Consider the following 72,089-nt stretch of genomic DNA (forward strand, 5'->3'; position numbering starts at 1 on the left):
TTTAAATGTTCTATAGTTAACAAAATATTGTCCCTATCCAGGGTATCAATATTCTCAGTCAGGGAATCCGACCATGCAACTCCAGCACTGCACATCCAGGCTGAGGCGATTGGTGGTCGCAGTATAACACCAGTATGTGTGTATATACTTTTTAGGATATTTTCCAGCCTTCTATCAGCTGGTTCTTTGAGGGTGGCCGTATCAGGAGACGGTAACGCTACTTGTTTAGATAAACGTGTGAGCGCCTTATCTACCCTAGGGGGTGTTTCCCAACGCGCCCTAACCTCTGGCGGGAAGGGATATAATGCTAATAATTTTTTAGAAATTAGCTGTTTTTTATCGGGGGAAACCCACGCTTTATCACACACCTCATTTATTTCCTCTGACTCAGGAAAAACTATTGGTAGTTTTTTCACACCCCACATAATACCCTTCTTTGTGGTACTTGTAGTGTCAGAAAGGTTCAATGCCTCTTTCATTGCCGTGATCATGTAACGTGTGGCCCTACTGGACATTACGTTTGTCTCGTCACCGTCGACACTAGACTCAGTATCTGTGTCAGGGTCTGTGTCGACCCACTGAGGTAACGGGCGTTTTAGCGCCCCTGACGGTGTCTGAGACGCCTGGACAGGCACTAATTGATTTGCCGGCTGTCTCATGTCGTCAACAGTTTTTTGCAAATTGCTGACATTATCACTTAATTGTTTAAACACAATCATCCAGTCAGGTGTCGACTCCCTAGGGGGTGACATCACCAACACAGGCAACTGCTCCGCCTCCACATCATTTTCCTCCTCATACATGTTGACACACGCGTACCGACACACAGCACACACACCGGGAATGCTCTGATAGAGGACAGGACCCCACTTAGCCCTTTGGAGAGACAGAGGGAGAGTCTGCCAGCACACACCCAGCGCTATATATATATATATATATATATATACAGGGATAACCTTATATAAGTGTTATTCCCTTATAGCTGCTGTTATTATCGTTATTTGCTGCCAAAAATGCCCCCCTTCTCTTTTTTACCCTGATTCTGAAGCAGGACTGCAGGGGAGAGTCAGGGAGCCGTCCTTCCAGCGGAGCTGTGAGGGAAAATGGCGCTTGTGTGCTGAGGAGATAGGCTCCGCCACTTCACGACGTCCTTATCTCCCGCTTTTTTGTGTAAAAATGGCAGGGGTTAAAATACATCCATATAGCCCAGGAGCTATATGTGATGTATTCTTTTTGCCACCTAAGGTATATACTGTTATATTGCGTCTCAGGGCGCTCCCCCCCAGCGCCCTGCACCCTCAGTGACCGGAGTGTGAAGTGTGCTGAGAGCAATGGCGCACAGCTGCGGTGCTGTGCGCTACCTTAGACTGAAGACAGGATGTCTTCTGCCGCCGATTTCACCGGACCTCTTCGTCTCTTCTGGCTCTGTAAGGGGGACGGCGGCGCGGCTCCGGTGACCCATCCAGGCTGAACCTGTGATCGTCCCTCTGGAGCTAATGTCCAGTAGCCTAAGAAACCCGATCCACTCTGCACTCAGGTGAGTCCGTTTCTTCTCCCCTTAGTCCCACGATGCAGTGAGCCTGTTGCCAGCAGGACTCACTGAAAATAAAAAAACCTAAACTAAACTTTTATTCTAAGCAGCTCAGGAGAGCCACCTAGATTGCACCCTTCTCGGCCGGGCACAAAAATCTAACTGAGGCTTGGAGGAGGGTCATAGGGGGAGGAGCCAGTGCACACCACCTGATCCTTAAGCTTTTATTTTGTGCCCTGTCTCCTGCGGAGCCGCTATTCCCCATGGTCCTTACGGAGTCCCAGCATCCACTAGGACGTCAGAGAAATTATGTGTTCTCACATAATAAAGGATTTGAACAATACATATTGTTTACAGCCGCTATCCCTCCACCTGTGAAGCAGGAGGCCCGTGGTCCGGAAATGGAGATGCAGAGGAATCACATGGTGGGCCACAGAGAGGAGGCCCGTGGTCCGGATATGGAGATGTAGAGGAATCACATGGTGTGCCACAGAGAGGAGGCCCGTGGTCCGGAAATGGAGATGCAGAGGAATCACATGGTGTGCCACAGAGAGGAGGCCCGTGGTCCGGATAAGGAGATGCAGAGGAAGCACATGGTGTGCCACAGAGAGGAGGCCCGGGGTCCGGTTATGGAGATGCAGAGGAATCACATGGTGTGCCACAGAGAGGAGGCCCGTGGTCCGGTTATGGAGATGCAGAGGAATCACATGGTGTGCCACAGAGAGGAGGCCCGGGGTCCGGTTATGGAGATGCAGAGGAATCACATGGTGTGCCACAGAGAGGAGGCCTGGTGTCCGGTTATGGAGATGCAGAGGAGTCACATGGTGTGCCACAGAGAGGAGGCCCGTGGTCCGGATATGGAGATGCAGAGGAATCACATGGTGTGCCACAGAGAGGAGGCCCGGTGTCCGGTTATGGAGATGCAGAGGAGTCACATGGTGTGCCACAGAGAGGAGGCCCAGGGATATGCAGATGTAGGGGAGTCACATGGTGTGACGGAGAGAGGAGGTCCAGGGATATGTAGGGGAAGCAGATGGTGTGACGAAGAGAGGAGGGCCAGGGATATGTAGGGGAAGCACATGGTGTGACGGAGAGTGGAGGGCCAGGGATATGTAGATATAGGGGAAGCACATGGTGTGATGGAGAGAGGAGGGCCAGGGATATGTAGATGTAGGGGAAGCACATGGTGTGACGGAGAGAGGAGGCCCAGGTATATGTAGATGTAGGGGAAGCACATGGTGTGACGGAGAGAGGAGGCCCAGGGATATGTAGGGGAAGCACATGGTATGACAGAGAGAGGAGGCCCAGGGATATGTAGATGTAGGGGAAGCACATGGTGTGACGGAGAGAGTAGGCCCAGGGATATGTAGATGTAGGGGAAGCACATGGTGTGACGGAGAGAGGAGGCCTAGGGATATGTAGATGATGGGGAAGCACATGGTGTGACAGAGAGAGGAGGCCCACGGATATGTAGATGTAGGGGAAGCACATGGTGTGACGGAGAGAGGAGGCCTGGGATCCGGATATGGAGATGTAGAGGAATCACATGTTGTGCCACAGAGAGGAGGCCCGGTGTCCGGTTATGGAGATGCAGAGGAGTCACATGGTGTGCCACAGAGAGGAGGCCCAGGGATATGCAGATGTAGGGGAGTCACATGGTGTGACGGAGAGAAGAGGTCCAGGGATATGTAGGGGAAGCAGATGGTGTGACGAAGAGAGGAGGGCCAAGGATATGTAGGGGAAGCACATGGTGCGACGGAGAGAGGAGGGCCAGGGATATGCAGATGTAGGGGAGTCACATGGTGTGACGGAGAGAGGAGGTCCAGGGATATGTAGGGGAAGCACATGGTGTGTCGAAGAGAGGAGGCCCAGGGATATGTAGGGGAAGCACATGGTGTGACGGAGAGAGGAGGGCCAGGGATATGTAGATGTAGGGGAAGCACATGGTGTGACGGAGAGAGGAGGCCCAGGGATATGTAGGGGAAGCACATGGTGTGACGGAGAGAGGAGGCCCAGGGATATGTAGGGGAAGCACATGGTGTGACGGAGAGAGGAGGCCCAGGGATATGTAGGGGAAGCACATGGTGTGACGGAGAGAGGAGGGCCAGGGATATGTAGATGTAGGGGAAGCACATGGTGTGACCTGAGAGAGGAGGGCCAGGGATATGTAGATGTAGGGGAAGCACATGGTGTGACGGAGAGAGGAGGGCCAGGGATATGTAGATGTAGGGGAAGCACACGGTGTGACGGAGAGAGGAGGGCCAGGGATATGTAGATATAGGGGAAGCACATGGTGTGATGGAGAGAGGAGGGCCAGGGATATGTAGATGTAGGGGAAGCACATGGTGTGACGGAGAGAGGAGGCCCAGGTATATGTAGATGTAGGGGAAGCACATGGTGTGACGGAGAGAGGAGGCCCAGGGATATGTAGGGGAAGCACATGGTATGACAGAGAGAGGAGGCCCAGGGATATGTAGATGTAGGGGAAGCACATGGTGTGACGGAGAGAGTAGGCCCAGGGATATGTAGATGTAGGGGAAGCACATGGTGTGACGGAGAGAGGAGGCCCAGGGATATGTAGATGTAAGGGAAGTACATGGTGTGACGGAGAGAGGAGGCCCAGGGATATGTAGATGTAGGGGAAGCACATGGTGTGATGGAGAGAGGAGGGCCAGGGATATGTAGATGTAGGGGAAGCACATGGTGTGACGGAGAGAGGAGGCCCAGGTATATGTAGATGTAGGGGAAGCACATGGTGTGACGGAGAGAGGAGGCCCAGGGATATGTAGGGGAAGCACATGGTATGACAGAGAGAGGAGGCCCAGGGATATGTAGATGTAGGGGAAGCACATGGTGTGACGGAGAGAGGAGGCCTGGGGTCCGGATATGGAGATGTAGAGGAATCACATGGTGTGCCACAGAGAGGAGTCCTGGGGTCTGTATATGAAGATGTAGGGGAGTCACATGGTGTGACGGAGAGAGGAGGCCCAGGGATATGTAGATGTAAGGGAAGTACATGGTGTGACGGAGAGAGGGGGGCCAGGGATATGTAGATGTAGGGGAAGCACATGGTGTGACGGAGAGAGGAGGCCCAGGGATATGTAGGGGAAGTACATGGTGTGACGGAGAGAGGAGGCCCAGGGATATGTAGATGTAGGGGAAGCACATGGTGTGACAGAGAGAGGAGGCCCAGGGATATGTAGATGTAGGGGAAGTACATGGTGTGACGGAGAGAGGAGACCCAGGGATATGTAGGGGAAGCACATGGTGTGACAGAGAGAGGAGGCCCAGGGATATGTAGATGTAGGGGAAGCACATGGTGTGACGGAGAGAGGAGGCCCAGGTATATGTAGATGTAGGGGAAGCACATGGTGTGACAGAGAGGAGGCCCAGGGATATGTAGGGGAAGCACATGGTGTTACAGAGAGAGGAGGCCCAGGTATATGTAGATGTAGGGGAAGCACATGGTGTGACGGAGAGAGGAGGCCCAGGTATATGTAGATGTAGGGGAAGCACATGGTGTGACGGAGAGAGGAGGCCCAGGTATATGTAGATGTAGGGGAAGCACATGGTGTGACGGAGAGAGGAGGCCCAGGTATATGTAGATGTAGGGGAAGCACATGGTGTGACAGAGAGAGGAGGCCCAGGGATATGTAGGGGAAGCACATGGTGTGACGGAGAGAGGAGGCCCAGGGATATGTAGATGTAAGGGAAGCACATGGTGTGACGGAGAGAGGAGGCCCAGGGATATGTAGATGTAGGGGAAGCACATGGTGTGACGGAGAGAGGAGGCCCAGGGATATGTAGATGTAGGGGAAGCACATGGTGTGACGGAGAGAGGAGGCCCAGGGATATGTAGATGTAGGGGAAGCACATGGTGTGACGGAGAGAGGAGGCCCAGGGATATGTAGATGTAGGGGAAGCACATGGTGTGACGGAGAGAGGAGGCCCAGGGATATGTAGATGTAGGGGAAGCACATGGTGTGACGGAGAGAGGAGGCCCAGGGATATGTAGATGTAGGGGAAGCACATGGTGTGACGGAGAGAGGGGGGCCAGGGATATGTAGATGTAGGGGAAGCACATGGTGTGACGGAGAGAGGAGGCCCAGGGATATGTAGGGGAAGTACATGGTGTGACGGAGAGAGGAGGCCCAGGGATATGTAGATGTAGGGGAAGCACATGGTGTGACGGAGAGAGGAGGCCCAGGGATATGTAGAGGAAGCACATGGTGTGACGGAGAGAGGAGGCCCAGGGATATGTAGAGGAAGTACATGGTGTGACGGAGAGAGGAGGCCCAGGGATATGTAGATGTAGGGGAAGCACATGGTGTGACGGAGAGATGAGGGCCACACAATGACATAAATTCCCTCCAATGAGTGAAAGGTAATGGCGATGATTGGCAGGTCTATAATGTAGTCAGAGTGTGAGGCTCAGACGCTGTATGTTGTCCCTCAGTGACGGTGCAGCGGTGCACATAATCACACTGGTGCTGCTGTGCGGGGATACGCCAGAGACCTTTGCATTGGAGAAAGCAGATTCCCCCTACATTGTACACTGCGGCCCCACATCATATACACACAGCAGAAACCCCGCACATTACACATTTTACGTGTTACCCCTCATACATAGTAGTACCGTATGGGGCATAAATAAGACTGTGTGAATCGCTCTCTTGGCCTCGAGAACAAGAGCCCTCGCTGGTCAGGGGGATTTCATTTCACTCTATATAGGAAAGGGTTAATGCAGCTTTCCCTGGGGAAGCCCTACGCTGCTTGTACCACCACAATACCTGGCTGTCACCATGTCTGGACGGATGATTATTTCATTTTATCTACATGTAAAAGGTTTTTAGATGCTTTATTTTTACTTTTTGTTTTTTTCTAAGTGGGCTGAGAGATCAAATCTGGTTACCCCTTTCCGCTTTGGGCTAGTATCTGTGTTTGTTTTTTTGTTATATTGCAGCAATAATGTCACAATGTGCAGCGAGAAAACCAAACATAAAAGATCATATGATCACTATCGAGTATACGAAGGAATAATAAACATCCATGCCCGGACAGTAAATCCCATCACACGCCACTATGCCCCTCCCCTCACGCTGCCTCCACTACAACCTTATTCTGTCACCTGCAGTCCATGCTTATACTGCATCATATATTAAGCCTGGAGAAGTGATAAAGTGGAAGGTGATAACACACCAGCCAATCAGCTCATCACTGTCAAGTTACAGGCTGGGTTTGACAATGACAGTTACCAGCTGATTGGCTGGTGCATTATCACCTGCCACTTTTTCACTTAATTCAGCTGCATTATGGGGGTTATTCAGGTTGGTTAGCAAACTAAAAAATTTAGCAGCTGGGCAAACCCATGGGGTCATTCCGATCCATTCGCACGCAGCGGTTCTTCGCTACGGTGCAAACGGGTCGGAACTGCGGTAAGAACGCAGGCGTGTCCAGGCGTTTGGAGGGCGGATGTCTGACGTCACAGCCGGGACCTTCATCGCTGGATCCGTCGCACAGGGTAAGTAGCTGCAGGGCTAGTCTTGTTTTGCTTGAAACTTTTTTAGCATAGCAGGGCTGCACAAGCGATCGCAGCCCTGCTATGCTAAAATACACTCCCCCATAGGCGGCGTCTAGTTGATCACACGAGAAGAAAAAAGTTGCTACGTGCGATCAACTCGGAATGACCCCCCCATGTGCACTGCAGGTGTGGCAGATGTAACATGTGCAGAGAGAGTTAGATTTGGGTGGGTGATATTTGAGTTTCTCTGCTTTATTTTTACACTGCAATTTAGATTACAGTTTGAACACACCCCACCCAAATCTAACTCTCTCTGCACATGTTACATCTGCCCCACCTGCACTGCACATGGTTTTGCCCAGTTGCTAACCAACCTGAATAAGGCTACGTCCATCGTACACACACACACACACACACACACACACCCACACCCACACCCACCCCCCCTAGGTGTGCCACCTTTGTTGTGGCAGAAAGCAGGACAGACGGGGGCCGTGGCAAAGGGGGACGCCCTCCATAACAATTGATCCAGGCCCCTTCAGCAAGCCTGGGCCAAGAGTACCCTCCCCTACAACCTCTCTGGACTCCCACAGTCCGGCTGCGCACTTACTCTTTACCCGCAAGTGCCACCCGAATCTCTGTCCGCATCCACCGGTGCTCCTCCTCTGTTTTAAACTCTAGATCTTCTTTAACAGAGACAGTTGTCACAAACTGGAAATAAACCGGTCATTATAACTTCATTTCAATTCCGAAGCTCATTAAAAAAGTGTCGATCACAAAACCATTTTAGTAGGTCAACCACAAATGAACAATTTTCTTTTTAAATGCATTTTATTGATATATCAAATGATAAAAAACCAACATTAAACAATTCACCAAATAACATCATAAAACTACTGTATATTTTCTACCAGTATATCTATAGCACACAAAAACCAAAGGGCTATTTAGGACATTTCTGGTTGAGACAGAAAATATTACAGATGTCAATCGCAAACCTGAGTCTACATGTGTCATAAAACGAGAACTGAATTCTTTCTATTCCCCAGTGGAAATCATTGTACATTTTTATGCTGCCTTCTGTTTGAAATACAGGACTTACTAATGCAACGTTTATATACAGCTGCTTCTGGACTGCACGGACCGGCGGACCCCTTCCCCTTAGCTAACCTACAAATCCGCATTATTATATTTTTTATTATTTTGCATTAAAAGCAATACTTTTACCATCACATTGGCCAACAAAGTGGACATACCTGACCAAATGTAGAAACGCATAGATTAAATTGATCACTTACCACCCACAAAAAACGTAAATTCAGTCTAGCAGACCAAATCACACAGATATCATAGGCATGCGTAGTCAGTGCGATTGGGTCTGAAACAACCATTCTTATAACACACGCGCCAATGGATAGAGACGGAATTTTTGGGAAATGAACAAGCAAATTCCTATAGATCATTTTAATTCGCAGTTGGTCTCTCACTGCCCATGAAATAAAGCAATATGTCTAATTCATTAATTCATTACCAGTCCCAATTCATTAAAATACAAAACCATTGCACAATGACTTATAAGTTATAACCCCTGTGGTCAATCCCTAAAGGGGCTGCACCTACAATTCCCATGCAACAAGTTGCAGAGCCCTTAAGTCACCTTACGCAGCCAAGAGCGTTGTCAGGCTGTAAGCGCACCGTTCAGGCCGGATTCAGATAATGACGAGCAAAGGAATTCCTGTATTTCAATCATAAGGAAAGGTGATTTCCAAATCATCTACTGGGGGAATTGAAATAAAAATAGATAAAGCAGCATTCTCATCAACAATACTTCATTCAGATTATCTATGAATAAGACTTCTAACATTGATATCTGCATTGGGTGATATCTGTGTATAACACCCCACCCCTAATACATTGATGCAGTGATGTACAGGAGGTTCTGGTACAGCAGATTCCCAGGAGGTAACATTACCTGCCTATAACTTCACAGTCTAAATAGAGACCCCCGTCTCATCCGTGTCACCTGCAACTCTATCAGCCGAGGGGGTTTTTCAGACCTGAACGCTGGGCTGCGATCAGATAGTCGCCGCCTACAGGGGGAGTGTAAATTCACAGCGCAAGTGTGCGATCACATGGGTACGCAGTGTGTGCGCAGCCCAGGACTTACTCCCACAGTGTGATAAGAACAGGCTGATGGGGGCCGGAGCTGACGTCACACACCCGCCCTGAAAACGCTTCAGAACGCCTGCGTTTTTCCAGACACTCCCCATAAATGGTCAGTTACCACCCACAAACGGCCTCTTCCTGTCAATCACCTTGCAAACGCCCGTGCGATCGGAATTTTCTCACCATCCCGTCGCTGACCGGTGATGCCCGCTGTTGTTGGCAGATGCATGTGCGCTTTGCGGTGCATACGCTTGCGCAGTTAATGCCCGCTGGGTAAAAACGCATTGCAGCGCTCAGATCTGAATCAGGCCCAGAGATTGTAGTTACTATATTTGGGTTGTATTCACTTGTTTGTAGGGATCTGCATGTGACGCGTGGGTCATGTTGTTCTGTAGTTATCACATCTGTCAGACAAACATCAGGCAGAAAGCTAATTATGATATGTATACGTTGTTCCAGAGTGATCACAAGAGCAGATGATTTGTGCTTGTACTAAAGCAGGATTTCCCGAACTCGTTCCTCAAGGCCCGCCCCCCAACAGTCCAGGTTTCAAGGATATCCATGCACAGATGATACAATCAAACTGTCTGAGATCCTAATTAAGTCACCTGTGATATCCTGAACACCTGGACTGTTAGGGTCATCGAGGACAGCGTTCGAGAACCACTGCACTGAAGGAATATAGGGGAGGAGGAAATCACTTGATTACATAGTATAAAGGTTACAGACCTATTAGGGGGAGGGGGGGGGTGTGGGTGTGTGTGTGTGTGTGTGTGTGTGTGTGTGTGTGTGTTATATATATATATATATATATATATATATATATATATATGTGATACTGGTATTCTGTTGGTTAGAGCACAGTGGGTTATGAAAGCATTTTACATTAGTATGTTGGTAACTTGTTGAGAAGACTATTTTAAAACTTTAACCGTGGGGACCATATAGTTTTAGGACTGACATTTAGAGTTTTTCTCCTGCAATGTCTTCTATCAAGCGTCCTGATCAATGACTGGCCTCCTGCACTAGTGTAAGGGTGCATACACACGCTGACATTTTTGCTATCTTCGATTTGGACTACGCGATATTGGCTATGTGCGAATTGGACTACGCGATATTGGCTATGTGCGATATGGACTACGCGATATTGGCTATGTGCGATATGGACTACGCGATATGGGCTATGTGCGATATGGGCTACGCGATATTGGCTATGTGCGATTTGGACTACGCGATATTGGCTATGTGCGATATTGGCTATGTGCGATATGGACTACGCGATATTGGCTATGTGCGATATTGGCTATGTGCGATTTGGACTACGCGATATTGGCTATGTGCGATATTGGCTATGTGCGATTTGGACTACGCGATATTGGCTATGTGCGATATGGACTACGCGATATTGGCTATGTGCGATATGGACTACGCGATATTGGCTATGTGCGATATTGGCTATGTTCGATTTTGAGTATACTTTAGTACTAGACAGTCAAAAGTGACTTGCCTGCACAGTCTATCTAGCCTTGCGATACCGACCCCGCGGGAGCGCACATCAGGATCGAATCAGTATCACAAGGTGGCTAACACCTTGCGATTTACACTAACTTTCCTAGCGATTTTGACTATATAGTGAAAATTGAAAGGATTTATCTCGCCGTGTGTACACAGACAGGAAAAGGCGCGGTGTGTAAGAGCAGATGGATGTAAAACAAGGCTGGGTCTTTTAAATGGTTTACGTGAATTTTAACAAGCTGGGGGTTTGAGTGTTATAGTCGCTCAGGCCTGGGAGTGTGAACACAAGGCAGTTCCGGCTGTCAGAGTACACAGCTCGCTCTCCCCAAGCCTCACCTCTCTCCTAGCACATGGGCTGGAGAACACCTGGATGGACAGACACAATCGCTCATAAGCGGCGCTAACGATGAGGTGATTTATCCAGAGTGAATTGGCTTCTGGGAGGCTGGGATGGGGGATGTCAATATGTATTGTGCTACCTACATAGGAGAACAAAGTGCACATAGCACAAAGTAGTTAAAAAATAAAAACATGATAAAACACAAATCTCATAAACAGGTCCTGGCGACGGGTTCTCCCGGACTGATCACCAAGAACACGCGGTTGTGTCAGTGATGCAGTTTGGGAAATACAATTTCCCAGTGATTTAAAAACAAAAGGAAGATATCTGTTTAGCAGATATGGACCCACGATACCAATCTGCCCCTCACTATAGGTGTAGTCAGATGAAGGGTGTGTCAGCAGAAGCACAAAATCCCCCGCTCAGGGCTCGCCTTACCCTGCACCCCTCTCCAGAGATAGCCCTGCAGGCCAGTGGCAGCCCAACAAGAATGTTCTTGTGGCCCTCACCAGCCATAACCTACCCCCCACAGGCCATAATGTATGGCAGAATATTGTTGACAGCATTTGGCCAATGAACATGTATTATATCTATACTTCATGTAAGAACTTGAGCCTGTGTTAACAAGTGGTGCTAGTGAAAGGCAACCAAAATAATGCTTACAGTGGTGGCAGCCATAGCTACCACATGTATTCTGCAACCTGGGCTTCTGGTTAGGGCCCAGTGGGCACCGAGGGACCAGGACTATAGGAAATCATTTTTAGGGCATTTTATTTTCCTGAGAAATGGAGGCGGGGAGACGGGCTCACACTAGTTTGTTATTAAAGGCTCAATGGGGTCTTAGTCCCCCTCTGGAGGCAGCCATTTTGTGGACAAAGCAATACTCTGAGAATGCCTCCTAAGAGTTATCTGAGAACCAATCAGTGACTTCCTAGAGGAAAGTCACAACCAATAGCCTTTGACTTGCTGCAGAAGAAACCCTGACATCTTTTCTCTATGAGCCAATCAAATTATTGCCTCAATGACGACATTGGGCACCATTCCACAACATGACCGCCGTATCCACGTTGCAGATAAAAGGTGAACTTCAAAACAAAGTTTTGGGGGGTTATTTTTTTGTTTGTTTTTTTCTCAAAACTTTTTATTTTTCACTGAAGATTACATTTTCCTTACCAGGCTATATTCAGATGTCTTTAATAAGAAATCTTACAAACAATATAAATTCTAGAGATTCAACGAAGGCAGAGATTGATGCGTACAGTGTCCAAGAGTTATAAATTAATTGCACTTTCTTAATTTGTCAGTTATACAGAATATATATATATATATATATATATATATATATATATATATATATATATTTTTTTTTTGTTTTGTTTTGTTTTTGTTTGGCTACTCTGCACTGGACACAGCATCTACGTGTGGCAGGGCAAGTAAGTGCGGAAGGTGGGGGGCTGGAGGGGTAAGTGCACTGGGTGAAACAAGTGTTAGTGTTAAGTAATTAGTAAGGCCCCAGTTTATTAAAGGGTCAATTTCTTTTCTAAGTTTTCTATAGCAGCTTTCGTGTAAATAACACTTTACTGGGACATCAGTCGGCCTTGAGTATGTTCTCCTAAAACATCCCTGTGTCCAGCAGCTAGAGCGTCCGCACCTAGTAAATATGCAGTAATGAGATGGGGATTAGTCTAGTCTCCATACTGAATTTCTGATTTCAGCTGACTAGTCATAAAGCCTATGAGCGCTGCTGCCACCTGCTGCTGTAAAGCGGCATTGCCCGTTACAAGCATGACAAGATGTGTGGCGTCAGTCCAGTGCAGGCTACGTATGATGGCATAGACGTCGTCACAGAGTTGCTGTTGTTGCACGGACGGCAGCTCCAGGAGAATCTGAGGAATAGGCTTAAACTGTCCGCTGGACATCCAGGCTCCCATCATTCCCCCCACTGCGCCTCCTAAAGAAAACACAATACAGATAGGAAATGGATCAATGATGCATCAGTTACCGTGACCAGTAACTGCTTTTGGGGAAATAACTTATAGGGAAAGGTCTTAGCAAGTTGCTGGAACTAAAGATCAATAAGACAGAACACTGGGGAAAGAATAAATGTATCCGTCCGACAGACGCTTATTCCCATGCAGAGCCGGTCCTGTGTAAAGCGCCCCATACACTAGAGCGATATTGCACGTTTTCCTGGAATTGCGATGAGTTCCTGAGATGGATAGCAGGAAGAAGGTGAAATTGCATGTACTTTTCTTGCGATTGCGCGCTCCCGTGCACACGTGCTGCACTTGGGATTTATCTCAATTGCATGGAAATAGGTTTAATAACATTCGCTTGCATGAGATAAATCACATGTAAAAATACACTCAAGTAGCAAATCGCAAACGCAGGCCTTCCAGGAAGCTCCCGGCCAGATTGCAGGAAAATTGCTTGCAAGTCATTGCTGAGATACATCTCCCTAGTCTATGGGGCCCTTTACACCAAGTCTTCCCCACTCTTCCTTATACAATGCCATGTTCTGACGCTGGCATGCCTTCACGGAACTAGAGACATTTGCAATGCACTTACCTTTGCCATGTACCTTACTGTATGTCACGGTTAGAAACAATTCCAGATGTAAAATAAGGCTGCCAATCATGTTACATACAGGAAGCCTTTCCGCCACACGTCGTCAGTTCTGGTGACCACCTTCCACCGACACCACACTGTGCATGCCACTACTGGCCCTTTCTTATACAGACCATTGTGGGTACAGTGGTCTTTAAAGTAGTGGTCCACTGTCACACAACTTTACACTGATTAGTTTGCCCTCTCTCGCCAGACATATGCAGCCCAATGATTACGGTAACCACTGACCAGATTCTCTATCTTGTGTAATGAGTGAGCACTCAGATCCACAGACACACACAGCGGACTTGGTAGGAAAATCTGCTGCAACTTGGCATGTGCGGCAGCTCTATTCTTCCCTTTATACTGCATTTAGTGGCCGCTGGCCAGGCTGTAGGGAAGAAGGGTTTCCAGGCAACTGGAACTCCCCCCCTCCGTGTTTGCCTATGCTGCACATCTGCAGGGGACTGGGTCATGAAGGGCCCACCCATGTGAATGTAATGGTAATGACCCTGCTGAGGGGTGGAGGCACACCACTGCCACCTAAGGGTTCCTGGCCAGCCACAAGAGTTTCCTTTCTACACAGTGCAAGAGGCTGAGGCTTCATATTGACTCGTGAGAGGTCTCTCCTCCAACCCTTTCCCATCCACTTCAAATGTACTGAGCAATGCTGCGGCACGCAGCCCTTACCCCTCACAAGAAGCACTTACCCCTCACAAGCAGCACTTACCCCTCACAAGCAGGGTAAGGTGACGCAGAACACAGCTCCCAACCGTCCTTGCGGTGGGGACAAAGGCCCTTATTCACCTTATTTGCAAAAATAGCAAAACTGCAACTGGCTGCAATCGCATGTGGTGGCCGCTCAGCACAGTGCAAGGCCGCCCAGCATGCAAATGTCCAGCAGTCATGCGATCGCATTGCTGTTTTGTGGATGCACCCTGCCTCGGCAGCCAAGCTGCAAAGGCAGGCGCAGAGCCGCCATTTTTCGTGTCACATCGGCTGCATGCGAGGTCATGCGGCTGCCCTGAGCCCACCCCATCTCCGACAACCCTCCCAACGCCATGTCGCCTCCCCGGACTGCACCGTGCATGCCTCTGCCTGACAATTAGGCAGAGGCGTCTGCACAAGTGAGATGCAATCTCGGCTGTGCGAGTGCGGCTGATGCGGGTGCGCACGGGGCATTAATAATTCAGTATGCGATCGAACCGCTGATGTGATCTATACTGAATAAGGCCCAAAGTCCTGACTGAGCAAGGTACTAACCCAAACTCTAGCTTGTCCTGCCAGAACCAGGGCAGTTGGCAGGAAGCCTGTTCTTGCAGCTTTTATTGCCTGCTGCTGCTCGTCTACATCCTGGAATGTTTAGGGCCATAAAAGGAATACCTTCACCTGTGTGCTGCTGTACAAAGGGCAGATCAGATGGGGGTTCCCCAGGCCGTCCTCTCATCAGCTGAATCATCTGACTGCTCCTTAATGTGGCCCTTGGAAAACATTAGTGGACGGCTATCAGCAAAACTAAACCAAGCGACCGACCTCCTCTACTGTATCCCTTCTCCGCTCCCACCAAACACATGAAGGAACGTGTAACAAAGGAAACGTTTCATCAGGCTCAGTAGCAGGTAGATAATCGTTAAGTGAAACGCACCAAGCACCGCAATCAGGCCCAGGACTCCTGCTGTGGTCAACCCAATACTCCAGTCACCAATCTCAATGCATTTAGAGTTGCGTACTAACCTGCTGCTATCCCGAAAGGTCCTCCCACTAATCCGCCAAGGAAGGCTCCGGCCCCGGCGACCACGGCCCCCCGCGCAGAGTGTTTCACGGCAGCTTTCATCTTCTGCTTGTCAGAAATGTGGCACAAGAGGTGCATGATGTCCTCCAGGTAGACCGGCATCTTCTCCTGGGAAAGGAGGAGAAAAACAGAGTCAGACGTGATGCAAATCTGCAGGACAGAAAGGAAATCTCCGCCATTCAATCATTGTCACACCCTTCATCCCTGTTATAGGTCATCGGGGAGAGACACCTTTTTGTCTGTTGGAAATTCAGGTTTTCCTCCACTTACTGGAGGCTGCAGACATGACTTTCTCATCTGTTCTTATTCTCCCCATACATTCATTATCGCTGGACTCCTGATCGAATGTAAATAAAGGGCTGGACAGCAGGAGGTTGCACAGGACCAGGCCCCGCCTCCTATATGCGCTTTCAGCTAATTGCAGATTATCCCAAAATGAGGGGTAAAATGTGAGGTCCACCCTGAGTTTAGAGGAACAAGAGCTAGGTTTTACCAGCCCGGGCTTTTGAGACCATAGAAGGGAAGACGCTCATTGTGAGGGACCCCCTCCATGGTTCCACCCAGCCCTAGGCCAGTTAGTACCAGGGGTGGGTTCACCTGGGGGGAGGGGGAAGGGGTGCACAAAAAAACAACACAAAATAAAACAAACAGTGCGGGTCACCCTGCCGAGGTCTACCCTGCCCTAGTGCCAACAGCACCTGTGCGGCAGTGGATGCTTGGCGAATAAAGTGTCAGATTTAAACACTTTGCCCTTGGCACAGCATGTATTCCGGCATGACCAGATGCCCATAGCATGCAAGCACTTGGAGAATCACAAGGGCCAACTAGGCACCTGGGGTTTAGGGATGGCAATCAAATGGTCTACATCGATGGTATTGCCACTGCTTCACATTGATGCCATGAAAACCATCGGCTGAAAGCTATTGATTGTTTTAACCATTGACGGGAGTCCTTGCTATGAAACACGGTGGGCCTATCAGGTGAAAGGGGCGGGGCTATCCGATGGGTCCATCAGGGAAGGGGAAAAGAGGGTGTGGTGTGAAGGAGCGGGGATAATTGCTGTGCCGAAGGAAGAGAGATGCAGATGCACACTCTTAGCACTAAGAACATAATTGCTGTGCCCCCTACTCCTAAAAAATAAATAAATGGCTTTGTGACCACCACCTATGCCAGAGACCCATATGACCTCCGCCATTAATAGTCACCCCTAGTGAACGGACTTATTTATTACAGACACATATGCGATCAGTAGGTGAACATTTAACATACAGTGGGGATTGAAAGTTTGGGCACCCCAGGCAAAAATTCAATTTAATGTGCAAAAAGAAGGCAAGGAAAGATGGAAAAATCTCCAAAAGGCATCAAATTACAGATTAGACATTCTTATAACATGTCAAAAAAAGTTAGATTTTATTTCCATCATTTACACTTTCAAAAGAACAGAAACCAAAAAATGGCGTCTGCAAAAGTTTGGGCACCCTGCAGAGTTAATACCTTGTACTGCCCCCTTTGGCAAGTATCACAGCTTGTAAACGCTTTTTGTAGCCAGCCAAGAGTCTTTCAATTCTTGTTTGAGGTATCTTCGCCCATTCTTCCTTACAAAAGTCTTCCAGTTTTTTGAGATTCCTGGGCTGTCTGTGACGCACTGCTCTTTTAAAGGTCTATCCATAGATTTTCAATTATGTTGAGGTCAGGAGATTGTGAAGGCCATGGCAAAATCTTCAGTTTACGCCTCTTGATGTAATCCACCGTGGATTTTGAGGTGAAACGTAATTTGAAAGAGGGAACCCCCCTATATTTACTGAAAGAGATCCGATCTATACCTGGGGTTAGTGTCAGGCAGACCGCAGGGGTTGCAGTGGGAAGAGGATGTGTAAAATGGACTGGCTTCCCTGTTGTATTACTCTTTATGGGGGCACCTAATCAGCCAGTATCAGCCCCTCCCCTTTGAGCATCTTAAGACGCTGCAATACCACCTGTTGTGTCTTTAGACGCCACCATCAGCTGCAGCCACCATATGGCAAATGCAGATTCTCCGTCAGACTATAGCATCCAGTATGAGCAATTCAGGGTCTGTGTACGTAACCAGTCCAGCGTCATGCTCGCATAACACGCCGGTAAGACGCCGCATCTCCGTGCGACTGAATTACCATTTCCCAGTCACTAGCCAGGAATGCCCGGCACATTAGCAATACATTTCTGATACTATGCGTCTCCACTGCGCCACTGCGTACGGCTCCAGATCAGGCCCGCGTCTCACCTGATGCTGAAGCCAGGCTGGGTCTAGATACTACTTGGAAAGGAGGCCGCTCGGGGAGGGATAAAGTAAAAATTTCAACATTGTTGAAATGTCGGCATTGAAAATGTGCAGGAAGTTGCCATGTTAGCAATGCTGACGTGTGAAATGCCGACATTATGCAGGGACCGGAGGGAAAGGGTTAGGCAAGTACCGTAATATCCGGATGGTGCTCACGCAGTCATAACTAAGCGACAAAAGGGCCGGGCGGAAGGGTCCATGTGATTGGTCAGCTAGCTTCTGCTTGGAATGACTTATAGACGCTCCAAAGAGAGGAATAGCTCCCACGGCACTGGGGGACAAGACGCAGCGTCTCTCCTCATACAGTGCGGGAGCCGGAGGAGGTGGCGAGGGCAGGTATGGCTGGTACCGCCTCCAGGCTGTCCCCCCGTGGAGCCGCACTGCCCGCACATCCCTTACGGCCCTAAGGGGGCCGCACAGGGATTAGGGTTAGGCACGGAGGGGTTAGGCAGCACAGGGAGAGGGTTAGGCACGGAGGGGTTAGGCAGCATAGGGAGAGGGTTAGGCACGGAGGGGTTAGGCAGCACAGGGAGAGGGTTAGGCACGGAGGGGTTAGGCAGCACAGGGATTAGGGTTAGGCAGCACAGGGATTAGGGTTAGGCACTGAGGGGTTAGGCAGCACAGGGAGAGGGTTAGGCACGGAGGGGTTAGCCAGCACAGGGATTAGGGTTAGGCATTGAGGGGTTAGGCAGCACAGGGATTAGGGTTAGGCAGCACAGGGATATGGTTAGGCAGCACAGGGATTAGGGTTAGGCACGGAGGGGTTAGGCAGCACAGGGATTAGGGTTAGACACTGAGGGGTTAGGCAGCACAGGGATTAGGGTTAGGCACTGAGGGGTTAGGCAGCACAGGGTTAGGGTTATGCAGCACAGGGATTAGGGTTAGGCACTGAGGGATTAGGCAGCACAGTGAGAGGGTTAGGCACTGAGGGGTTAGGCAGCACAGGGTTAGGCAGCACAGGGAGAGGATTAGGCACGGAGGGGTTAGGCAGCACAGGGAGAGGGTTAGGCACTGAGGGGTTAGGGAGCACAGGGAGAGGGTTAGGCACTGAGGGTTTAGGCAGCACAGGGATTAGGGTTAGGCACTGAGGGGTTAGGCAGCACAGGGATTAGGGTTAGGCAGCACAGGGATAGGGTTAGGCAGCACAGGGAGATGGTTAGGCACTGAGGGGTTAGGCAGCACAGGGATTAGGGTTAGGCACTGAGGGGTTAGGCAGCACAGGGATTAGGGTTAGGCACTGAGGGGTTAGGCAGCACAGGGATTAGGGTTAGCTCAGTGCTAGGCAGCACAGGGATTACGGTTAGGCACTGAGGGGTTAGGCAGCACAGGGATTAGGGTTAGGCAGCACAGGGATATGGTTAGGCAGCACAGGTATTAGGGTTAGGCACTGAGGGGTTAGGCAGCACAGGGTTTAGGGTTAGGCACGGAGGGGTTTGTTGACATTTTAATCATGTCGACATTTCATCTGTGTCAACAGATGAAAAGAAGAAGGGCAACAGGTGTTTGATCTCTGTGATGTAATCTGTAGCAAGATGCTCTTTTTGTTTCCTTTGTCTTTCAAATGACGGATTCTGAATGATTTTTGATATATGTTATGTAGGTTTCCTGCTTCCTTTTTATTGTGGCTTGCGCTTATGGTAATTACCTGTGTCAGCTATTGTGGTTTAGCATGTGAACTGCCCCTCGCTCTCAGCAATGCCTGTAGAGTGTAGAGGAAGTGCCTATTTGCCTGCAAAATGCTTTATAATCCCGGTATACTATTGGTGAGGTGCAACAAAGTGGACTCCACCCAGTAGCGGATCTTGCCACGGGCAAGCAGGACTTTTGCCCGGGGCGCTGCCTTCCGGGGGGCGCTGCCTTCCGGAGGGCGCCGCACCATGGTGGCAAGATCCGCTGCTGCTGTGGTGCCCCACGCTGCCGCTGCCCCGCTGTCCTGTGAAGGGAAACTAGACGCTACGCGTCAAGTTTCCCTTCGTGGTCTGCCCGCTGTGAAGGGAAACTAGACGCGCCTTCCTGGAGAGGACCTTAACTGTAATGATGTGCGGTGCGCGTTGACGTCATCGCGCACCACACATCCTACTACAGTACAGGGGGCGTAACTGACCACGCCCCCTGTATGAAGCCATGCCCCCTAATGCCGCCGGGGCGCAAGAAGCCCCGGAACCGGCCCTGACTCCACCAGAGGAGCCCCAACTACGCCACTGCATGCGGCAGAACTCAGGGGTTCGGCTGGGAAGGGGATTTGTAAAACGCACTGGGTTCCTGTTCTATACATTGTCCATGCGTGAATGAGATAGAAATGAAAGAAAAAAACATCAGCCCGATTCCTCCATCTGAAATACTCTGTGCTGCTAACTACAGTCTAATACTCTGACTATATAGGTACATCTCGGTCTCCTGAACACCCGAGTAACCAGTGCTGGGAAATATTTTTTTATAACGGCAATCACTCTAGCTAAAGTAATTGACCTATGTACTGTGACAACAAAGGCTACAGTTCAACTTGGGCAAGAATAATTGAAAAACAATTCTGATCCGAATGTATCACTCAATGATATATCCAAGGAGATTACCAGAGTGTGCCCAGGTGCAATCAAATAGGAAGGTCCCTTGAAGCAGGCTTTAAATAAAGTATGTATTTCATTTGGAATACATCTCAATTAAACTCACAAATGCAACAAAAAGGAGATTTATGGTAGACTTAGCACAGTTAAATCTCTTTCTGCGAGGTACACTGTATTCCACAGGGAATAACATTGGGGTGTAGAGTTGGATCTTGATCCGAGACACCAACAGGCTAAAGCTTTGACTGTTCCCAGGATGCCCTGCACCGCCTCCTCTATAGCCCCGCCTCCAGGCACTGAAGCTCAGTTTTGTTAACCAGTCCAATGCAGTAGCAGGTAAGAGAGACGGCAGATGTTAGTCACATACACCACATTCTCACGACAGGAGAAGGGACTAGTGGCTAATGCCATGCAAACCCAAAGAAGCGAAGTGCGTCAGGGTGGGCGCCCTGTGGAACCCAGTGTACCTCGCAGAAAGAGATTTAACTATGGGAAGTATACCATAAATCTCTTTTTCTGCAGCGGGGTACACTGGTATTCCACAGGGAATAACACCGGGGATGTCCTAAAACAGTTCCTCATGGGAGGGGACGCACTGTAGCAGGCACAAGAACCCGGCTAAAGGAAGCATCCCTGGAGGCAGAAGTATCAAAGGCATAGAACCTGATGAACGTGTTCACTGAGGACCATGTAGCCGCCTTGCACAATTGTTCAGCGGACACACCACGGCAGGCCGCCCAAGAAGGTCCAACCGACCGAGTAGAATGGGCTTTATTAGCAGCAGGAGCTGGGAGTCCAGCCTGCGCATAGGCTTGTGCAATCACCATTCTAATCCATCTGGCCAAGTTTTGGTTATTCGCAGGCCAGCCACGTTTATTAAAACCAAAAAGTACAAAAAGGGAATCTGACCTCCTGAGAGAGGCAGTCCTTTCCACATAAATACGGAGAGCCCGTACCACATCCAAAGACCGCTCTTTGGGGGACAAGTCAGAAGAGATGAAGGCCGGAACCACAATCTCCTGGTTAAGGTGAAAAGATTATACCACCTTAGGCAAATAACCTGGGCGAGTTCGAAGAACTGCCCGGTCATGGTGAAAAATCAGAAAGGGTGGACGATAGGACAAAGCGCCTAAGTATGACACCCTCCAAGCAGAGGCAATAGCCAACCGAAACACGACCTTAAGCGTAAGGCATTTAAGGTCCACCGACTCAAGTGGTTCAAATGGAGGCTCTTGTAGGGCATTCAGACAGATCCCACAGAGCCACAGGAGGGACATAGGGAGGCTGAATCCGTAAAAAACCGAGTGAAAGTATGAACATCAGGAAGAGGCGCAATTTTCCTCTGAAACCACACAGACAAGGCAGATATATGAACCTTGAGGAAGGCCAGACGAAGGCCCAAGTCTAGGCCTCATTGTAGAAAAGCCAAAAGTCTGGAAGTTTTGAAAGTATATGCACCATAATTCTTAGCAGCACACAAGGTGAATTAAGAACTCCAGACCCTGTAAAAGATCCGTGCAGAAGCTGGTCTACGGGCTTTTAGCATAGTTTGAATAACCGCCTCAGAGAAACCTTTTGCTCTCAGGAGTGATGCTTCAAGAGCCACGCCATTAAAGCCAGTCTGGCCAGGTCAGGGTAGACACAAGGGCCCTGAACGAGGAGGTATGGGCGTTGAGGAAGTGGAAGAGGACGCTCTATCGAGAGACCCTGCAGGTCTGAGAACCAATGCCGTCTGGGCCACGCTGGAGTGACTAGAAGTAGTATTCCTCCTTCTTGCTTGAACTTCCCTATTACCCTGGGCAGGAATGACACTGGAGGGAACACGTATGGCAGCCGAAAGTTCCATGGAATTGCCAGTGCGTCCACAAACGCTGCTTGAGGATCCCTTGTCCTTGCTCCGAAAACCGGAACCTTGTGATTGTGTCAAGACGCCATCAGGTCTACATCTGGTAGACCCCACTTGTCCACTAGGAGTTGAAAGACTTCTGGATGAAGACTCCACTCTCCGGCGTGCACGTCCTGACGACTGAGGAAGTCCGCTTCACAGTTGAGGACTCCTGAAATGAACACTGCCAATATTGCTGGCAGATGGCGTTCCGCCCATTGAAGGATTTTTGACACTTTCATCATTGCCATGCAGCTTTGAGTGCCGCCTTGATGATTTATGTACGCCACCATGGTGGCGTTGTCTGATTATACTTGAACAGGCCTGTTCTGTACCAGAGGCAGGACCAGTGTCAACGCATTGAACACTGACCGCAATTTTAGAATGTTTATCGGGAGGAGAGATTCCTCCCTGGTCCACCGACACTGGGGAGAGTGTTGCTCCAACACCGCACCCCAACCTCGCAGACTGGCATCTGTTGTCAGGACCCAGTTGGAGATCCAGAAGGGACGGCCCCTGCTCAACTGTTGGTCCTGTAGCCACCAGCTCAGTGACAGACGAACCACCGGAGTCAAGGAGATCATTTGAGACCTGATCCTATGAGGGAGGCGATCCCACTTGGAAAGGATTAACCTCTGCAGAGGGTGGGAATGAAATTGAGCGTACTCTATCATGTTGAAAGTCGACACAATGAGGCCTAGTATTTGCATCGCCGAATGCATTGACACTCTCTGGCGAGAGAGGAAGCATCTGATCTTGGCCCTCATTCCGAGTTGTTCGCTCGCAAGCTGCTTTTAGCAGCTTTGCACACGCTAAGCCGCCGCCTACTGGGAGTGAATCTTAGCTTATCAAAATTGCGAACGTTAGATTAGCAAAATTGCGAATAGACACTTCTTAGCAGTTTCTGAGTAGCTCCACACTTACTCGGCATCTGCGATCAGTTCAGTCAGTTTCGTTCCTGGTTTGACGTCACAAACACACCCAGCGTTCACCCAGACACTCCTCCGTTTCTCCAGCCACTCCCGCGTTTTTCCCAGAAACGGTAGCGTTTTTTCGCACACACCCATAAAACGGCCTGTTTCCGCCCAGAAACACCCACTTCCTGTCAATCACATTACGATCACCAGAGCGAAGAAAAAACCTCGTAATGTCGTGAGTAAAATACCTAACTGCATAGCAAATTTACTTGGCGCAGTTGCACTGCGGACATTGCGCATGCGCATTAGCGACTAATCGCTCTGTTGCGAGAAAACAAAAACGAGCGAACAACTCGGAATGACCCCCCTTGTCCTGAAGTTTCAGGACCTTCTCCGGAGACAGAAACGGTCTTTGGCTGTGTGTGTACAGCAGCACCCCCAGGTGCACCATGCTCCGAGCAGGCACCAGCGAGGTCTTCTTCCAATTGATGAGCCACCCGTGGGTTTTAAGGAAGTTGACCGACATCTCCAGTTGACTGAGGAGGACCTCTTGGGAGTTCGCCAGACTCAGCAAATCGTCCAGATATGGCAAGATCCTGATTCCCTGACGATGGAGGAAAGCAGTCATCACGGCCATGACCTTGGTGAAAATCCGAGGTGCCGTGGCCAGTCCAAATGGCAGAGCCTGGAATTGAAAATGAAGGTTGCCAATAGCAAACCACAGATATTTCTGATGCGAAATGGCAATATGTATATGCAGGTAAGCATCCTGTATGTCCAGGGATACTATATGGTCCTCGGGTTCCATGGCCAGCACAATAGAGCTCAGTGTTACCATACGGAATTTGGACACTCTCACAAACTTGTTCAATGATTTGAGGTTGAGGATAGGCCGGAAAGACCCATTCGGTTTTGGAACTAGAAACAGGGTCGAATAGTATCCCCTGCCTCTGTGACAGAGGTACTGGCACCACCACTCCTGTTTCCAGGAGGGATTGTACAACCAGGTGTAGAGCTTGCGCTTTCAACGGATCTGAGGGGATAACCGTTGAACAGAACTGGCGATGGGGACGTTTCTTGAAAGAGATTGCGTACCCGTGAGAGACAACTTCCCACACCCAGGCGTCCGAAGTGGTCTTTAACCAGGCCTGAGCGAACAGCAGAAGTCGGCCTCCCACCCTGGGGTCCCCCAGGGGGAGGCCCGCCCCGTCATGCGGCAGGCTTGTCTTGTTTGGAAGCAGGCTGTTGGGCGGCCCAGGACTGTTTAGATTTGGGCTTAGTGGATTTGGAAGTGTGAGCCTGTTTCGGGTACGCCTGACCCTTTGCTTTACTTGGAGGTCGAAAGGAACAAAAAGTGGTAGTCTTAGCCTTCTGAGCAGAAGGATTAGTACTTGGAAGAAACTACAAAATACCGGGTAACCCCACCGCTGACCGCAAAGTTCCCACCATTGAAACTAATGGAGGGAGCTGTGCGATGCGCGTCTGACAGCTCCGACGCGCATACAGCCAATCAGGAGAGTGCCACAACGTGGCGCTTCCTGATTGGCTGAAGGGACCTTTCTGTGACAGGAGTTACGGGGGGGTCTCTGCATTCGGGGAAAGGGGTCCCATGTGTAAACATGGAACCCCTTTCAGTCCGTCTGGTTCGGGTTAATGCATTTTTTTTTTTTGCCAAGTACGTGGATTACAATAAAAGAACCGTACACTGGATCAGGTGAGTATAATTTTATTTTCAGGTACCCCGGACGTCGACATTGGAGACGAGCCCAGAGTCGGCGTGTCAACATAGGTAAGTATGTATGTGTCGGCATGTGTGAAATAAAGTTGTATTTTCACGGTGTCTGTGTCCTGTTTTTATTTGGGTATTTTTTTTGCAGTAGAACTACAGGTACCAGCGGGCCCGTTTCCCCCCCGCATGCTGGTACTTGTGGTTCTCCAAGTACCGGCTTGCGGGGGAGGCTTGCTGGGACTTGTAGTTCTTCTGCAAAAAAACAATGGGGGTAATTCCAAGTTGATCGCAGCAGGAAATTTTTTAGCAGTTGGGCAAAACCATGTGCACTGCAGGAGGGGCAGATATAACATATGCAGAGAGAGATAGATTTGGGTGTGGTGAGTTCAATCTGCAATCTAAATTGCAGTGTAAAAATAAAGCAGCCAGTATTTACCCTGCACAGAAATAAAATAACCCACCCAAATCTAACTCTCTCTGCAAATGTTATATCTGCCTCCCCCTGCAGTGCACATGGTTTTGCCCAACTGCTAAAAAATTTCCTGCTGCGATCAACTTGGAATTACCAACAATATTCTTCCATTTTCAACAAGGCTATCAGCCCCCCATCCGCAGCCCTTGGATGGGGGGACAGCCTCGGGCTTCACCCCTGGCCCTTGGGTGGCTGGGGGGGGGGACCCCTTGATTGAAGGGTTCCCCACTACTCCAGGGTACCCCAGCCAGGGGTGACTAGTTGGGTATTTAATGCCACGGCCGCAGGACGCTGTATAAAAGTGACCCCCGGCTGTGGCATTATCTGTCCAGCTAGTGGAGCCCGGTGCTGGTCCAAAAAATACAGGGGACCCCCTACTCTTTCTGTCCCCCGTATTTTTTGCACCAGGCGCAGAGCCCGGTGCTGGTTGTTAAAATACGGGGGATCCCCTGTCATTTTCCCCCCCCGTATTTTGGCAAGCAGAACCGGCTCAAAGAGCCCGAGGCTGGTTATGCTTAGGAGGGGGGGACCCCACGCAATTTTTTTTCGGGTTTTTTCCCATTTTTTTAACATTTTTAAAAACTAATCAAAATCCGTCAAATCGGCCATTTTTCGACAGCGGGACTGTCGAATTCGTTTTTTATTGAATATGTCGAATTCTGGCACCCACCTGCCGGAATTCGACGGTCGAATTGTGTCGAATTTAAAAACGGGCGAAAAAGTGCCGCAATTCACCCGGAATTGCATATACCCCTTAGCCTGTTGGTGCTACTACTACTGGGGGGCATTATGTATAAGGAGGCTACCAATACTGGGGGGCATTACATATAAGGACGCTACTACTGGGGGGCATTATGTATAAGGATGATGCTACTACTACTGGGAGGGCATTACATGTAAGGATGCTACTACTACTGGGGGGGCATTATGTATAAGGATGCTACTACTACTGGGGGCACATTACTTATAAGGAGGCTACTACTACTGGGGGCATTATGTATAAGGATGCTACTACTACTGGGGGCACATTACGTATAAGGAGGCTACTACTACTGGGGGGCATTATGTATAAGGATGATGCTACTACTACTGGGGGCATTATGTATAAGGATGCTACTACTACTGGGAGGGCATTACATGTAAGGATGCTACTACTACTGGGGGGGCATTATGTATAAGGACGCTACTACTACTGGGGGGGCATTATGTATAAGGACGCTACTACTACTGGGGGGGCATTATGTATAAGGACAGTACTACTACTGGGGGCACATTACGTATATATATATACAAACACACACACACACTCACTTCTCTCTCACCTCCACTTACCAAGTCTGGCTGGCCATCACTGCAAAGCTGTCTGCTCCCGTGTAGCTCCGCCCCTCTATTTCGTGTAGCCCCGCCCCCTCGTGCCGCCGTAGCCCCGCCCCCTTTTCAGGCCCCCCGAACTGCACAGCCCGCTGTCACAGGTGATTGTGGGGGGAGGGTTTCATGCTGCCGCGCAGTAGGCGGACACTAGCAGGCAGTGTCCGCCTACTTATCGTTCAGTTGGGGGGAAAGTTTCCCCTACACCTGAACGATTGGTTGGGAAAATCAAACAGGTTTGATTTTCCCAACTAGTTGGACAGACCGTTTCTGTCCGTTTTTCAGCGTGTGGGAGAAAACGGCTGATAATCGTTTGCTCCCACACACTGCCACATTATCTTTCCAACCAGCCAACTAGTTGGCTGGTTGGAAAGATATCGTCCTGATGTATGGCCAGCTTAAGATCAATTGTATTTATTTTATCATGTTACACAGTGATAACAGTATGTACAAAGCCTTGGAAAGTGATGAAGTGGAGAGAGATAAAAGTACCAACCAATCAGATCATGTCACGATACTAATAATGCTAATATAATAGGATATAACAGGGTGTAATAGTTACACTGTATCAGTCTCTCTCCCCATACAATATAACAGGGTATAATATAGTAATATAATAGTTACACTGTATCAGTCCTCTCTCCCATATACTATAACAGGGTATAATATACTAGAATAATATGATAGGATATAACAGGGTGTAATAGTTACACTGTATCAGTCCTCTCTCTACTCTCAGTCTTTCTCCCCGTACACTATAAGAGGATATAATATAATAATATAATAGTTACACTGTATCAGTTCTCTCCCTCCTGTGTGTTCCTCTCAGTCTACCCCCCCCCCCCCCCCAGGGCCGAAACTAGGGGGGGGCAGGTGACCTGGGCGCCGGATTGGAGGGGGCGCCGAGACCCCCAAACACCGCCGCGGCACTTTTAAACCCCCTTCTCCCGAGTGCCCAGCTCGGGGGGCGGGGTTTCGCGGAATGACGCGATTGCGTCGTGACGTCACGGCGCAAACGCGTCATTCAACGAAACCCCGCCGGAGGAGGGAGAACTGAAGGGGGAGCCCGGAGCCGCGCAGACGAGGAGGGAGAGGCGGCTGAAGAGCGGCGAGAACCGCTTCAAATGTAAGTCAGCCCCTCTCCCTTCCTCTCTCTCTCTCTCCCTCCCTCTCCCCACCACCTGCCGTAATGTTTAAAATGGGGACCTGTGCCTGCGTACTGTGTAAAATGGGGACCTGTGCCTGCGTACTGTGTAAAATGGGGACCTGTGCCTGCGTACTGTGTAAAATGGGGACCTGTGCCAGCGTACTGTGTAAAATGGGGACCTGTGCCTGCGTACTGTGTAAAATGGGGACCTGTGCCAGCGTACTGTGTAAAATGGGGACCTGTGCCAGCGTACTGTGTAAAATGGGGACCTGTGCCAGCGTACTGTGTAAAATGGGGACCTGTGCCAGCGTACTGTGTAAAATGGGGACCTGTGCCAGCGTACTGTGTAAAATGGGGACCTGTGCCAGCGTACTGTGTAAAATGGGGACCTGTGCCTGCGTAAAATGGGGACCTGTGCCTGCGTACTGTGTAAAATGGGGACCTGTGCCTGCGTACTGTGTAAAATGGGGACCTGTGCCAGCGTACTGTGTAAAATGGGGACCTGTGCCTGCGTACTGTGTAAAATGGGGACCTGTACCAGCGTACTGTGTAAAATGGGGACCTGTGCCAGCGTACTGTGTAAAATGGGGACCTGTGCCAGCGTACTGTGTAAAATGGGGACACTTGCCAGCATACTGTGTAAAATGGGGACCTGTGCCAGCGTACTGTGTAAAATGGGGACCTGTGCCAGCGTACTGTGTAAAATGGGGACCTGTGCCTGCGTACTGTGTAAAATGGGGACCTGTGCCAGCGTACTGTGTAAAATGGGGACCTGTGCCAGCGTACTGTGTAAAATGGGGACCTGTGCCAGCGTACTGTGTAAAATGGGGACCTGTGCCAGCGTACTGTGTAAAATGGGGACCTGTGCCAGCGTACTGTGTAAAATGGGGACCTGTGCCAGCGTACTGTGTAAAATGGGGACCTGTGCCAGCGTACTGTGTAAAATGGGGACCTGTGCCTGCGTACTGTGTAAAATGGGGACCTGTGCCTGCGTACTGTGTAAAATGGGGACCTGTGCCTGCGTACTGTGTAAAATGGGGACACTTGCCAGCGTACTGTGTAAAATGGGGACCTGTGCCTGCGTACTGTGTAAAATGGGGACCTGTGCCTGCCGCAATGTGTAAAATGGGGACACTTGCCAGCGTACTGTGTAAAATAAGAATTTACTTACCGATAATTCTATTTCTCGGAGTCCGTAGTGGATGCTGGGGTTCCTGAAAGGACCATGGGGAATAGCGGCTCCGCAGGAGACAGGGCACAAAAGTAAAGCTTTCCGATCAGGTGGTGTGCACTGGCTCCTCCCCCTATGACCCTCCTCCAAGCCAGTTAGGTACTGTGCCCGGACGAGCGTACACAATAAGGGAGGAATTTTGAATCCCGGGTAAGACTCATACCAGCCACACCAATCACACCGTACAACTTGTGATCTAAACCCAGTTAACAGTATGATAACAGCGGAGCCTCTGAAAAGATGGCTCACAACAATAATAACCCGATTTTTGTAACTATGTACAAGTATTGCAGATAATCCGCACTTGGGATGGGCGCCCAGCATCCACTACGGACTCCGAGAAATAGAATTATCGGTAAGTAAATTCTTATTTTCTCTATCGTCCTAGTGGATGCTGGGGTTCCTGAAAGGACCATGGGGATTATACCAAAGCTCCCAAACGGGCGGGAGAGTGCGGATGACTCTGCAGCACCGAATGAGAGAACTCCAGGTCCTCCTTAGCCAGGGTATCAAATTTGTAGAATTTAGCAAACGTGTTTGCCCCTGACCAAGTAGCTGCTCGGCAAAGTTGTAAAGCCGAGACCCCTCGGGCAGCCGCCCAAGATGAGCCCACCTTCCTTGTGGAATGGGCATTTACATATTTTGGCTGTGGCAGGCCTGCCACAGAATGTGCAAGCTGAATTGTATTACACATCCAACTAGCAATAGTCTGCTTAGAAGCAGGAGCACCCAGCTTGTTGGGTGCATACAGGATAAACAGCGAGTCAGATTTTCCTGACTCCAGCCGTCCTGGAACATATTTTCAGGGCCCTGACAACATCTAGCAACTTGGAGTCCTCCAAGTCCCTAGTAGGTGCAAGGCACCACAATAAGCTGGTTCAGGTGAAACACTGACACCACCTTAGGGAGAGAACTGGGGACGAGTCCGCAGCTCTGCCCTGTCCGAATGGACAAACAGATATGGGCTTTTTTGAGAAAAAACCACCAATTTGACACTCGCCTGGTCCAGGCCAGGGCCAAGAGCATGGTCACTTTTCATGTGAGATGCTTCAAATCCACAGATTTGACTGGTTTTAAACCAATGTGATTTGAGGAATCCCAGAACTACGTTGAGATCCCACAGTGCCACTGGAGGCACAAAAGGGGGTTGTATATGCAATACTCCCTTGACAAACTTCTGGACTTCAGGAACTGAAGCCAATTCTTTCTGGAAGAAAATCGACAGGGCCGAAATTTGAACCTTAATGGACCCCAATTTGAGGCCCATAGACACTCCTGTTTGCAGGAAATGCAGGAAACGACCGAGTTGAAATTTCTTTGTGGGGCCTTCCTGGCCTCACACCACGCAACATATTTTCGCCACATGTGGTGATAATGTTGTGCGGTCACCTCCTTTCTGGCTTTGACCAGGGTAGGAATGACCTCTTCCGGAATGCCTTTTTCCCTTAGGATCCGGCTTTCCACCGCCATGCCGACAAACGCAGCTGCGGTAAGTCTTGGAACAGACATGGTACTTGCTGAAGCAAGTCCCTTCTTAGCGGCAGAGGCCATAAGACCTCTGTAAGCATCTCTTGAAGTTCCGGGTACCAAGTCCTTCTTGGCCAATCCGGAGCCATGAGTATAGTTCTTACTCCTCTACGTCTTATAATTCTCAGCACCTTAGGTATGAGAAGCAGAGGAGGGAACACATACACCGACTGGTACACCCACAGTGTTACCAGAACGTCCACAGCTATTGCCTGAGGGTCTCTTGACCTGGCGCAATACCTGTCCCGTTTTTTGTTCAGACGGGACGCCATCATGTCCACCTTTGGTATTTCCCAACGGTTTACAATCATGTGGAAAAAACTTCCCGATGAAGTTTCCACTCTCCCGGGTGGAGGTCGTGCCTGCTGAGGAAGTCTGCTTCCCAGTTTCCATTCCCGGGATGAAACACTGCTGACAGTGCTATGACATGATTTTCCGCCCAGCGAAAAGTCCTTGCAGTTTTTGCCATTGCCCTCCTGCTTCTTGTGTCGCCCTGTCTGTTTACGTGGGCGACTGCCGTGATGTTTTTCCCACTGGATCAATACCGGCTGACCTTGAAGCAGAGGTCTTGCTAAGCTTAGAGCATTATAAATTTACCCTTAGCTCCAGTATATTTATGTGGAGAAAAGTCTCCAGACTTGATCGCACTCCCTGGAAATTTTTTCCTTGTGTGACTGCTCCCCAGCCTCTCGGGCTGGGCTCCGTGGTCACCAGCATCCAATCCTGAATGCCGAATCTGCGGCCCTCTAGAAGATGAGCACTCTATAACCACCACAGGAGAGACACCCTTGTCCTTGGATATAGGGTTATCCGCTGATGCATCTGAAGATGCGATCCGGACCATTTGTCCAGCAGATCCCACTGAAAAGTTCTTGCGTGAAATCTGCCGAATGGAATTGCTTCGTAGGAAGCCACCATTTTTTACCAGGACCCTTGTGCAATGATGCACTGTTTTTAGGAGGTTCCTGACTAGCTCGGATAACTCCCTGGCTTTCTCTTCCGGGAGAAACACCTTTTTCTGGACTGTGTCCAGAATCATCCCTAGGGACAGCAGACGTGTCGTCGGGATCAGCTGCGATTTTGGAATATTTAGAATCCACCCGTGCTGTTGTAGCAGTATCCGAGATAGTGCTACTCCGACCTCCAACTGTTCCCTGGACTATGCCCTTATCAGGAGATCGTCCAAGTAAGGGATAATTAAGACGCCTTTTCTTCTAAGAAGAATCATCATTTCGGCCATTACCTTGGTAAAGACCCGGGGTGCCGTGGACAATCCAAACGGCAGCGTCTGAAACTGATAGTGACAGTTCTGCACCACGAACCTGAGGTACCCTTAGTGAGAAGGGCAAATTTGGGACATAGAGGTAAGCATCCCTGATGTCCCGGGACACTATATAGTCCCCTTCTTCCTGGTTCGTTATCACTGCTCTGAGTGACTCCATCTTGATTTGAACCTTTGTAAGTGTTCAAAAAAATTTTTTTTTTTTTTTAGAATAAGTCTCACCTAGCCTTCTGGCTTCAGTACCACAATATAGTGTGGAATAATACCCCTTTTCTTGTAGTAGGAGGGGTAATTTAATTATCACCTGCTGGGAATACAGCTTGTGAATTTTTTCCCATACTGCCTCCTTGTCGGAGGGAGACCTTGGTAAAGCAGACTTCAGGAGCCTGCGAAGGGGAAACGTCTCGACATTCCAATCTGTACCCCTGGGATACTACTTGTAGGATCCAGGGGTCCTGTACGGTCTCAGCGCCATGCTGAGAACTTGTCAGAAGCGGTGGAACGCTTCTGTTCCTGGGAATGGGCTGCCTGCTGCAGTCTTCTTCCCTTTCCTCTATCCCTGGGCAGATATGATCTTATAGGGACGAAAGGACTGAGGCTGAAAAGACGGTGTCTTTTTCTGCAGAGATGTGACTTAGGGTAAAAAACTGTGGATTTTCCAGCAGTTGCCGTGGCCACCAGGTCCGATGGACCGACCCCAAATAACTCCTCTTCCTTTATACGGCAATACACCTTTGTGCCGTTTGGAATCTGCATCACCTGACCACTGTCGTGTCCATAACATCTTCTGGCAGTTATGGACATCGCATTTACTCATGATGCCAGAGTGCAAATATCCCTCTGTGCATCTCGCATATATAGAAATGCATCCTTTAAATGCTCTATAGTCAATAGAATACTGTCCCTGTCAAGGGTATCAATATTTTTAGTCAGGGAATCCGACCAAGCCACCCCAGCTCTGCACATCCAGGCTGAGGCGATCGCTGGTCGCAGTATAACACCAGTATGTGTGCATATACTTTTTATGATATTTTCCAGCCTCCTGTCAGCTGGTCCTTGAGGACGGCCCTATCTATAGACGGTACCGTCACTTGTTTTGATAAGCGTGTGAGCGCCTTATCCACCCTAAGGGGTGTTTCCCAACGCGCCCTAACTTCTGGCGGGAAAGGGTATACCGCCCATAATTTTCTATCGGGGGGAACCCACGCATCATCACACACTTTATTTAATTTATCTGATTCAGGAAAAACTATGGTAGTTTTTTCACATCCCACATAATACCCTCTTTTGTGGTACTTGTAGTATCAGAAATATGTAACACCTCCTTCATTGCCTTTAACGTGTGGCCCTAATAAGGAATACGTTTGTTTATTCACCGTCGACACTGGATTCAGTGTCCCTGTCTGTGTCTGTGTCGACCGACTAAAGTAAACGGGCGTTTTAAAACCCCTGACGGTGTTTTTGAGACGTCTGGACCGGTACTAATTGTTTGTCGGCCGTCTCATGTCGTCAACCGACCTTGCAGCGTGTTGACATTATCACGTAATTCCCTAAATAAGCCATCCATTCCGGTGTCGACTCCCTAGAGAGTGACATCACCATTACAGGCAATTGCTCCGCCTCCTCACCAACATCGTCCTCCTACATGTCGACACACATGTACCGACACACAGCACACACACAGGGAATGCTCTGATAGAGGACAGGACCCACTAGCCCTTTGGAGAGACAGAGGGAGAGTTTGCCAGCACACACCAAAAACGCTATAATTATATAGGGACAACCTTATATAAGTGTTTTCCCTTATAGCATCTTTTTTATATATTTCTAACGCCAAATTAGTGCCCCCCCTCTCTGTTATAACCCTGTTTCTGTAGTGCAGTGCAGGGGAGAGCCTGGGAGCCTTCCCTCCAGCCTTTCTGTGAGGGAAAATGGCGCTGTGTGCTGAGGAGATAGGCCCCGCCCCTTTTTCGGCGGCCTCGTCTCCCGCTCTTAACGGATTCTGGCAGGGGTTAAATATCTCCATATAGCCTCCGGAGGCTATATGTGAGGTATTTTTAGCCAAAATAGGTATTCATTTGCCTCCCAGGGCGCCCCCCTCCCAGCGCCCTGCACCCTCAGTGACTGCCGTGTGAAGTGTGCTGAGAGGAAAATGGCGCACAGCTGCAGTGCTGTGCGCTACCTTTAGAAGACTGAGGAGTCTTCTGCCGCCGATTCTGGACCTCTTCTTACTTCAGCATCTGCAAGGGGGCCGGCGGCAAGGCTCCGGTGACCATCCAGGCTGTACCTGTGATCGTCCCTCTGGAGCTGATGTCCAGTAGCCAAGAAGCCAATCCATCCTGCACGCAGGTGAGTTCACTTCTTCTCCCCTAAGTCCCTCGTTGCAGTGATCCTGTTGCCAGCAGGACTCACTGTAAAATAAAAAACCTAGCTAAACTTTCTCTAAGCAGCTCTTTAGGAGAGCCACCTAGATTGCACCCTTCTCGGCCGGGCACAAAAATCTAACTGGCTTGGAGGAGGGTCATAGGGGGAGGAGCCAGTGCACACCACCTGATCGGAAAGCTTTACTTTTGTGCCCTGTCTCCCGCGGAGCCGCTATTCCCCATGGTCCTTTCAGGAACCCCAGCATCCACTAGGACGATAGAGAAAATGGGGACACTTGCCAGCTTACTGTGTAAAATGGGGACACGTGCCTGCCGCAATGTGTAAAATGGGGACACTTTTTCCTGCCGCAATGTGTAAAATGGGGACACTTTTTCCTGCCGCAATGTGTAAAATGGGGACACTTTTTCCTGGATATGAAATTTATGTTAGAAAAGGCAGTTTTTCAGGTTAAAAAGTTCTGAAAGAGATATATATATATATATATATATATATATATATATATATATATATAATATTTTTATTCATTTATTTATTTATTTTTTATTTTATTATCTTTATTCATTTATTGTAAAATATTTTTATTTTTTTTGCGGGAGGGGGGGGGGGGGGGTGTCAAATGACTATCTTGCCCCGGGTGACAGAAATCCTAGTTTCGGCCCTGCCCCCCCCATATAATGTAACAGGGTATAATAATATAATGTAATAGTTACACTGTATCAGTCCTCTCCCTCCTCTGTGTGCTCCTCTCAGTCTCTCTCCCCGTATAACAGGGTATAATATAGTAATATAATAGTTACACTGTATCAGTCTCTCTCCCCATACAATATAACGGTATAATAATATAATAGTTACACTGTATCAGTCCTCTCTCCCCATATAATATAACAGGGTATAATATAGTAATATAATAGTTACACTGTATCAGTCCTCTCTCCCCATATAATATAACAGGGTATAATATAATAGTTAGACTGTATCAGTCTCTCTCCCCATATAATATAACAGGGTATAATAATATAATATAATAGTTACAGTGTATCAGTCCTCTCCCTCCTCTGTGTGCTCCTCTCAGTCTCTCCCCATATAATATAACAGGGTATAATATAATAGATACACTGTATCAGTCCTCTCCCCATATAATATAAAAGGGTATAATATAATATAATAGTTACAGTGTATCAGTCCTCTCTCCATATAATATAACAGGGTATAATATAATAGTTACAGTGTATCAGTCCTCTCACCATATAATATAACAGGGTATCTCCTATATATTAGCCTTGTGACTCTGTGCCTGCATTTCTAACGCTAGGCGGAGTCACAGGCACAGATCTGGGTGGAAGGATGCAGGCCAGGAACAGTCCCCTCCCTCGGTCCACCCATCCCCGCCCAGTCCCCTCCCCATCCGCCACCCACCCCACACCCTCCCACCCGCGGCACCCACACCTGCAGCACCCCCCACCCGTGGCACTTACTCCCCCACCCATGGCAGCCACATCTGCAGCACCCCCCGCCCCTCCCCCACCCGCGGCACTCCCGCCCCACCCCCACTCGCGGCACTCCCGCCCCTCCCCCACCCGCGGCACTCCCGCCCCCTCCCCCACCCATAGCACCCACATCTGCAGCACCCCTCCCCCACCTGCGGCACTACCGCCCCTCCCTCACCCATAGCAGCCATATCTGCAGCACCCCCCCCGCCCCTCCCCCACCCATAGCACCCACATCTGCAGCACCCCCCCCGCCCCTCCCCCACCCATAGCACCCACATCTGCAGCACCCCCCCGCCCCTCCCCCACCCATAGCACCCACATCTGCAGCACCCCCCACCCGCGGCACTCCCGGCCCTCCCCCACAGCAGCAGATGCCCCTCCCCCACCCGCAGCATTCCCGCTCCTCCCCCACCCGCGGCACACGCCACTCCCCCACCCACAGCACTTCCGCCCCCTCCCGTAGCACCCACACCTGTAGCTCCACCCGCCGCACTCCCGCACCCTCCCCCATCCGCAGCACCCCCCCGCCCCTCCCCCACCCGCGGTACCCACAGCACCCACCACATCTGTCCCCCACCCACGGTACACGCCCCTCCCCCACCCACACCACTCAAGCCCCCACCCGTAGCACCCACAAACCGTGCCGCCCCTTCCTCTCCCACCCGTGCCACCCCCGCGCCTCCCCACCTCTCCCCCCCCTACACCTCCCCGACCCCCCCCCCATACCCCCCTCTCCCCCCCCCCCCTCGCACCTTTCCCACCCGTGGCACCCACAACATCCACCACATCTGCCCCCCACTCACTGCACACACATCTCCCCCGCCCGCTGCACTCCCTCCTCCACCCATAGCACCCCCTCCCCCACCAGCAGCACCCCCCTCCCACCCATCTCTTCCCCCCCCCCCCGCACCCTCCACCCCGCCTGCCCCTCTCCCACCCGCGGCACCCACAGCATCCACCACATCCCCCCCACCTGCGGCACATGCCCCTCCCCCACCCGTAGCACCCACCACCCCTCCCCCACCTGCAGCACCCCCATACCCACCTCTCCCCCCCTACACCACCGTTCCCTCCACCCCTCCCGCCCCGCCCCTCCCCCACCCGCAGCATCCACCACATTTGCCCCCCACCCGCGGTACTCCCGCCCCCTCCCCTACCCATAGCACCCACACCCGCAGCACCCCCTCCCCTGCCCGCAGCGCATCCAGACCCCACCACACCCCGCACCTCCCCCACCACCATACCCACCCCTCCCCCGCACCCTCCACCCCACCCGCGGCACCCACAGCATCCACCACATCCGCCCCCCACCCGCGGCACACGCCCCTCCCCCGCGCGCTGCACTCCTGCCCTCTCCCCCACCCGCAGCACCCCCGCACCTCCCCACCCACCTCTCCCCCCCGCTACACCCCCGCAACCTCCACCCCACCCACGGCACCTACCACATTCATCCCCCACCCACAGCACATGCCCCTCCCCCACCCATAGCACCCACAACCCGTGGCACCCCCTGCCCCTCCCCCACCTGCGGCACTCCGACCCCACCCCCATACCCACCACTCCCCCCGCACCATAAAACCCGCCCGCCCCTCCCCCACCCGCGGCACCCACAGTATCCACCACATCCGCCCCCACCCGCGGCATCCACCACATCTGCCTCGCACCCCCTACCCCACCCATAGCACCCACACCCGCAGCACCCCACACCCACGGCACTCCCGCCCCCACCCGCAGCACCCCCCACACCCTCCACCCCACCCGCACCTCCCCCACCAGCGGCACACACAGCATCAACCACATCCGCCCCCACCCGCGGCACACGCCCCTCCCCCACCCGTAGCACCCACAGCACCCACCACCCCTCCCCCACTCGAGGCACCCCCATACCAACCTCTCCCCCCCGCTACACCCCTGCATCCTCCACTCCACCCGCCGCACCAACAGCATCCACCACATCTGCCCCCCAACTGCTGCACATGCCCCCCTCCCACCCACAGCATCCACCATATCCCCCTCCCACCCGCGGCACTCCCGCTTCCTCCCCCACCCGTAGCACCCACACCACTCCCCACCCCTCCCCTGCCCACAGCGCATCCGGACCCCCACCACACCCCCGCAGCCGCCACTCCCCCAACCACAGCACCTCCGGTCCACTCCCCCACCCACATCATCTATAGACACCTTCCCCCATTCGTGGACCTACCACACCTCCTCCACCCGCAGCACCTCTGGACCACCTCCCACAGCACCTCCGGACCCCATCCACGGCTCCCCTGCAGCCACCCCTCCACCCGCAGCACTTTTAGAACCTATCACCCAACCTCACACCCCCTGAAAACCCCACCTCCCCAAACACCCCCCACTACATCGCCCCTCCCCCATGCACACCACCTCCAGACCCCCTCCTTCATCCACAGCCCCCCACACCCACCCCTCCCCCACCAACAGCATCTACACTCCCCTTCCGCACCCTCACCTCCCCCACCCGCAGCACCTCTAGACCCCCTCCCCCACCCACAGCACCTCTGCACCCTTTCCGCCATCCGTGCCACTGCACCCACCCTCCACCACCCGCAACACCTCTGGACCCCCTCCCGCACCCACCCCTCCACCACACGTAGCACCTTGGACACCATCCGCAGCCGCTACAAGTGATTCCCTGAATCTGGGTGATCAGCGGCATGGATAGGCACCTCCACCTCACTGAACCCACCCTCTTTCCAAACCCCCCACACACACACTGAACTTCTGTGAGTATAGTTGCTACCAATGGACATTGGATTAATGTAAAAAAGTAATACTGTGGCCATTATGTGCCTAAGTGACACTGCTACATGTGGCCATTGTGTATAAGTGGCACAGCTCCCTGTAGCCACTGTGTGTATACGCGGCTCTGGTACCAGTGGCATTGTGTCTATAAGTGACACTGCTACCTGTGGCCATTGTGTGTATAAGCGCCACTGCTACCTGTGGCCATTGTGTGTATAAGTGACACTGCTACCAGTGGCCATTGTGTGTATAAGCGGTGCTGCTAAAAGTGGCCATTGTGTTTATAAGTGGTGCTGCTACCTGTGGCCATTGTGTGTATAAGCGGCTCAGCTACCTGTGGCCACTGTGTGTATAAGTGCCTCTGTTACCTATGGGAATTGTGTGTAGAAGTGGCACTGCTACCGGGGGCCATTGTGTGTATAAGCACCACTGCTACCTGTGGTCATTGTGTGTATAAACTGCTCTGCTACCTGTGGGCACTGTGTGTATCAACGTATCTGCTACCTGTGGGCACTGTGTGTATCAACGTCTCTGCTACCTGTGGGCACTGTGTGTATCAACGTCTCTGCTACCTGTGGGCACTGTGTGTATCAGCGGCTCTGCTACCTGTGGGCACTGTGTGTATCAGCGGCTCTGCTACCTGTGGGCACTGTGTGTATCAGCGGCTCTGCTACCTGTTGCCGCTGTGTGTATAAGCGGCTCTGCTATCTGTGGGTATTGTGTGTATAAGCTGCCCTGCTACCTCTGGCCACTGTGTGGATACGTGGCTCTGATACCTGTGGCCACTGTGTGTATAAGCTGCGCTGCTACCTGTGGACACTGTGTGTATAAGTGGCTCTGCTACCTGTGGGTATTGTGTGTATAAGCGGCTCTGCTACCTGTGGGTATTGTATGTATAAGCGGCCCTGCTACCTGTGGGTATTGTGTGTATAAGCTGCCCTGCTACCTCTGGCCACTGTGTGGATACGTGGCTCTGTTACCTGTGGCCATTGTGTGTATAAGCAGCTCAGCTACCTGTGTCCATTGTGTGTATACGTGGCTCTGATACCTGTGGCCACTGTGTGTATAAGCTGCGCTGCATACACTAGCAGTATATACTACACTATGTTATTCATTGTGCCCTGCGGCCACTCTTTATGCCCTCACAAAGGGCTACGCCCCCTTGACAATCGCACGCCCTTCCCCCTTGCAATATTTACCCAATGGAATAAACTTTTTTGTAGGTAATACTCCATATAATAACAATTATAGCACAGCTGAAGCCCGTGCAGGGGTCAACGGGTCGTAGCCTCTTGCAACGGTATTTTCTGTCTAACACCTTCCCTCTCTTTATCCTCTCCCTACCACCCTGCCTCTCCCTATCCTTTACCGATCGCACAGCGTTTCTGTACATTCACTTTCTCCCCCCCTACGCCTCTCTATCTTTTCTCAACTGGACCCCATTTCTGTATGCCCTCTATACTGCCCTGCGTTCCTGATTCTGTTATCTACCGGCCTGAGTATGTCCAAAGGTGTGCAGGGGATAACGAGGCGTAGCCCCTAACGACGATGTGAAGAGCGGCCGTAGGGCGCGATGAATCACCTAGTATAATATAACAGGGTATAATATAATAATATAATAGTTACAGTGTATCAGTCTCTCTCCCCATATAATATAACAGGGTATAATATAATAAATAAGAATTTACTCACCGGTAATTCTATTTCTCGTAGTCCGCAGTGGATGCTGGGTACTCCGTAAAGACCATGGGGAATAGACAGGCTCCGCAGGAGACTGGGCACTCTTAAAAGAAAGATTAGGTACTATATATGGTGTGCACTGGCTCCTCCCTCTATGCCCCTCCTCCAGACCTCAGTTAGGGAAACTGTGCCCGGAAGAGCTGACATTACTAGGAAAGGATTTGGAATCCAGGGTAAGACTCATACCAGCCACACCAATCACACCGTACAACTTGTGATAACTATACCCAGTTAACAGTATGAACAACAAATGAGCCTCATTTAACAGATGGCTCATAACAATAACCCTTTAGTTAAGCAATAACTATATACATGTATTGCAGAGAGTCCGCACTTGGGACGGGCTCCCAGCATCCACTACGGACTACGAGAAATAGAATTACCGGTGAGTAAATTCTTATTTTCTCTGACGTCCTAGTGGATGCTGGGTACTCCGTAAGGACCATGGGGATTATACCAAAGCTCCCAAACGGGCGGGAGAGTGCGGATGACTCTGCAGCACCGAATGAGCAAACACAAGGTCCTCCTCAGCCAGGGTATCAAACTTGTAGTAATTTAGCAAAAGTGTTTGAACCCGACCAAGTAGCAGCACGGCAAAGTTGTAAAGCCGAGACCCCTCGGGCAGCCGCCCAAGAAGAGCCCACCTTCCTCGTGGAATGGGCTTTAACTGATTTAGGATGCGGCAGTCCAGCCGCAGAATGCGCAAGCTGAATCGTGCTACAGATCCAGCGAGCAATAGTCTGCTTTGAAGCAGGAGCACCCAGCTTGTTGGGTGCATGCAAGATAAATAGCGAGTCAGTTTTTCTGACTCTAGCCGTCCTGGAAACATAAATTTTCAGAGCCCGGACTACGTCCAGCAACTTGGAATCCTCCAAGTCCCGAGTAGCCACAGGCACCACAATAGGTTGGTTCAAATGAAACGCTGATACCACCTTTTGGAGAAATTGGGGACGAGTCCTCAATTCTGCCCTGTCCATATGGAAGATCAGATATGGGCTTTTACATGACAAAGCCGCCAATTCTGACACACGCCTAGCAGAAGCCAAGGCCAACAGCATGACCACCTTCCACGTGAGATACTTTAGCTCCACAGTCTTAAGTGGCTCAAACCAATGGGATTTCAGGAAATCCAACACAACGTTAAGATCCCAAGGTGCCACTGGAGGCACAAAAGGGGGGCTGACAATGCAGCACTCCCTTAACAAACGTCTGAACTTCAGGCAGTGAAGCCAGTTCTTTTTGAAAGAAAATAGACAGGGACGAAATCTGGACCATTATGAACCCTAATTTTAGGGCCATAGTCACTCCTGACTGTAGGAAGTGCAGAAAACGACCCAGCTGGAATTCCTCTGTTGGGGCCTTCCTGGCCTCACACCAAGCAACATATTTCCGCCATATGCGGTGACAATGTTTTGCTGTCACCTCCTTCCTAGCTTTTATCAGCGTAGGAATCACTTCATCTGGAATGCCTTTTTCCGTTAGGATCCGGCGTTCAACCGCCATGCCGTCAAACGCAGCCGCGGTAAGTCTTGGAACAGACAGGGCCCCTGCTGTAACAGATCCTGTCTGAGAGGCAGAGGCCATGGGTCCTCTGAGATCATTTCTTGTAGTTCTGGGTACCAAGTTCTTCTTGGCCAATCCGGAACGATGAGTATAGTTCTTACTCCTCTCTTTCTTATCATCCTCAGTATCTTGGGTATGAGAGGAAGAGGAGGGAACATATAAACCGACTGGTACACCCACGGTGTCACTAGTGCGTCCACAGCTATCGCCTGAGGGTCCCTTGACCTGGCGCAATATCTTTTTAGCTTTTTGTTGAGGCGGGACGCCCTCATGTCCACCTGTGGCCGTTCCCAACGATTTACAATCTGTGTGAAGACTTCTGGATGAAGTCCCCACTCTCCCGGGTGGATGTCGTGCCTGCTGAGGAAGTCTGCTTCCCAGTTGTCCACTCCCGGAATGAACACTGCTGACAGTGCTCTTACGTGATTCGCCGCCCAGCGAAGAATTCTGGTGGCTTCTATCCTCGCCACCCTGCTCCTTGTTCCGCCTTGGCGGTTTACATGAACCCCTGCGGTCTGACTGGTTTAGAACCGGTTGGTCGCGAAGCAGGATCTCCGCTTGACTTAGGGCGTTGTATATAGCCCTTAGTTCCAGGATATTGATGTGAAGGCAAGTCTGTTGACTTGACCACAGACCTTGGAAATTTCTTCCCTGTGTAACTGCCCCCCATCCTCAGAGCCTTGCATCCGTGGTCACCAGGACCCAGTCCTGAATGCCGAATCTGCGGCCCTCGAGAAGGTGAGCACTCTGCAGCCACCACAGGAGAGACACCCTGGCCCTGGGAGATAGGGTGATTAACCGATGCATCTGAAGAGGTGATCCGGACCACTTGTCCAGTAAGTCCCATTGGAAGGTCCTCGCATGGAACCTTCCTAAGGGGATGGCCTCGTATGATGCCACCATCCTTCCCAGGACTCGAGTGCAGTGATGCACTGATACCTGTTTTGGTTTTAATAGATTCCTGACCAGTGTCATGAGCTCCTGAGCTCTCTCTATCGGGAGATAAACCCCTTTCTGGTCTGTGTCTAGGATCGTGCCTAGGAGAGGCAGATGAGCTGTAGGAACCAACTGCGACTTTGGAATATATAAAATCCAGCCGTGTTGCCGTTACACTTTCAGAGAAAGTGATACGCTGTTCAGCAACTGCTCTCTTGATCTCGCTTTTATGAGGAGATCATCCAAGTACGTGATAATAGTGACACCTTGCTTCCGCAGGAGCACAATCATATCCGCCATTTCCTTGGTGAATATTCTCGGGGCCGTGGAGAGACCAAACGGCAACATCAGAAATTGGTAACGACAATCCCGTACCGCAATTCTGAGGTACACGTAATGAGGTGGATAAATGGGGACATGAAGGTATGCATCCCTTATGTCCCGATTCACAATAAATTCTCCCCTTTTTGGGCTTGCACTGACCGCTCATAGCGATTCCATCTTGAACTTGAACCTTCTCATGTATATGTTCAGGGATTTTTAATTCAATATGGATCTGACCAAACCGTCTGGTTTCGGGATTACAACATGGTCGAATAATAACACCCTCTTGAAGGAGGGGACCCTTGACCACCACCTGTTAAAGATACAATTGGGGATTGCAGTTAACACTGGCTCCCTCCCTTGGGGGGAAGCCCGCAGGGCCGTCGGTGAGGGGGCATCTTCTCACAGTCCAGCTAGTATCCCTGAAACACAATATCTATTGCCCAGGGATCTAACAGGGAGTGAACCCACTTGTGGCTGAACTTACGAAGGCGCGTCCCCACCGGGCCTAGCTCCGCCTGTGGAGCCCCAGCGACATTGGTGGATTTTTGTAGAGGCCGGGGAGGACTTCTATTCCTGGGAACTAGCTGTGTTGTGCAGCTTCTTTCCTCTGTCCCCGGCTCTGACAAGAAAGGACGCACGTCAGACTTTCTTGTTTCTTTATTCGAAAGGCTGCATTTAATAATGTCGTGCTTTCTTAGGCTGTGCAGTAATATAAGGCAAACTAGCAGAATTACCAGCTATAGATGTGGAGACCAGGCCCGAGAACCCTTCTCCACACAATCCTCAGCCTTCCATATGCCTCCTAAGTCGGCATCATCTGTCCAATGCATATTCTACAGGACACGTCAAGCAGAGATCGACATAGCTTTGACTCTAGGACCCAGTATACTCATGTCTCTTTGGGCATGCTTTATAATTATATATCTATCACTTAAGACAGCATCTTTAATATATTTATATTAGGGTCTCAATCTCTGCTGATAAGGTACCTGTCCACGGTGCCACAGCGCTATAAACCCATGCCGACACAATCGCCGGTCTGGGTAGTATACTAGAATGTGCACACTATCTGCAGGATCCCTGAGAATAGCTAGTGCAAACAGGACACCCAAGGGGAAGATTCTCAACACATCCTGGCCCTAGTGGGGAAAGGATACAGCCCGAGAATTCTCTTGTGGGAAGCTGCCGTCTCTTGTCTGGAGATTCCCGCTCTTTTTCCTCATAAGAGGAGGGAAATTTACCTCAGCATTCTTCCCCTTAAACATGTGTACCCTTGTGTCAGGGACAGATGAGTCATCAGTGATATGCAAATCATCTTTTATTACAATAATCATATATTGAAAAACTTTTAGCCATCTTGGCTGTAACTTTGCATTATCGTAGTCGACAGTGGAGTTAAACTCCGTGTCGATACCAGTGTTTGTTATTTTGGATAGTGAGCATTGAGAGACTCTGAAGGTCTCTGTGACATAGGGACAGACACAGGTAGATTTCCTGTCTGTTCCCTAACCTTTTGTGCAATGAATTCACCTTAGCACTTACACATATCCACACAGGTGTCGGTGTTGTCGATGGAGACACCCTCTCGCACACATATCCGCTCTATCACCTCCTTAGAGGAGCCTTTTACCTCAGACATGTCGACACACGCGTACCGACACACCACACACACAGGGGATGCTCTATTTGAGGACAGTACACACCCCAGCGCTATATAACCCAGGGATTACACTACAACTCAGTGTTTACCCAGTAGCTGCTGTATATTTAATTTTGTGCCTAAATTTATGTCCCCCCCCCCCCCCCCTCTTTTCACCCTTTGTGTATTTGGATACTGCAGGGGAGAGCCTGGGGAGCTTCCTTCCAGCGGAGCTGTGAAGAGAAAATGGTGCTGGTGTGCTGAGGAAGATAGCCCCGCCCCTTCAGCGGCAGGCTTCTCCCGCTTTTTAATACATATTTGGCAGGGGTTATTGCACATATACAGTTTATCAGACTGTATTATGTGCTTTTCGCCAAGTAAGGTATTCTATTTGCTGCCCAGGGCGCCCCCCCCCAGCGCCCTGCACCCATCAGTGACCGGAGTGTGTGGTGTGCTAAGGGAGCAATGGCGCACAGCTGCAGTGCTGTGCGCTACCTTAATGAAGACCGGAGTCTTCAGCCGCCGATTTTGAACTTCTCTTCGGTTCTTCTGGCTCTGCAAGGGGGACGGCGGTGCGGCTCCGGGACCGGACGACCGAGGACTAGGCCTGTGTTCGATCCCTCTGGAGCTAATGGTGTCCAGTAGCCTTAGAAGCCCAAGCTAGCTGCAAGCAGGTAGGTTCGCTTCTCTCCCCTTAGTCCCACGTAGCAGTGAGTCTGTTGCCAGCAGATCTCACTGAAAATAAAAAACCTAACAAATACTTTCTTTTCTAGGAAGCTCAGGAGAGCCCCTAGGGTGCATACAGCTCTGGCCGGGCACAGATTCTAACTGAGGTCTGGAGGAGGGGCATAGAGGGAGGAGCCAGTGCACACCAGATATAGTACCTAATCTTTCTTTTAAGAGTGCCCAGTCTCCTGCGGAGCCAGTCTATTCCCCATGGTCCTTACGGAGTACCCAGCATCCACTAGGACGTCAGAGAAATATAATAGTTACAGTGTATCAGTCTCTCTCTCCATATAATATAACAGGGTATAATATAATATAATAGTTACAGTGTATCAGTCTCTCTCCCCATATAATATAACAGGGTATAATATAATAATATAATAGTTACAGTGTATCAGTCCTCTCCCCATATAATATAACAGGGTATAATATAATAATATAATAGTTACAGTGTATCAGTCCTCTCCCCATATAATATAACAGAGTATAATATAATAATATAACAGTTACAGTGTATCAGTCTCTCTCCCCATATAATATAACAGGGTATAATAATATAATAGTTACAGTGTATCAGTCTCTCTCCCCATATAATATAACAGGGTATAATATAATAGTTACAGTGCATCAGTCCTCTCCCCATATAATATAACAGGGTATAATAATATAATAGTTACAGTGTATCAGTCTCTCTCTCCATATATAAAATAACAGGGTATAATTTAATATAATAGTTACAGTGTATCAGTCTCTCTCTCCATATAATATAACAGGGTATAATATAATAATATAATAGTTACAGTGTATCAGTCTCTCTCCCCATATAATATAACAGGGTATAATATAATAATATAATAGTTACAGTGTATCAGTCTCTCTCTCCATATAATATAACAGGGTATAATTTAATATAATAGTTACAGTGTATCAGTCTCTCTCTCCATATAATATAACAGGGTATAATATAATAATATAATAGTTACAGTGTATCAGTCTCTCTCCCCATATAATATAACAGGGTATAATTTAATATAATAGTTACAGTGTATCAGTCTCTCTCTCCATATAATATAACAGGGTATAATATAATAATATAATAGTTACAGTGTATCAGTCTCTCTCTCCATATAATATAATATAACAGGGTATAATATAATAATATAATAGTTACAGTGTATCAGTCTCTCTCCCCATATAATATAACAGGGTATAATATAATAATATAATAGTTACAGTGTATCAGTCCTCTCTCCCCATATAATATAACAGGGTATAATATAATAGTTACAGTGTATCAGTCCTCTCCCCATATAATATAACAGGGTATAATATAATAATATAATAGTTACAGTGTATCAGTCTCTCTCCATATAATATAACAGGGTATAATATAATAATATAATAGTTACAGTGTATCAGTCTCTCTCCCCATATAATATAACAGGGTATAATAATATAATATAATATAATAGTTACAGTGTATCAGTCCTCTCTCCCCATATAATATAACAGGGTATAATATAATATAATAGTTACAGTGTATCAGTCCTCTCTCCCCATATAACAGGATATAATATAATATAATAGTTACAGTGTATCAGTCTCTCTCCCCATATAATATAACAGGGTATAATATAATAGTTACAATGTATCAGTCTCTCTCCCCATATAATATAACAGGGTATAATATAATAGTTACAGTGTATCAGTCTCTCTCCCCATATAATATAACAGGGTATAATATAATAGTTACAGTGTATCAGTCCTCTCTCCCCATATAACAGGATATAATATAATAGTTACAGTGTATCAGTCTCTCTCCCCATATAATATAACAGGGTATAATATAATAGTTACAATGTATCAGTCTCTCTCCCCATATAATATAACAGGGTATAATATAATAATAAGAATTTACTTACCGATAATTCTATTTCTCATAGTCCGTAGTGGATGCTGGGACTCCGTCAGGACCATGGGGAATAGCGGGCTCCGCAGGAGACAGGGCACATCTAAATAAAGCTTTTAGGATCACATGGTGCGTACTGGCTCCTCCCCCTATGACCCTCCTCCAAGCCTCAGTTAGGTACTGTGCCCGGACGAGCGTACACAATAAGGAAGGATCTTGAATCCCGGGTAAGACTCATACCAGCCACACCAATCACACCGTACAACTTGTGATCTGAACCCAGTTAACAGTATGATAACAAAAAACGAAGTAGCCTCTGAAAAGATGGCTCACAACAATAGTAATAACCCGATCTTTGTAACAATAACTATGTACAAGTATTGCAGACAATCCGCACTTGGGATGGGCGCCCAGCATCCACTACGGACTATGAGAAATAGAATTATCGGTAAGTAAATTCTTATTTTCTCTAACGTCCTAGTGGATGCTGGGACTCCGTCAGGACCATGGGGATTATACCAAAGCTCCCAAACGGGCGGGAGAGTGCGGATGACTCTGCAGCACCGAATGAGAGTACTCCAGGCAGAGGCGTCACTAGGGTTGGTGTCACCCGGTGTGGTAACTCATGGTGTCACCCCCCACGGACGTCCTCCCGTAGCACACCACACGGTTTCTTATCAGTGTGTGTGTGTGTGTGTATAATATATATATATATATATATATATATATATATATATATATATATATATATATATATACATACATATATATATATATATATATATATATATATATACATACATACATATACACACACACATACCTATACACACATACGGTGATCGAAGTGGGATTTTGAAGTGGGGGTATGGAAAATTGAAAGGGGTAGTGTCCACTCGATGGTGTACTGTGGCAGATGCCGAAAATGGGGTGTGGCCAATCAGAAGGCGGTTGTCCTTAAGAGGCACTGGGTGAGAGGGAGGACACATGGTGGAGGAAGGGACTGAGGAGGCCGGGGGCATTAGGTGAGAGGGGGATGCAGGGTGGGAGAAAGACATAATGGATAGAGGGACAGAGGAAGGGGGAGATGCTGGGTGGGAGAGGATGCAGAGTGGGAGGACGACAAACTGGGAATGGGGACGCTGGGTGGGAGAGGACGCAGGGTGGGAGGGGGACATACTGGGGATTGGGACGCTGGGTGGGAGGGGGACATGCTGAAGATTGGGACGCTTGGTGGGAGAGGGACATGCTGGGGATTGGGACGCTGGGTGGGAGAGGACGCAGAGTGGAAGGGGGCATACTGGGGATTGGGACGCTGGGTGGGAGAGGACACAAAGTGGGAGAGGGACATACTGGGGATTGGGACGCTGGGATTGGAGAGGACGCAGAGTAGGAGGGGGACATACTGGGGATTGGGACGCTGGGTGGAAGAGGACGCAGAGTGGGAGGAGGACATACTAGGGATTGGGACGCTGGGTGGGAGAGGACGCAGAGTGGGAGGGGGACATACTGGGGATTGGGATGCTGGGTGGGAGAGGATGCAGAGTGGGAAGGGGCATACTGGGGATTGGGACGCTGGGTGGGAGAGGATGCAGAGTGGGAGAGGGACAGACTAGGGATTGGGACACTGGGTGGGAGAGGGACAGAATAGGGATTGGGACACTGGGTGGGAGAGGGACAGAATAGGGATTGGGACACTGGTTGGGAGAGGACACAGGGTGGGAGTACATACTGAGGATTGGGACGCTGGGTGGGAGAGGATGCAGAGTGGAAGAGGGACAGACTTGGGATTGGGACACTGGGTGGGAGAGGACGCAGAGTGGGAGAGGGGCAGATTAGGGATTGGGACACTGGGTGGGAGAGGGACAGACTAGGGATTGGGACACTGGGTGGGAGAGGATGTAGGGTGGGATGACATACTGGGGATTGGGACGCTGGGTGGGAGAGGATGCAGAGTGGGAGAGGGACAGACTAGGGATTGGGACACTGGGTGGGAGAGGGACAGAATAGGGATTGGGACACTGGTTGGGAGAGGACACAGGGTGGGAGTACATACTGAGGATTGGGACGCTGGGTGGGAGAGGATGCAGAGTGGAAGAGGGACAGACTTGGGATTGGGACACTGGGTGGGAGAGGACGCAGAGTGGGAGAGGGGCAGATTAGGGATTGGGACACTGGGTGGGAGAGGGACAGACTAGGGATTGGGACACTGGGTGGGAGAGGATGTAGGGTGGGATGACATACTGGGGATTGGGACGCTGGGTGGGAGAGGATGCAGAGTGGGAGAGGGACAGACTAGGGATTGGGACACTGGGTGGGAGAGGACGCAGAGTGGGAGAGGGACAGACTAGGGATTGGGACACTGGGTGGGAGAGGATGTAGGGTTGGGAGGACATACTGGGGATTGGGACGCTGGGTGGGAGAGGATGCAGAGTGGGAGAGGGACAGACTAGGGATTGGGACACTGGGTGGGAGAGGATGCAGAGTGGGAGAGGGACAGACTAGGGATTGGGACACTGGGGGGGGGGGGAGGATGCAGACAGGGAGGGGGACATACTGGGGATTGGGACACTGGGTGGGGGAGAAGATGCAGGGTGGGAGAGGGACAGACTGGGGATTGGGACACTGGGTGGGAGAAGATGCAGGGTGGGAGAGGGACAGACTGGGGATTGGGACACTGGGTGGGAGAAGATGCAGGGTGGGAGAGGGACAGACTGGGGATTGGGACACTGGGTGGGAGAAGATGCAGGGTGGGAGAGGGACAGACTGGGGATTGGGACACTGGGTGGGAGAAGATGCAGGGTGGGAGAGGGACAGACTGGGGATTGGGACACTGGGTGGGAGAAGATGCAGGGTGGGAGAGGGACAGACTGGGGATTGGGACGCTGGGTTGGAGAGGAACATACTAGAGATTGTCATTTAATTTAAAAGCCTACCAGCTCCAGCGGCGGCAGGTACAGGAACCAAGTGCCCGGCGGTGGTCCTTCAGCGGCAGGGACGAGATCCAGGCGCATCTCCTGTGCGCGCCTCGCGGTGCTCCGGCGGTGGCAGGCAGGGAGGAGAGCCGGGTACCCCGCTAGCTGCAAAGACGGGAGCCGGGCGCACCCCACGTGGGCACCATGCACTCGACTCCCATTCTCCCTCACAGAATGGTCTGCCCTGCGGTGCCGGCGTGCGCGATGACGTCACGGGAGTGATGTCCTGCACCCGGCATTTATAGATTGCGGCTGTACAGATTCGGCGGCGCCGTGGAGGTGAAAATAGTTAGGCCAGGCGGGTGTCTGTATAACTGGCGGAAGTGAGTGTGGGTGTACAACTTTTTTTGGTGTCACCCCATTGAAGGGTGACACCTGGGTGCGGGCCGCACCCCCCGCACCCCCCTCATGACGCCACTGACTCCAGGTCCTCCTTAGCCAGAGTATCAAATTTGTAAAATTTTACAAACGTGTTCTCCCCTGACCACGTAGCTGCTCGGCAAAGTTGTAATGCCGAGACCCCTCGGGCAGCCGCCCAAGATGAGCCCACTTTCCTTGTGGAGTGGGCCTTTACAGATTTAGGCTGTGGCAGGCCTGCCACAGAATGTGCAAGTTGGATTGTGCTACAGATCCAACGTGCAATCGTCTGTTTAGACGCAGGAGCACCCATCTTGTTGGGTGCATACAATATAAACAACGAGTCAGATTTTCTGACTCCAGCTGTCCTTGAAATATATATTTTTAATGCTCTGACAACGTCCAGTAACTTGGAGTCCTCCAAGTCGCTAGTAGCCGCAGGCACCACAATAGGCTGGTTCAAGTGAAAAGCCGAAACCACCTTAGGGAGAAAATGAGGACGTGTCCGCAGTTCTGCCCTGTCCGAATGGAAAATCAGATATGGGCTTTTGTATGATAAAGCCGCCAACTCTGAAACTCTCCTGGCTGAAGCCAGGGCCAATAGCATGGTTACCTTCCATGTAAGGTATTTTAAATCTACCGATTTTAGAGGCTCAAACCAATGAGATTTGAGAAAATTCAAAACTACGTTCAAATCCCACGGTGCCACTGGAGGCACTATTGGGGGTTGTATATGTAGTACACCTTTGACAAAAGTTTGTACTTCAGGCACTGATGCCAATTCCTTCTGGAAGAAGATTGATAAGGCCGAAATTTGAACTTTAATGGACCCCAATTTTAGGCCCATAGACAATCCTGCTTGCAGGAAATGTAAGAATCGACCCAATTGAAATTCTTCCGTTGGAGCCTTCTTGGCCTCACACCACGCAACATATTTTCGCCAAATGCGGTGATAATGTTGTACAGTCACTTCCTTTCTAGCCTTAATCAAGGTAGGAATAACTTCCTCTGGAATGCCCTTTTCTTTTAGAATCCGGCGTTCAACCGCCATGCCGTCAAACGCAGACGCGGTAAGTCTTGGAACATACAAGGTCCCTGCTGAAGCAGATCCCTTCTTAGAGGTAGAGGCCATGGATCCTCCGTGAGCATCTCTTGAAGTTCCGGATACCAAGTTCTTCTTGGCCAGTCCGGAGCCACCAGTATTGTTCTTACTCCTCTTTTCCGTATAATTCTCAGTACCTTTGGTATGAGAGGCAGAGGAGGGAACACATACACTGACTGGTACACCCACGGTGTTACCAGAGCGTCCACAGCTATTGCCTGAGGGTCTCTTGACCTGGCGCAATATCTGTCCAATTTTTTGTTGAGGCGAGACGCCATCATGTCCACCTTTGGTCTTTCCCAACGGTTCACAATAATGTGGAAGACTTCTGGATGAAGTCCCCACTCTCCCGGGTGAAGGTCGTGTCTGCTGAGGAAGTCTGCTTCCCAGTTGTCCACTCCCGGGATGAACACTGCTGACAGTGCTATGACATGATTCTCCGCCCCGCGCAGAATCCTTGCAGCTTCTGTCATTGCTCTTCTGCTTCTCGTGCCGCCTTGTCGGTTTACGTGGGCGACTGCCGTGATGTTGTCCGACTGGATCAACACCGGCTGACCCTGAAGCAGCGATTTTGCCAGGCTTAGAGCATTGTAGATCGCTCTTAGCTCCAGTATATTTATGTGAAGGGACGTCTCCAGGTTTGACCACACGCCCTGGAAGTTTCTTCCCTGTGTGACTGCTCCCCAGCCTCGTAGGCTGGCATCCGTAGTCACCAGGACCCAGTCCTGTATGCCGAATCTGCGGCCCTCTAACAGATGGGCACTCTGCAACCACCACAGGAGAGACAACCTTGTTCTTGGTGACAGTGTTATCCGCTGATGCATGTGCAGATGCGATCCGGACCATTTGTCCAGCAGATCCCACTGAAATGTCCGTGCATGGAATCTGCCGAATGGAATCGCTTCGTAAGAAGCCACCATCTTTCCCAGGACTCTTGTGCATTGATGTACTGACACAGTTCCTGGTTTTAGGAGGTTCCTGACAAGTTCGGATAACTCCCTTGCTTTCTCCTCCGGGAGAAACACCTTTTTCTGAACCGTGTCCAGAATCATTCCCAGGAACAGCAGACGAGTTGTCGGGGTCAATTGAGATTTTGGAAGATTCAGAATCCACCAGTGTTGCTGAAGCACTACCTGGGTTAGTGCTACACCGACTTCCAGCTGTTCTCTGGACTTTGCCCTTATCAGGAGATCGTCCAAGTAAGGGATAATTAATACGCCTTTTCTTCGTAGAAGAACCATAATTTCGGTCATTACCTTGGTAAAGACCCGAGGGGCCGTGGACAAACCAAACGGCAGCGTTTGAAACTGATAATGACAGTCTTGTATCACGAACCTGAGATACCCTTGGTGTGAGGGGTAAATTGGGACATGCAGATAAGCATCTTTTATGTCCAGGGACACCATGAAGTCCCCTTCTTCCAGATTCGCTATCACTGCTCTGAGTGACTCCATCTTGAACTTGAATTTCTGTATGTACAGGTTCAAGGATTTCAGGTTTAGAATAGGTCTTACCGAACCGTCCGGCTTCGGTACCACAAATAGTGTGGAATAATACCCCTTTCCCTGTTGTAGGAGGGGTACCTTGACTATCACCTGCTGAGAATACAGCTTGTGAATGGCTTCCAAAACCGACATCCTTTCTGAGGGAGACGTTGGTAAAGCAGACTTTAGGAACCGGCGAGGGGGAGACCTTTCGAACTCCAACATGTAACCCTGAGATATTATCTGCAGGATCCACGGGTCCACTTGTGAGCGAGCCCACTGATTGCTGAAAATCTTGAGTCGACCCCCCACCGCTCCTGAGTCCGCTTGTAAAGCCCCAGCGTCATGCTGATGGCTTTGTAGAACCCGGGGCGGGCTTCTGGTCCTGGGCAGGGGCTGCTTGCTGCCCTCTCTTACCCTTTCCTCTGCCTCGCGGCAGATAAGACTGTCCTTTTGGTCGCTTGTTTTTATAGGAGCGAAAGGACTGCGGCTGAAAAGACGGTGTCTTTTTCTGTTGGGAGGGGGTCTGAGGTAAAAAAGTGGATTTGCCGGCAGTTGCCGTGGCCACCAGGTCCGAAAGACCGACCCCAAATAATTCCTCTCCTTTATATGGCAATACTTCCATATGCCTTTTGGAATCCGCATCACCTGACCACTGTCGCGTCCATAAACTTCTTCTGGCAGATATGGACATCGCGCTTACTCTTGATGCTAGAGTACAAATATCCCTCTGAGCATCTCGCATATAAAGAAAAGCATCCTTTAATTGCTCTAGAGTCAATAAAATACTGTCCCTATCCAGGGTATCAATATTTTCAGTCAGAGAATCCAACCACACTACCCCAGCACGGGTGGTCTTCTGTTTGCCGGCGGTCGGGCTCCCGGCGCTCAGTATACCGGCGCCGGGAGCCCGACAGCCGGCATACCGACAATTATTTTCCCTCGTGGGGGTCCACGACCCCCATAGAGGGAGAATAAAATAGTGTGGCGCGCATAGCGCGCCACCGTGCCCGTAGCGTGGCGAGCGCAGCGAGCCCGCAAGGGGCTCATTTGCGCTCGCCAAGCTGTCGGTAAGCCGGCGGTCGGGCTCCCGGCGCCGGGATGCTGGTCGCCGGGAGCCCGACCGACGGCCAGCCGTAGTGAACCCCCCCAGCACTGCACATCCAGGCTGAGGCTACTGCCGGTCGCAGTATAACACCAGTATGTGTGTATATACTCTTCAGTGTAGTTTCCAGCCTCCTATCTGCTGGATCCTTGAGGGCGGCCGTATCAGGAGACGGCAACGCCACTTGCTTTGATAAACGTGTGAGCGCCTTATCCACCCTAGGGGGTGTTTCCCAGCGCGCCCTAACCTCTGGTGGGAAAGGGTATAATGCCAATAACTTCTTGGAAATTAGCAGTTTTCTATCTGGGTTAACCCACGCTTCGTCACACACGTCATTCAATTCCTCCGATTCTGGAAAAGCTACAGGTAGTTTTTTCACCCCCCACATAATACCCCTTTTTGAGGTACCAGCAGTATCAGAGATCTGCAAAGCCTCCTTCATTGCCGTGATCATATAACGTGTGGCCCTATTGGAAAATACGTTTGTTTCTTCACCGTCGACACTAGATTCATCTGTGTCGGTACCCGTGTCGACTGACTGAGGTAAGGGACGTTTTACAGCCCCTGACGGTGTCTGAGACGCCTGAGCCGGTACTAACTGGTTTTCCGGCCGTCTCATTTCGTCAACTGACTTTTGTAATGTGCTAACATTATCACGTAACTCCATAACTAAAGCCATCCATTCCGGTGTCGACTCCCTAGGGGGTGACATCACCATTACCGGCAATTGCTCTGCCTCCACACCAACATCGTCCTCATACATGTCGACACACACGTACCGACACACAGCAGCCACACAGGGAATGCTCTAATCGAAGACAGGACCCTCTTAGCCCTTTGGGGAGACAGAGGGAGAGTTTGCCAGCACACACCAAAAGCGCTATAAATGTATATAAACAACCCTAAAAGGTGTTGTTTTTGATATAAGCGCTTTTAATATATCAATATTGCCAAATTATGCCCCCCTTCTCTTTGTTACCCTGTTTCTGTAGTGCAGTGCAGGGGAGAGTCCTGGGAGCCTTCCTCACCAGCGGAGCTGAGCAGGAAAATGGCGCTGAGTGCTGAGGAGAATAAGCTCCGCCCCTTTTTCGGCGGGCTTTTCTCCCGGGTTTTAAGAAAACTGGCCTGGGTTAAATACATACATATAGCCTTAATGGCTATATGTGATGTATTTATTTTGCCACTAAAGGTATTTAATATTGCTGCCCAGGGCGCCCCCAGCAGCGCCCTGCACCCTCCGTGACTGAATCAGTGAGACGTGTAGCAACAATGGCGCACAGCTGCAGTGCTGTGCGCTACCTTCATGAAGACTGAGGAGTCTTCTGCCGCCTGCTTTCCGGACCTCCGTCTTCAGCGTCTGTAAGGGGGATCGGCGGCGCGGCTCCGGGACGAACCCCAGGAGGACCTGTGTTCCGACTCCCTCTGGAGCTAAGTGTCCAGTAGCCTAAGACTCCAATCCATCCTGCACTCAGGTGAGTTGGAAATCTCTCCCCTAAGTCCCTCGATGCAGTGATCCTGTTGCCAGCAGGATTCACTGAGATTTAAACCTAAAAAAACTTTTTCTAAGCAGCTCTTTAGGAGAGCCACCTAGATTGCACCCTTCTCGGACGGGCACAAAAACCTAACTGAGGCTTGGAGGAGGGTCATAGGGGGAGGAGCCAGTACGCACCATGTGATCCTAAAAGCTTTATTTAGATGTGCCCTGTCTCCTGCGGAGCCCGCTATTCCCCATGGTCCTGACGGAGTCCCAGCATCCACTAGGACGTTAGAGAAATAATAGTTACAGTGTATCAGTCTCTCTCCCCATATAATATAACAGGGTATAATATAATATAATAGTTACAGTGTATCAGTCCTCTCTCCCCATATAACAGGATATAATATAATATAATAGTTACAGTGTATCAGTCTCTCTCCCCATATAATATAACAGGGTATAATATAATAGTTACAATGTATCAGTCTCTCTCCCCATATAATATAACAGGGTATAATATAATATAATAGTTACAGTGTATCACTCTCTCTCTCCATATAATATAACAGGGTATAATATAACATAATAGTTACAGTGTATCAGTCCTCTCTCCCCATATAACAGGATATAATATAATATAATAGTTACAGTGTATCAGTTTCTCTCTCCATATGATATAACAGGGTATAATATAATAATATAATAGTTACAGTGTATCAGTCCTCTCCCCATATAATATAACAGGGTATAATATAGTAATATAATAGTTACAGTTTATCAGTCTCTCTCTCCATATGATATAACAGGGTATAATATAATAATATAATAGTTACAGTGTATCAGTCCTCTCCCCATATAACATAACAGGGTATAATATAATAATATAATAGTTACATTGTATCAGTCTCTCTATCCATATAATATAACAGGGTATAATATAATAATATAATAGTTACATTGTATCAGTCTCTCTATCCATATAATATAACAGGGTATAATATAATAATATAATAGTTACAGTGTATCAGTCCTCTCTCCCCATATAACAGGGTATAATATAATAGTTACAGTGTATCAGTCTCTCTCTCCATATAACAGGATATAATATAATAGTTACAGTGTATCAGTCTCTCCATATAATATAACAGGGTATAATATAATAGTTACAGTGTATCAGTCCTCTCCCCATATAATATAACAGGGTATAATATAGTAATATAATAGTTACAATGTATCAGTCTCTCTCTCCTGTCTGCTCCTCTCAGTCTCTCACGCTTGCCAGGTGACAGTTGCCCTGCTCAGCTCATGTGATACCTCAAAGGGGCGGGCACCGCTGTCAGGATTCTATTGGCGGTCATCTTATGGGCGTGGCTCTCAGCGGGTCAGTTGCTAATGACGTTAGGGCTCGGAGCGTACATATGATGTTACCGGCCGGGACCGCTCAGCACTGCGCATGCGCATCGCAGTCCCGGAGTGTGAGTTCCGCCAGCAGCTGTGGGGTTTCGCTTTCTCGTTTCCCGTGTGACGCGCCCCTTCTCCTCACTCATGTGCTGCTGCCGCGGGAGGGGTGGGGTGGGGGAGCACGTGATCGGCCGCCTGCACTTGACACTTTGTTGCACGTCGCCGCTCGCACAGAAGTTTTGTACATCAACTACTATCCCTGGCCTAGAGGGTGGAGATTATCCGGGACACTGCCGTTATTACCTGCTGCTCTGAAGGGTCTGTGTCCTCCCTGTGCCCCATGGCTGCACATAGAAGAGCTCCCCTCCTATAATGCAGTATATAATGTGTGGTGGGCTCCTCATATTGGGCCTGACTCTGAGCCGGATGCAGAAGCGTGGCGCAGCAGCGTCTGTTGGCGGATGCAGAGGCGGGGCGCAGCAGCGTCTGTTGGCGGATGCAGAGGCGGGGCGCAGCAGCGTCTGTTGGCGGATGCAGAGGCGGGGCGCAGCAGCGTCTGTTGGCGTATGCAGAAGCGTGGCGCAGCAGCGTCTGTTGGCGGATGCAGAGGCGGGGCGCAGCAGCGTCTGTTGGCGGATGCAGAAGCGGGCGCAGCAGCGTCTGTTGGCGGATGCAGAGGCGGGGCGCAGCAGCGTCTGTTGGCGTATGCAGAAGCGTCTGTTGGCGGATGCAGAGGCGGGGCGCAGCAGCGTCTGTTGGCGGATGCAGAAGCGGGCGCAGCAGCGTCTGTTGGCGGATGCAGAGGCGGGGCGCAGCAGCGTCTGTTGGCGGATGCAGAGGCGGGGCGTAGCAGCGTCTGTTGGCGGATGCAGAAGCGGGCGCAGCAGCGTCTGTTGGCGGATGCAGAGGCGGGGCGCAGCAGCGTCTGTTGGCGTATGCAGAAGCGTGGCGCAGCAGCGTCTGTTGGCGGATGCAGAGGCGGGGCGCAGCAGCGTCTGTTGGCGGATGCAGAAGCGGGCGCAGCAGCGTCTGTTGGCGGATGCAGAGGCGTGGCGCAGCAGCGTCTGTTGGCGGATGCAGAGGCGGGGCGCAGCAGCGTCTGTTGGCGGATGCAGAAGCGGGGCGCAGCAGCGTCTGTTGGATGCAGAGGCGGGGCGCAGCAGCGTCTGTTGGCGGATGCAGAGGCGGGGCGCAGCAGCGTCTGTTGGCGGATGCAGAGGCGGGGCGCAGCAGCGTCTGTTGGCGGATGCAGAAGCGGGGCGCAGCAGCGTCTGTTGGATGCAGAGGCGGGGCGCAGCAGCGTCTGCTGGCGGATGCAGAGGCGGGGCGCAGCAGCGTCTGTTGGCGGATGCAGAGGCGGGGCGCAGCAGCGTCTGTTGGCGGATGCAGAGGCGGGGCGCAGCAGCGTCTGTTGGCGGATGCAGAGGCGGGGCGTAGCAGCGTCTGTTGGCGGATGCAGAGGCGGGGCGTAGCAGCGTCTGTTGGCGGATGCAGAGGCGGGGCGCAGCAGCGTCTGTTGGCGGATGCAGAGGCGGGGCGCAGCAGCGTCTGTTGGCGGATGCAGAGGCGGGGCGTAGCAGCGTCTGTTGGCGGATGCAGAGGCGGGGCGCAGCAGCGTCTGTTGGCGGATGCAGAAGCGTGGCGCAGCAGCGTCTGTTGGCGGATGCAGAGGCGGGGCGCAGCAGCGTCTGTTGGCGTATGCAGAAGCGTGGCGCAGCAGCGTCTGTTGGCGGATGCAGAGGCGGGGCGCAGCAGCGTCTGTTGGCGGATGCAGAAGCGGGGCGCAGCAGCGTCTGTTGGATGCAGAGGCGGGGCGCAGCAGCGTCTGTTGGCGGATGCAGAGGCGGGGCGCAGCAGCGTCTGTTGGCGGATGCAGAGGCGGGGCGCAGCAGCGTCTGTTGGCGGATGCAGAAGCATGTGTGTGTGACTTGTGCGCCGTTGGGGTCTTCAGAGCTTCTCCAGCCGCGCAGTTACAAATAATCGCTCAACTACGTGAACAGCGGCAGTTCCTACAAATCGGTACTAGGCCCCTTTATCTCTGTGACTCATAACGTTGGGCCTAATGCAGAGGTGCACGCAACGGCGACGTGTGCACATTTGAGCGACTTTCTGCTACTTTTCTAAAAGATTCGGAAGACATTACTGCGAGCGGACCGCGAGTGTGATGGTGTACGCAGCTGCGCAGAAAGTAGCTATTACTGAGACAGCACTTGTGATCCCTGCGCAACTCGGGGTGGAAACCGGGGCAATTTGCCGAGTCGGTTGCCATAGCGGCGGGGGGCGTAGCCGGCAGCGGAGGCAGAGACGGTGTTGGGAGATGAGCTCATCTCCGCGCCGCCTCTCCCTATGTAGTAAACAGGTCCCAGGTCGCATCAACCCGGGAACCCGTTTACGCTGCCACTGACCCCGTATTCAACCCGGGAATAACACTGCTTATAACCCGTTTGAATTACCGGGTCAGGCGACTCGGGAATTTGAAACTGCAATGTAAAAGGGTCTGAGCCTGGTCGGACCTGGGTTCAAAAGCCGAGTCCAGCCCGGGTTTGCGATCTGAAAGCGGTATAACAGATTGTGACCACCTTCAAATAAAGACATTCACAGTTGTGTCTATAAAAAAGAAAAATGCTGATCGGGCCGGGTGTTTTGCATGCTGGCGGTTGGGATGTCGGCAGTCGAAATCCCGGTGCCGACACCACTAGAAATGCCGACTTTGGAGTCTTGACAGCCAGTATCCTGATTGCAAGTATGCCAGGGACTGTTAGGGTTAGGAGGGGGTGGAGTTTTAGGTGTAGGCACTAGGGGGGGTTAGGTTGTGCGGAAGGAGGTTTAGTGGGGTATGGGGAGAGGGTAAGTATAGTAGGTAAATCCGTGTCAGAATGCTGAGCATCGGGATGCTGCTGTCGGTGTCTTCTGACTGTTGACATGCCGGCCATCCGTACAGATTCCAATAGGGAGGCTGATGAGAGAGCACCAAACGCTGGTGGGAAAGATATCAGCGATATCTTCTGCGGTCCCTCCTTGTTACATTTTGGGGAGACTTAATATTTGTGTGTATGCCTTGAAAACAGGGAATGCAGGATTATAAACCACCCTACAAACCAAAACCTTTTTCTCAGATTATCAGAAAAGCTAATTTTGCTGATGGAAAAAATATAAAACTGAAATTGAAAGAGGCCTGTAATCAGAGCCGGCCTTAGCTATAGGCAGGCTAGGCATTTGCCTAGGGCATTCAAGCATGTCTAGGGGCATCCAAGCATGTCCCTGCAGTATCTCATGCTGAGAGGGACAGTCCGCAAACTAACTGTAACTTTCCAAATGTATTCAATCAGTACTTGTATACACTGCTGTTTACATTTGTCAAAAAAAATGCACACTGTGCCTTAAACTTCCTCCGACATGCTTGAATGCCCCTGACTTGTGAGACCTCAGACAGACAGCAGAAGCCCAGTAAATGCAATTCCTGGACCTGTGACATTTTTACTGACTATATAAGGTTATTACTGGATGGCTTCTTATGATAACACATGTGTATTTTGGAAGACTGCTTCACAGAAACCTGACATCACCTATACAATAGAACAGAACTTAAATGGATGTATGAAATGAAAACACTTACTCCCTTTGGCCTCAATAAAGACAATGAAGTGAAATCGGTAATATGCAAAAAATGAAGGGAACACAAAGAGAACAATTGCAAACTCCAGCTTTGTTCTATATACATTCATTATTGGTAGAAAAATTAACCACCAGGGATCTAATAATAATCCCAGTCTGATACAGTCATATCTCATATAAGCAGATATTACGAGGCGATTTAGAATTTATCCAGAGGAAACACAGTTCTAAATTCATCTTAGGGATTCTAGTATACACAAAAGATGAGGATAGAGGATAAACCAATAGGAACATTATATTGGGATCACATGACCAGACTAAGGAAATGAGGCACCCTATATAAGATCATACTGGCCACCCATCAAGCACCCACTACTCCCAGAGGAAGGCCTAATAAAGGCTGAAACGCGTTGGGGACATATACTGATCTTAATTCCAAATTACTGCAACCTCTATGCACGGAGCGCACAACGCTGAATCAATTGCAAACAACCGGGTCACGTGACCAGGAAGTCCGGGACGCGACTGTGCAACCAAGCAACCGCTGGACGAGAAGGAGAAGGAGGAAGTCGTTGGTGGAGCCTCGGTGACGAACGAGAAAGGACGGCAGGTGAGTGTCCGTAGGAGGCAGGAGGCTACACAGTGTGCGGCTCTGCAGAGCGCACTCCGGGTTTCCTCCCAGCCTCAGACAGGTTCCACTTCCAGACCGACCGACACCCAGGGTGCGGCTGTACCAAGACGCACCACAGGTGACGGGGTTTGGGAAGCAGGAGCTAGTCCGGATCCCCCTCCATCTCCATTTTTCTGTATTGTTAACCTGAGGCTCCGGTAAACGTGAAGACCGGATGTTTAATTTTTTACAGCTGGAATCTCTTTTGCATCTGCAGGATTGACAGACTTGCCACCTAACGGATTTGCGGGACGCCGCAATCCGACATTTAAGATTGAGTTATATACATTTTTTTAAGAGACTATTAGTTCTAAGCGGACTTTAAGCGGACTTTAAACAATAAATGAGCCATTAACAGTGCTCAAAAATAAGATTTTACTTACCGATAAATCTATTTCTCGTAGTCCGTAGTGGATGCTGGGACTCCGTCAGGACCATGGGGATTAGCGGCTCCGCAGGAGACAGGGCACAAAAATAAAAGCTTTAGGACTAGGTGGTGTGCACTGGCTCCTCCCCCTATGACCCTCCTCCAAGCCTCAGTTAGGATACTGTGCCCGGACGAGCGTACACAATAAGGAAGGATTTTGAATCCCGGGTAAGACTCATACCAGCCACACCAATCACACCGTACAACCTGTGATCTGAACCCAGTTAACAGTATGATAAACGTAGGAGCCTCTGAACAGACGGCTCACAACAATAACAACCCGATTTTTTTGTAACAATAACTATGTACAAGTATTGCAGACAATCCGCACTTGGGATGGGCGCCCAGCATCCACTACGGACTACGAGAAATAGATTTATCGGTAAGTAAAATCTTATTTTCTCTGACGTCCTAGTGGATGCTGGGACTCCGTCAGGACCATGGGGATTATACCAAAGCTCCCAAACGGGCGGGAGAGTGCGGATGACTCTGCAGCACCGAATGAGAGAACTCCAGGTCCTCTTTAGCCAGGGTATCAAATTTGTAGAATTTTACAAACGTGTTCTCCCCCGACCACGTAGCTGCTCGGCAGAGTTGTAATGCCGAGACCCCTCGGGCAGCCGCCCAAGATGAGCCCACCTTCCTTGTGGAATGGGCCTTGATAGATTTAGGCTGTGGCAGGCCTGCCACAGAATGTGCAAGTTGAATTGTGCTACAAATCCAACGAGCAATCGTCTGCTTAGAAGCAGGAGCACCCAGCTTGTTGGGTGCATACAGTATAAACAGCGAGTCAGATTTTCTGACTCCAGCCGTCCTTGAAATATATATTTTCAATGCCCTGACAACGTCCAGCAACTTGGAATCCTCCAAATCGCTAGTAGCCGCAGGCACCACAATAGGCTGGTTCAGGTGAAACGCTGAAACCACCTTAGGCAGAAACTGAGGACGCGTCCGCAGTTCTGCCCTGTCCGAATGGAAAATCAGATATGGGCTTTTATACGATAAAGCCGCCAATTCTGACACTCTCCTGGCTGAAGCCAGGGCCAGTAGCATGGTTACTTTCCATGTAAGATATTTCAAATCCACCGATTTGAGTGGCTCAAACCAATGGGATTTGAGAAAATCCAAAACTACATTAAGATCCCACGGAGCCACTGGGGGCACAACCGGGGGCTGTATATGTAGTACTCCTTTTACAAAAGTCTGGACTTCAGGAACTGAAGCCAATTCTTTCTGGAAGAAAATCGACAGGGCCGAAATTTGAACCTTAATGGACCCTAATTTGAGGCCCATAGACAATCCTGTTTGCAGGAAATGTAGGAATCGACCCAGTTGAAATTCCTCCGTCGGGGCCTTCCTGGCCTCACACCACGCAACATATTTTCTCCAAATGCGGTGATAATGTTGTGCAGTCACCTCCTTCCTGGCTTTTACCAGGGTAGGGATGACCTCTTCCGGAATGCCTTTTTCCCTTAGAATTCGGCGTTCAACCGCCATGCCGTCAAACGCAGCCGCGGTAAGTCTTGGAATAGACACGGTCCCTGCTGAAGCAGGTCCCGTCTTAGAGGTAGAGGCCACGGATCTTCCGTGAGCATCTCCTGAAGTTCCGGGTACCAAGTTCTTCTTGGCCAATCCGGAGCCACGAGTATCGTTCTTACTCCCCTTTGCCGTATAATTCTCAGTACTTTTGGTATGAGAGGCAGAGGAGGAAACACATACACTGACTGGAACACCCACGGTGTTACCAGAGCGTCCACAGCTATTGCCTGAGGGTCTCTTGACCTGGCGCAATACCTGTCCAGTTTTTTGTTGAGGCGGGACGCCATCATATCCACCTTTGGTTTTTCCCAACGGTTCACAATCATGTGGAAGACTTCTGGATGAAGTCCCCACTCTCCCGGGTGTAGATCGTGTCTGCTGAGGAAGTCCGCTTCCCAGTTGTCCACTCCCGGAATGAACACTGCTGACAGTGCTATCACATGATCTTCCGCCCAGCGAAGAATCCTTGCAGCTTCTGCCATTGCCCTCCTGCTTCTTGTGCCGCCCTGTCTGTTTACGTGGGCGACTGCCGTGATGTTGTCCGACTGGATCAACACCGGCTGACCCTGAAGCAGGGGTTTTGCCAGGCTTAGAGCATTGTAAATCGTTCTTAGCTCCAGTATATTTATGTGAAGAGACATCTCCAGGCTTGACCACACTCCCTGGAAGTTTCTTCCCTGTGTGACCGCTCCCCAGCCTCTCAGACTGGCATCCGTGGTCACCAGGACCCAGTCCTGTATGCCGAATCTGCGGCCCTCTAACAGATGAGCACTCTGCAACCACCACAGAAGAGACACCCTTGTCCGTGGAGACAAAGTTATCCGCTGATGCATCTGCAGATGCGATCCGGACCATTTGTCCAGCAGATCCCACTGAAAAGTTCGTGCGTGGAATCTGCCGAATGGAATCGCTTCGTAAGAAGCCACCATTTTTCCCTGGACTCTTGTGCATTGATGCACAGACACTTTTCCTGGTTTTAGGAGGTTCCTGACAAGTTCGGATAACTCCCTGGCTTTCTCCTCCGGAAGAAACACCTTTTTCTGAACCGTGTCCAGAATCATTCCCAGGAACAGCAGACGTGTCGTCGGGGTCAATTGAGATTTTGGAAAATTCAGAATCCACCCGTGCTGTTGCAGCACTACTTGGGTTAGTGCTACTACGTCCTCCAGCTGTTCTCTGGACCTTGCCCTTATCAGGAGATCGTCCAAGTAAGGGATAATTAATACGCCTTTTCTTCGCAGAAGAAACATCATTTCGGCCATTACCTTGGTAAAGACCCGAGGTGCCGTGGACAATCCAAACGGCAGCGTCTGAAACTGATAATGACAGTTTTGCACCACGAACCTGAGGTACCCTTGATGTGAAGGGCAAATTGGGACATGCAGGTAAGCATCCTTGATGTCCAGGGACACCATAAAGTCCCCTTCTTCCAGATTCGCTATCACTGCTCTGAGTGACTCCATCTTGAACTTGAATTTTTGTATGTACAGGTTCAAAGATTTCAGATTTAGAATAGGTCTTACCGAGCCGTCCGGCTTCGGTACCACAAATAGTGTGGAATAATACCCCTTTCCCTGTTGTAGGAGGGGTACCTTGACTATCACCTGCTGAGAATACAGCTTGTGAATGGCTTCCAATACCGTCGCCCTGTCTGAGGGAGACGTTGGCAGAGCAGACTTTAGGAACCGGCGAGGGGGAGACTTCTCGAATTCCAACCTGTAACCCTGAGATACTACCTGCAGGATCCAGGGGTCCACCTGTGAGTGAGCCCACTGTGCGCTGAAATTCTTGAGTCGACCCCCCACCGCCCTTGAGTCCGCTTGTAAAGCCCCAACGTCATGCTGAGGGCTTTGCAGAAGCCGGGGAGGGCTTCTGCTCCTGGGAGGGAGCTGCTTGGTGCACTCTCTTACCCTTTCCTTTGCCTCGGGGCAGATATGACTGTCCTTTTGCCCGCTTGTTCTTATAGGAACGAAAGTACTGCGGCTGAAAAGACGGTGTCTTTTTCTGTTGGGAGGGGACCTGAGGTAAAAAGGTGGATTTCCCGGCTGTTGCCGTGGCCACCAAATCCGATAGACCGACCCCAAATAATTCCTCCCCTTTATACGGCAATACTTCCATATGCCGTTTGGAATCCGCATCACCTGACCACTGTCGCGTCCATAAACTTCTTCTGGCAGATATGGACATCGCACTTACTCTCGATGCCAGAGTGCAAATATCCCTCTGAGCATCTCGCATATAAAGAAAAGCATCCTTTAATTGCTCTATAGTCAATAAAATACTGTCCCTATCCAGGGTATCAATATTTTCAGTCAGGGAATCCGACCAAACCACCCCAGCACTGCACATCCATGCTGAGGCGATGGCTGGTCGCAGTATAACACCAGTATGAGTGTATATACTTTTCAGGGTAGTTTCCAGCCTCCTATCAGCTGGATCCTTGAGGGCGGCCGTTTCAGGAGACGGTAACGCCACTTGTTTTGATAAGCGTGTGAGTGCCTTATCCACCCTAGGGGGTGTTTCCCAGCGCGCCCTAACCTCTGGCGGGAAAGGATATAATGCCAATAACTTCTTTGAAATTAGCAGTTTTCTATCGGGGTTAACCCACGCTTCATCACACACTTCATTCAATTCCTCTGATTCAGGAAAAACTACAGGTCGTTTTTTCAGACCCCACATAATACCCCTTTTTGTGGTACTTGCAGTATCAGAGATATGCAAAGCCTCCTTCATTGCCGTGATCATATAACGTGTGGCCCTACTGGAAAATACGTTTGTTTCTTCACCGTCGACACTAGATTCGGTGTCTGGGTCTGTGTCGACCGACTGAGGTAAAGGGCGTTTTACAGCCCCTGACGGTGTCTGAGACGCCTGGACAGGTACTAACTGGTTTGCCGGCCGTCTCATGTCGTCAACTGATTTTTGTAACGTGCTGACATTATCACGTAATTCCATAAACAAAGCCATCCATTCCGGTGTCGACTCCCTAGGGAGTGACATCACCATTACCGGCAATTGCTCCGCCTCCACACCAACATCGTCCTCATACATGTCGACACACAGCAGACACACAGGGAATGCTCTTATCGAAGACAGGACCCCACTAGCCCTTTGGGGAGACAGAGGGAGAGTTTGCCAGCACACACCCAAGCGCTATAAATATATAGGAACAACCCTACAGAAGTGTTGTTTCCTTTATAGCAGCTTAATATATCAATATCGCCAAAAAAGTGCCCCCCCTCTCTGTTTTTTTACCCTGTTTCTGTAGTGCAGTGCAGGGGAGAGTCCTGGGAGCCTTCCTCGCAGCGGAGCTGTGCAGGAAAATGGCGCTGTGTGCTGAGGAGATAGGCCCCGCCCCCTATTTCGGCGGGCTCTTCTCCCTGTGTTTGTGAGACCTGGCAGGGGTTAAATACATCCATATAGCCCCAGGGGCTATATGTGATGTATTTTTAGCCAGAACAAGGTATTATCATTGCTGCCCAGGGCGCCCCCCCCCCAGCGCCCTGCACCCTCAGTGACCGCTGGTGTGAAGTGTGCTGACAACAATGGCGCACAGCTGCAGTGCTGTGCGCTACCTCATGAAGACTGAAAAGTCTTCTGCCGCCGGTTTCTGGACCTCTTCACTTTTCGGCATCTGCAAGGGGGTCGGCGGCGTGGCTCCGGGACCGGACTCCATGGCTGGGCCTGTGTTCGATCCCTCTGGAGCTAATGGTGTCCAGTAGCCTAAGAAGCCAATCCATCCTGCACGCAGGTGAGTTCACTTCTTCTCCCCTAAGTCCCTCGTTGCAGTGAGCCTGTTGCCAGCAGGACTCACTGAAAATAAAAAACCTAATAACTTTTTCTAAGCAGCTCTTTAGGAGAGCCACCTAGATTGCACCCTGCTCGGACGGGCACAAATACCTAACTGAGGCTTGGAGGAGGGTCATAGGGGGAGGAGCCAGTGCACACCACCTAGTCCTAAAGCTTTTATTTTTGTGCCCTGTCTCCTGCGGAGCCGCTAATCCCCATGGTCCTGACGGAGTCCCAGCATCCACTAGGACGTCAGAGAAAAGAATTTATATTGGTCAATCACTCATTTCTATATCTATATATATATATATATATATATATGCTGGTCATTGAGATATCTCTCATTCACACATTTGTGCTTTATACGGTTCCTAGTTTAGGACACATACCACGGCCTTCAGTAGAAGCTCATGACAACTTTTTTAGGCTAAGGGGGACGGAGAAACAAGGGTACACTTTTTGAAAGAATAAACTTTAAAACGATTAACACCCATTATTTCCATTCAAACATTAGGATTGAGCGCAGCACTAATAAATCTATGTTTGTATACACTGCTGTTTACATTTGTCAAAAAAAATGCACACTGTGCCTTAAACTTCCTCCGACATGCTTGAATGCCCCTGAATTGTGAGACCTCAGACAGACAGCAGAAGCCCAGTAAATGCAATTCCTGGACCTGTGACATTTTTACTGACTGTATAAGGTTATTACTGGATGGCTTCTTATGATAACACATGTGTATTTTGGAAGACTGCTTCACAGAAACCTGACATCACCTATACTGCTTGTGCACATGGGGGAGGGGGACCCTGCCATCCTGTGTGTGTCCCTTATCCCTGTGCAAACCCAAGGTATCTGCAGGGACATTACATGGGCAATGTTCTCCCCACACTTTATTTCCTAGTCAGTCCATACCGTAAAATTCCCCTGCCATCTAGCACTGTAACGTGGTCAGTAAGTTGCGTTGTGCTATTTCTAAACATCAGTGCAGCGTGACTTTCGGACACATCAGACTGGAGGGCAGAGCATTTAGCTCCCACAGTATAAAGTAAAGTGCATGCAGTTAACGGGAGTAACAGACACCAGCAAACACACTGAATAGTGAAGAGAATGGACAGTTTCTACATGTTTGATACTGATCTTTTTGTATAACCAGCAAGTGTGGCAGTATATGTGTATTATGGGCATTACTAATGTGGGGCATATGTGTAAGGTGCATTACTGTGTGGCATTATGTGTATTATGGGCATTACTAATGTGGGGCATATGTGTAAGGTTCCTTTACTGTGTGGAATTATATGTATTATGGTCATTACTGTGTGGCATTGTGCAGAGTTGAACTGGCCCACAGGGTAACCCCCCGGTGGGCCCCACTACCTGAGCGTTGCAGGTACAGATGCAGAACTAGCGGCGGAGCTAGGGGGCACCAGACAAAATTTTGCCTAGGGCATCAAATTGGCTAGGGCCGGCTCTGCCTGTAATAGCGGAGAATGCAGGATTATAGATGAGGGGTAGTAATGACATATGGTGGGTGGAGGTAGTACTAGTGATGCAGGATTATAGATGAGGGGTACTAATGACATATGGTGGGTGGAGGTAGTACTAGTGATGCAGGATTATAGATGAGGGGTAGTAATGACATATGGTGGGTGTAGGTAGTACCAGTGATGCAGGATTATAGATGAGGGGTAGTAATGACATGTGGTCGGAGGTAGTACTAGTGATGCAGGATTATAGATGAGGGGTAGTAATGACATATGGTGGGTGGAGGTAGTACTAGTGATGCAGGATTATAGATGAGGGGTAGTAATGACATGTGGGTGGAGGTAGTACTAGTGATGCAGGATTATAGATGAGGGGTAATAATGACATGTGGGTGGAGGTAGTACTAGTGATGCAGGATTATAGATGAGGGGTAGTAATGACATGTAGGTGGAGGTAGTACTAGTGATGCAGGATTATAGATGAGGGGTAGTAATGACATGTGGGTGGAGGTAGTACTAGTGATGCAGGATTATAGATGAGGGGAAGTAATGACATGTAGGTGGAGGTAGTACTAGTGATGCAGGATTATAGATGAGGGGTAGTGATGACGTGGGGGGAGGTAGTACTAGTGATGCAGGATTATAGATGAGGGGTAGTAATGACATGTGGGTGGAGGTAGTACTAGTGATGCAGGATTATAGATGAGGGGTAGTAATGACATGTGGGTGGAGGTAGTACTAGTGATGCAGGATTATAGATGAGGGGTAGTAATGACATGTGGGTAGAGGTAGTACTAGTGATGCAGGATTATAGATGAGGGGTAGTAATGACATGTGGGCGGAGGTAGTACTAGTGATGCAGGATTATAGATGAGGGGTAGTAATGACATGTGGGCGGAGGTAGTACTAGTGATGCAGGATTATAGATGAGGGGTAGTAATGACATGTAGGTGGAGGTAGTACTAGTGATGCAGGATTATAGATGAGGGGTAGTAATGACATGTAGGTGGAGGTAGTACTAGTGATGCAGGATTATAGATGAGGGGTAGTAATAACATGTGGGTGGAGGTAGTACTAGTGATGCAGGATTATAGATGAGGGGTAGTAATGACATGTGGGTAGACGTAGTACTAGTGATGCAAGATTATAGATGAGGGGTAGTAATGACATGTGGGTGGAGGTAGTACTAGTGATGCAGGATTATAGATGAGGGGTAGTAATGACGTGGGTAGAGGTAGTACTAGTGATGCAGGATTATAGATGAGGGGTAGTAATGACATGTGGGTAGAGGTAGTACTAGTGATGCAGGATTATAGATGAGGGGTAGTAATGACATATGGTGGGTGGAGGTAGTACTAGTGATGCAGGATTATAGATGAGGGGTAGTAATGACATATGGTGGGTGGAGGTAGTACTAGTGATGCAGGATTATAGATGAGGGGTAGTAATGACATGTGGGTGGAGGTAGTACTAGTGTTGCAGGATTATAGATGAGGGGTAGTAATGACATGTGGGTGGAGGTAGTACTAGTGATGCAGGATTATAGATGAAGGGTAGTAATGACATATGGTGGGTGGAGGTAGTACTAGTGATGCAGGATTATAGATGAGGGGTAGTAATGACATGTGGGTGGAGGTAGTACTAGTGATGCAGGATTATAGATGAGGGGTAGTAATGACATATGGTGGGTGGAGGTAGTACTAGTGATGCAGGATTATAGATGAGGGGTAGTAATGACATATGTGGGCGGAGGTAGTACTAGTGATGCAGGATTATAGATGAGGGGTAGTAATGACGTGGGCGGATGTAGTACTAGTGATGCAGTATTATAGATGAGGGGTAGTAATGACATGTGGACGGAGGTAGTACTAGTGATGCAGGATTATAGATGGGGGTAGTAATGACATGTGGGTGGAGGTAGTACTAGTGATGCAGGATTATAGATGAGGGGTAGTAATGACATGTGGGTGGAGGTAGTACTAGTGATGCAGGATTATAGATGAGGGGTAGTAATGACATGTTGGTGGAGGTAGTACTAGTGATGCAGGATTATAGATGAGGGGTAGTAATGACATGTGGGTGGAGGTAGTACTAGTGATGCAGGATTATAGATGAGGGGTAGTAATGACGTGGGTGGAGGTAGTACAAGTGATGCAGGAATATAGATGAGGGGTAGTAATGATAAGTGGGCGGAGGTAGTACTAGTGATGCAGGATTATAGATGAGGGGTACTAATGACATGTGGTCGGAGGTAGTACTAGTGATGCAGGAATATAGATGAGGGGTAGTAATGACATGTGGGCGGAGGTAGTACTAGTGATGCAGGATTATAGATGAGGGGTACTAATGACATGTGGTCGGAGGTAGTACTAGTGATGCAGGAATATAGATGAGGGGTAGTAATGACATGTGGGCGGAGGTAGTACTAGTGATGCAGGATTATAGATGAGGGGTAGTAATGACGTGGGCGGAGGTAGTACTAGTGATGCAGGATTATAGATGAGGGGTAGTAATGACATGTGGGTAGAGGTAGTACTAGTGATGCAGGATTATAGATGAGGGGTAGTAATGACATATGTGGGTGGAGGTAGTACTAGTGATGCAGGATTATAGATGAGGGGTAGTAATGACATATGGTGGGTGGAGGTAGTACTAGTAATGCAGGATTATAGATGAGGGGTAGTAATGACATGTGGGTAGAGGTAGTACTAGTGATGCAGGATTATAGATGAGGGGTAGTAATGACATGTGGGTGGAGGTAGTACTAGTGATGCAGGATTATAGATGAGGGGTAGTAATGACATGTGGGTAGAGGTAGTACTAGTGATGCAGGATTATAGATGAGGGGTAGTAATGACATGTGGGTAGAGGTAGTACTAGTGATGCAGGATTATAGATGAGGGGTAGTAATGACATGTGGGTGGAGGTAGTACTAGTGATGCAGGATTATAGATGAGGGGTAGTAATGACATGTAGGTGGAGGTAGTACTAGTGATGCATGATTATAGATGAGGGGTAGTAATGACATGTGGGTGGAGGTAGTACTAGTGATGCAGGATTATAGATGAGGGGTAGTAATGACATGTAGGTGGAGGTAGTACTAGTGATGCAGGATTATAGATGAGGGGTAGTAATGACATGTGGGTGGAGGTAGTACTAGTGATGCAGGATTATAGATGAGGGGTAGTAATGACATGTGGGTAGAGGTAGTACTAGTGATGCAGGATTATAGATGAGGGGTAGTAATGACATGTGGGTAGAGGTAGTA

The 72,089-nt window shown here is 49.9% G+C and overlaps 1 protein-coding gene across 5 annotated transcripts; it reads right to left on the bottom strand.

Annotated features, from left to right (window-relative positions):
* Positions 1 to 7,864: 7,864 nt before the first annotated feature.
* On the bottom strand, positions 7,865 to 57,427 carry C11H19orf12 (chromosome 11 C19orf12 homolog). 5 transcript variants are annotated; one of them, XM_063946036.1, is made up of 3 exons: positions 57,210 to 57,427; positions 15,415 to 15,580; positions 7,865 to 13,024 (listed from the first exon to the last, which is right to left on the bottom strand). In XM_063946036.1, exons 2-3 carry the CDS (start codon positions 15,572 to 15,574, stop codon positions 12,759 to 12,761), a joined length of 426 nt encoding a protein of 141 aa, XP_063802106.1. In that variant the 5' UTR covers positions 15,575 to 15,580; positions 57,210 to 57,427; the 3' UTR covers positions 7,865 to 12,758. The 5 variants fall into 5 exon arrangements, with proteins under 5 accessions (XP_063802106.1, XP_063802103.1, XP_063802107.1 ...); XM_063946033.1 differs by having other exon boundaries at positions 57,124 to 57,210; XM_063946037.1 differs by lacking the exon at positions 57,210 to 57,427 and adding an exon at positions 47,132 to 47,150.
* Between the last annotated feature and the right edge of the window lie 14,662 nt (positions 57,428 to 72,089).

The sequence above is a fragment of the Pseudophryne corroboree genome, chromosome 11, assembly GCF_028390025.1.
Source record: "Pseudophryne corroboree isolate aPseCor3 chromosome 11, aPseCor3.hap2, whole genome shotgun sequence".
NCBI classification, from domain to species: Eukaryota; Metazoa; Chordata; class Amphibia; order Anura; family Myobatrachidae; genus Pseudophryne; species Pseudophryne corroboree.

Bases quoted from the DNA above. Each gene is read 5' to 3' on its own strand.
- C11H19orf12 (XM_063946036.1), bottom strand. From the start codon at position 15,574: ATGCCGGTCTACCTGGAGGACATCATGCACCTCTTGTGCCACATTTCT. The intron at 13,025-15,414 runs GTTAGTACGCAA...TGTTTTCTTTAG, and splicing joins ACCTTTCGGGATAGCAGCAG to GAGGCGCAGTGGGGGGAATG.